At 36.2% G+C, this 72,089-nt stretch overlaps 2 protein-coding genes and 1 long non-coding RNA gene across 5 annotated transcripts; all 3 read left to right on the plus strand.

Annotated features, from left to right (window-relative positions):
* Positions 1 to 2,936: 2,936 nt before the first annotated feature.
* Positions 2,937 to 9,596, plus strand: LOC125620394. The gene is made up of 3 exons (XR_007352024.1): positions 2,937 to 3,078; positions 5,531 to 5,653; positions 8,780 to 9,596. It is a non-coding gene; the product is annotated as an uncharacterized LOC125620394 (long non-coding RNA).
* An 11,011-nt stretch (positions 9,597 to 20,607) lies between these two features.
* Positions 20,608 to 50,120, plus strand: LOC107141458 (putative selection and upkeep of intraepithelial T-cells protein 1 homolog). 3 transcript variants are annotated; one of them, XM_015484703.2, is made up of 8 exons: positions 20,608 to 20,762; positions 27,082 to 27,162; positions 34,342 to 34,689; positions 36,193 to 36,474; positions 39,024 to 39,137; positions 41,365 to 41,472; positions 46,556 to 46,678; positions 47,917 to 50,120. In XM_015484703.2, the coding sequence occupies exons 2-8, from the start codon at positions 27,087 to 27,089 to the stop codon at positions 47,988 to 47,990; spliced, it is 1,125 nt and encodes a 374-aa protein (XP_015340189.1). In that variant the 5' UTR covers positions 20,608 to 20,762; positions 27,082 to 27,086; the 3' UTR covers positions 47,991 to 50,120. The 3 variants fall into 3 exon arrangements, with proteins under 3 accessions (XP_015340189.1, XP_048671385.1, XP_048671384.1); XM_048815428.1 differs by having other exon boundaries at positions 36,265 to 36,474; XM_048815427.1 differs by having other exon boundaries at positions 47,883 to 48,006.
* Positions 50,121 to 66,825: 16,705 nt separating this feature from the next.
* Positions 66,826 to 69,828, plus strand: LOC107141459 (selection and upkeep of intraepithelial T-cells protein 7-like). Its single transcript, XM_048782691.1, is given in 6 exon segments — positions 66,826 to 66,868; positions 67,405 to 67,476; positions 67,479 to 67,751; positions 68,528 to 68,753; positions 68,755 to 68,804; positions 69,600 to 69,828. Coding segments are annotated over 6 exon segments (783 nt in total). The 3' UTR covers positions 69,719 to 69,828.
* Positions 69,829 to 72,089: the final 2,261 nt, after the last annotated feature.

Raw genomic sequence — 72,089 nt, forward strand, 5'->3', positions numbered from 1 at the left:
GATGATCCACTCACACCAGACACCAGTCCCCCATCCTTGTGTGAGAGGCTTTGTCCTCCAGGAAGAACCCCAAGCTTTTATTCGTACTTAAAAGCTAAGTGCAAAGGTCACCCCATGAACACTTTGCACGGGAGTCACCATCTCTGGAACCAAGTCTATCATGGATGGATTTGTTCAACAGTGAATTCCATCTTCAATTAAGGAGTTTAAGGCCATCTAGGTTTGTGTTTTCCATGCCAAGGTGGAGTCCAGCCACAGGACTTCTTACCCACCCAGAGATGCTTTATAAGCATTGGTGAGAGGCACTATCTCCTTTTGACACTCAAAAGTTGATGTTTTAAGTAAGGAAAGCTTCCCAGCCACTAGGTCTGGACCCCTCTTTTCCCTCACAGCTAGTATTGGTGCATCCACACTCAGGGCCTGAGGATGTCTCACCGTCTTCCCTCTTGATCTAGCTCCAGCTGCTCCTCCTGGAACCCTTTCAAACAGGGATCACACATCTCTCAGTGGGATGTGCCATATTTTAGGTGCCACCACTGGTTCTTGGTGTTCTCTGATCAGCTGTCTATACAATTGTATTTCCTTTCCCCACTCATGGCTGTGGAGAAGCTGTGAGCTATTCCAAGAGTCTCAGAAGCAAGTGCCTTGTGCTGAAGCACTGGAAGCCTCTGGGTCACTTTCTGATTTGCAAAGGAAAGTTTCTTTGACCTTCAGAACTAAGTCTCACACTGAGGCTGACTTCCCTATTACAAAACAACAAAATGGAGTAGAAAGAAAACAAGGGGAAGAGAAGTGATTTCTGTGTAGAGATTTGAAAGGTTTAAAAAGGTAGAATCCTGAAATTTAATCAAATTAAAAAGTAAAGGAAATAGTCCAATCAAAATGAAATGGATTCAACTTCTACATTAAACTCTTCAGTGATGAATGAATCTTGTGTGTCTTGCTCTAAGATTTTTTTTCTTTTTCTTTTTATACTGGGGATTTAACTCAGGGGCACTCAACCACCAAGACACATCCCCAGCCCTAGTTTGTATTTTATTTGGAGACAGGGTCTCACTGAGTTGCTTAGTGCCTCACTTTTGCTGAGGCTGACTTTGAACTTGCAATCCTCCTGCCTCAGCCTTCCAAGCCCCTGGGATTACAGGTGTGTGCCACTGCCCGTGGCTGTTGTTGTACATCTTAATATTTGGGGAGGTCATTGAGTCATGAGACAGTCTAGTTCATAGTGATTGTGCAAAATTTATTCCCTTTGAATATCAAAATCACTTCCACGACAATATGTCTAATTATAATTCTGAAACCAGCCTTCTTGGTTTTTCCCATGAAAGTCTTTTAGAGACTTGAGTTCTCTGAAACTACTTGTGAACTCTTCAGATAATTAAACTTTACAAAACTATTTTGGAGGCATTCTTTTCTGGAAGGTGATATAAATCAAAGATTAAATGTTTCAGAGATAAATAATTCAGAGGCAATGAGTACTTAGGGCATTTAAGCTAAGAGGTATGAAGTGTGTTTCTTTTATCATTTAAGAAGCCAGACCTTTCCTGCTCCCTGAGTCTGTGGATCCCAGGCAATTCTTTCTTTTTAGTCAGCTCAGTTTTGGCACAGCTACCCTGTCTAAGCCTGAATCTTCAGAATCTCTAGGAATCTGATGAGGATTCCTAGGTCTGCTTTCTAATTTCCCCAGCCAAGTTAATTTTCAGCTGAAGTCGGTGGTACAAATTAGGAAAGAAGATGCCTCCTATCTCTGTGAGATCTGCACACCTAGTCTTACTAGGACTTGCCGGCATCCACAAACTAAACTCACAGACTAATTAAGCCCTACGTTGAGTTGGCATGGGACAATAACTCCTGCTTTTTCAGACAGTTGTCCTCAGGGTGGAGATACCCCAGATTCCCACATTCCTCTTTTTTAATCTAACTCTTTTTTGAAAAAAAATTGTTTAACTAGTTATACATGATATTAAAATGTATTTATGCATTTTGATATATCATACATAGATGGAGTATAATTTCTCATTTTTCTGATTGTACCAGTTGTAGAATCACATTGGTCATGTATATATATATATATATATATATATATATATATATATATATATGATATAGTTATATTGTCTGTTTCATTTTATTATTCTTCCTATCCCCATATCCTCTCCAATTTCATCCCTTCACTCCCCTCTACCTAATATAAGTTAACCCTATTCCTCCCGAGTGTCTCAACCCTATTGTGAATTAGCATCTACATATTATAGAAAATATTGGGTCTTTGGTTTTTATGGGATTGGCTTATTTCGCTTAGCATGATATTCTCCACCTCCATCCATTTANTATATATTTTTTTTTTTTCTTTATCCATTTTCTTTATCCATTCATCTATTGAAGGACACCTAGGTTGGTTCCATAGTTTAGCTATTGTGAACTGAACTGCTACAAATATTGACGTGGTTGCATCAGTGTAGTATGCTGATTTTAAGTCATTTGGGTATAAACCAAGGAGTGGAATAGCTGGGTCAAAAGGTGATTCTGTTCCAAGTTTTCTGAAGAATCTCCATACTTCTTTCTTATAATGATTGCATTAATTTGCAGTCCCATCAGCAATGTATGAATGTACCTTTTCCCCCACATCCTCACCAACATTCACTATTGTCTGTATTCTTGATAATTGCCATTCTGACTAGAATGAGATGAAATCTTAGTATGGTTTTTATTTTTATTTCTCTAAGTGGGAGAATATCTTTACCCCATGCACCTCAGATAAAGCATTAATCTCTGGGATATATAAAGAACTCAAAACACTTAACAGAAAAAAAAAAAAACAACAACAACACAACAACTCACAAATAACCCAATCAACAAATGGGCTAAGGAACTGAACACTTTACAGAAGAATACAATCCATCAACAAATATATAAAAAAATGTTTAACTCTCTCTCTTCTAGAGCATATACATAGACGTCCACCTCCATGTACTCTTCAATGTCTTCATGGGTTGAACTCAATGCCTGCTCAATTCTTGTTTTGCATAATCTGTTCTGCGACACTTCTTATTGTGTATGTGCCATTCCGAACCAGAGGTAAATGGGGTTAGTAGTGATGAACTCTCTCTTGGTTGCTCTTATTTTCCTAGAAATCTGTTGGGGTTGTTCAGCCAAGTTCTTGTGACGCTTTCATCAGCACCAGGAGGATCTGCTGTTTAGGTGGCATCTCCGAGGATCATATTGCAACACTGAAATTGTTTTGGGTGTCAAGCACAAAAGCTGCTCTCACTGTTGCCAGTGTTTCCAACAGTACAGGTGGCAAATCACCATCTGCTACATATTGGCTTCAGAAAATATGGCTGAATCTAGTCACTCTTTAGGTATATTCTGGATCCACTTACTTGTTGGTGTACATACATGACTCTATGTCAAAATTTCTTATCTATTTGGGCCTTAGAATCTACAGTAAAATACAATGTCAAATATAAATATTCTCCTTTCAGTTCCAATACTAACATATACCCCAAATCTGAATGCAATTTCTGGAAGTTTATGAAACTTTGAAATCCTTCTGTGGACCAATTATTTATGAAATATGGTCATTATTTATAGTAAAGTTAATAAAGTAACATAATTATATTTAAAAAATGTGATTTTCACACAATTTTTCATCATTTAGAGGCTAAGGGAAATGTATAGGCAGGATACTTGAAGCATTGCTTCCAAATCATAAAGGAGAATTTTAGAGTTAGCCTGGTCACCAGCAGGGGTCCTCTGTTGCCGCATTTTTCATCTTCTTCTTAGGTAGGCCTTTGGACCACAACACGCATAGACCTGTATTTTGAAATTATAAAGTCTTCCCTCAGAACTTTTGAAACTAATGAATAAAAGGCCCTATACCTCAGTGTCAAAGAAAAATAAATAAATTTATAGAAAATAAATAGATTTATATTAAAAATACAAGCACCCATATACAATGTGGGGGAAAATATGGAGCAGCTAAACCATATTTTAAGTTCCCTGGACATCTTTATTTTAACTGTGAGTTCTTACTCCTGAAATTTCTGTAGGAGGAAATGTGAGGAGCTGAGAGACCAGGGCCCAGAATGCCTTCACCATTCTATTTTTTTCTTCCCAATTTGGATGATTTTATTTCTTTTAATGCCTTATTGCATTTACGAGGACTAGTATAAATAAAAGTCATGAAAGTACTATAGAATTACTATCTTTCAGTAAAATGCTAAATAGAAGTGTCAAGAATGGCATCTTTGCCTAATTTCAGTTCTTAAACAAAAAGCTTTCAATTTCTCACCATTGAGTACCTTGTTACTTGTGGGTTTTTTTTCTATGTGTGATATTATCTTCATTTCCTTTTGAGTTACTTAGTATATGGAAATGTAACTGATTTTTGTACTGTTGTTTTTATGTTAAGAATTTTCTGAATTGTGTGTGTGTGTGTGTGTGTGTGTGTGTGTGTGTTGGAAGGGGTGTGTGAGTGTGTGTAGTCTACATATTGTTGGATCATGCCATCTGCAAACAGAAAGAGTTTTACTTCTTTCAGCACATTTATTTTGAAATGAGTTCCTTCTATGTCTAATTTGTTGACAAGTTTAGTTGCGAAAGGATGTTGAATTTTGTCAAATCCTTTTTATGCACATAATAGGATGTTGTGGTGATGATTATTAATTTTATTAATGCTCTATATCATACTTATTGATTTATGTATGTTGACCCATTCTTGATACCCAGGTTAAATCCTACTTGGTCAAAGTGTTTTAGTGTACTGTTGAATTTACTTTGCCAATTTTTTATTGAGGACTTTTGCAAATGTGTTCATCAGTAACATTGGCCTGTAACTTTTTTATGTGTGTGTGGTATTTTTTTCTGCCTTTAATATCTGGTGGTGCTGGCTTCAATAAAAAACCTTGGTAGTGCTCCCTTTTCTTCCATCTTTTGGGAGAATTTAAGAAGAATGGGTTGCACCCCACCTATTTATGATATGTTAAAATACACCCTACTGTCATGTGTATCTAAAAACAATAAATAAAAAAGAGAAGGATTAGTATTAATTCTTTAACTATGTGGCATAATTCACTTGTGAACCAATTGGACTTGAAATTCTCTTTTTGGGATATTTCTGATTACTGATTTAATCTGCTTACTTATTCATGATCTGTTTGGCTAGAGTCAGTCTTGGTAGGTTATGTGTTCCCTCTAATTTATTTATTTCTTCTAGGTTTTCCAATTTGTTGTTATATAGTTATAGTATGTGCCTCAAATCCATTCTACTCATCCCAATATTCCCCAAATTTTCATCCACTTACAAACTCAAAGTTGATGATAAAAAGGATAGTAACAAATGAATATTTAAAATTCATTTTATGTAGCTATTTCAAGGATTAATTGAATCCGTCTCTTTTAAGTGGTAAAACAATGAATCTAAAGGACAAATTCTAAGTACAAGTAAAGTAATATTAAATGTTATTCCTGTACATTCCTTCCCTCTAGTACATTCTCACAAATTTCCTAATTTTTGCATCTTTCTCAGTCTTTATTTCAGATCCTTTCTTTTCCTTGTACAATAGCTGGATGAAGGACGTAATATTTGTGATAGTTGTTTTGGCGGTATTTTTCACTATCCTAATTGGATGCCTAATATGGAATCTAAAAAGTAAGTGAACAGGAGGACTCATGACTCTGAGACTTTCTTCTCGTACAAATTTATTTTACATTGCCTTCTAAGGCCCCACTTTATATCTTGTTTTTAGCCAAGGTTTACCTATTTCCCAAGAGAATGAAAGGTTAAGTCTCAAAATGTATTTATTGAAGTTATTCGTTAATATTCTTTGGATAAATTGTAGTCTGCCCCTCTCTGAGTGAGCTTATTTCTATCCTGTCTATAATAAAAGAGTGACTCAGCTTCTTTTGCCCAGTCCTTCAGCTAATAAGACACAGAATCCTAATTCTGCTTCTCAATTTTTTCATTCTCCTCCTATCATGTAGACAGAGTTGACATCTCTTATCTCTGGCACCCTCCCCAAAAGAATAAAATTCGGTTTTCTCCAAGCACGTTTTGTGACCCTGTTTCCCAAATAGATCAATTTAACCTCCTTTTACTTATTTAATTCATTGAAAAATTGCTAAGATTTAATCCTACTTGACTGTCCTTTACCTCCTTTACTCCAACCTTCTTGAAGGATGCTCATTATTCTATACTTTTGTTCAGCCAGAGAATCCCAGGTGATAGGTATTAAGGTGGAAATGACTCCTTTTATTTCCAAAATATTGTTTCTGATATAAATGAGAGTTAACATGTCCATATATATAAGATTCCCCCAGCACCTCTTATAATAAAACTGCGATTCATAAGGCCATAAGCAATTTCCATTGTTTTCTTGATAAATTTTCCCTAAGGTCCAAGTCTTAAATCAACATTGACCATATTATGTGTATCACTAGATGTTAGAAGAAAAAAATAAGTATATAGAATAATGAGAGGAAAAGTATCTTGAGCTCACAGTTTTACCTATTTCAAATAATTTCTCATAAATAAAAGCAACAAATAGTTAAGGATTTATAAAATGCACTATGACTGTTAAGTCTATAAAAATTGAGAAAAATTCTTCCCAAATGGAAAAATAAGAATATTAAAAATATATTAATAGTATATAAGAAATAAGTAAAAGAATTCAGTTAGAACTCAAATGTTAATTTAAAATAAAGGTCATGTTACAGTTACATAGTAAAGCTACTTGAAGAAAATAATTTGAAAATATAGCTAGCCATCTGTAACTACAGGTACACAGATTAAACCAAATGCAGATCAAAAGCATATTTTTAAAATTGTGCCTGTGTTGAACATGTAGAGACATTTTTGTCATTAGTCCATAAATGATATAGTATAATAACTATCTTCTTAGTATTTATATTACTAAATGATTTTATATAAGGGATTTCCTCAGATTTTGGTATTTATAGGGTGGAGCAGGAGCTAACTGGAAATAACTCATCATGGGAACCAAGTGATTACCATGTATTCATAATCTAGTCACTGAATATTAATGACTTTTAATATTACAGAAAGAGTGATAAGAGATTATAGTTTTATAGATGTAAAAAAAAAACACTACCTGTTGGGGCTGGGTTGTGGCTCAGTGGTAGAGCACTTGCCTACCATGTATAAGGTTCTGGGTTCAAACCTCAGCACTACATAAAATAAATGAATAAAAATAAACTGGGTCTAGAGTTGTGGCTCAGTGGTAGAGCACTTGCCTAGCATGTGTGAGGCACTGGGTTCAATTCTCACCACCACATATAAATAAATAATAAAATAAAGGTCCATCAACAACCAAAAAATATTAACAAAAAACATGCATATCAGCTGCTATGGTTTGGATCTTAATTCTCTTCCACCCCCACCAAAGGTTCTTTGTGGTAAAGCCTGGCATTATTGGGAGGTAGTGGGAGGTATTAGTGGGAGGTAGTGTTTGGGTTATGAGAACTTTAACCTAATCAGTGCTTTAATCCACTGATAACTATTAACTGTGTAGTGATTGTTTTAGTCAGCTTTTTCACTGCTGTCACTAAAAGACCTGACTAGAACAATTTTAGGAAAGGAAAAGTTTATTTGAGGGCTCACAGTTTCACAGGTCTCAGTTGATAGACAGCCAGCTCCATTCCTCGGGGCTCCAAGTGAGGCTGAACATCATGGTGGAAGAGTGTGGCATAGGGAAGCAGCTAACATGGCAATAAGAAAGCAGAGAGAGACTCCACTTGCCAGATATACACCCAAAGGCATGCCCCCAATAACCCACCTCCTCAGCCACACCCTGCCCACCCTCATCTACCATTCAGTTAATCCTCTCATGGGATTACTTCACTGATTGGGTTAAGGCTCTTATAACCCAATTGTTTCCCCTCTAAACCTTTTTGCACCATCTCACACATTAACTTTTGGGGGATACCTCACATTCAAACCATAATAGTAACTATAGGCATGTGTTCTATAGCTGGAGAAGGTGGGTCATTGGGAGCAGATCAAAAGCATATTGTAAAAATCGTGCCTGTGTTGAACATGTAGAGACAAGGCTTTGGGTTTTGTATCTTGTCATGGTGAGAAGAGCTCTCTCTCGCTGCTTTTTGGTGCAGAGTCACTTTCCTTCACCACACTCTTATATCATAACATTTTGTCTTGCCTTGGGCCCAGAGGAAGGGAGTTGGCTGTATATAGAATCAGACCTCTGAAACCATGAGCCCCCAAATAAACATTTCCTTCTCTAAAACTGTTCTTGTTGGGTATTTTGATTGCAGCAACTAAAAAGTTGATGGAAATAAGCAAGCTAGAAAAATGAAGGACTGATATCAAAGCAGAATTTAACAGATAATCCTGGTGGCAGTTCGGAAAGGCAGAATGCTTCTAGGGATGAAGGCAGCAAGGACTATGCTGATGAAGTTTCAAATGGAATTACATTGGAAACTGGATTAGAGGCTGTGCATATCACACTGTGGCAAGTTTGGATACATTTTGCCCATGCCTTGAGGCTTGGAGGGAGGCTGAGTTTAAAGGTGATGGACTTGTTTATCTGGAGGGAGGAAATTTCAAAGCTGCCCATGTCCCACCACAGTTTATCCTCAATGACAAACCTGGAGCTGTAGGATTTAATGTTTCCCTTATTGAGTTTCAATCTTGCTTTGGTCTCCTTCCTTTTTTCCTGTTCTTCCTTTTTGGAATGGGAATGTTTATTCTGTTCCTCCATTGTATATTAGAAGTATATAACTTTCATTTTTACTTTTACAGGGCTCTGAAATGAGTTTGCCTTGAGTCTCAGAGAAGATTTTGGACTTAGATTTTTGACCAATTCTGCAATAGTTCAGACTCTGGAATTCTTGGGAATGGACTGAATCTATCCTACCTTGTGAGATGGGCATGTGCCTTTGGGGCTTGGGAAAAAAAATATTATAGTTTGGGTCTTAAATGTTCACCATAGGTCCATGTAGTAAGGCTTGGTCCCAAGTTTGTTGCTATTGAGAAGCTTTAGGAGGTGAGGCCTAGTGGAAGTCTTTGGATCATAGAGAGTATATCCTCAAAATGGGTAGTAGGACCTCTTTCTCCATTGTTTCTGGGCCATGAGATATAAATCTTTTCTCCACCACACTCTCCAGCCATAATGTACTTCCTCCCCACCTGAAGCCTAAAAGCAATAGGTTCTTCTGATCACACATAGGAACTTCCAAATATGTGAGCCAAAATATAATTTTTCTCTTTATAAATTGATTAACTCATATTCATGTTATAATAATGGAAAGGTGACTAATATATCAGCCAGTCAAAATCTGTTTATATATTTGGATTTTTAAAAAATAATAAACTATTATATAGTTTTAACAATTTTAGACAATTATAAATATACATATTATCTGTACCTTTGATCATATTAATGAAAAATGAGATGTTAATTTTGGTATAATTATGATATGATAGCTATATTGGAAAAAAGCTTGTTCTCTATTGAGATATACTGATAAATTTATAAATGAAATTACAACATTTGGGAATTGCTTTAATATAATATGGAAATCAGTGAAGTGGGTGCAGGTATAGTTAAAACTGAAAATAAGTTAATATTTATTTAAAGTATGTGATGGGAACATGAATTATACATGTTACATTTATGCATTTATATGTTTAAAATTTTTGGGTAATAAAAGAAAAAATACAGAGTGCTGTGATAATTCTTGGGAGATGGGGAAATAAGGATTAAAAAAACACTTAAGAGGGTGTTTAGGAGAATTTTATAATCACATAAGTTAAATACAAAGTCAGTTGATAAACATCACATCAGGAAGAGTTTCAGAAGGATATAGTAAATTGTGAAAATATAAGGAAAATACAATAGCAAAAATGAGCTATTATTAGAGCCCTTGCCTAACATGTGAAGCCCTGAGTTCAATCCCCAGTACTAAAAAAATAAGAAATAAAAATAATTTTAAAATAAGATATATTCAACAGGGGTGAAGATACACACATAACAGTATGAGAAATACAACACATTCTAATTTAATTTACAAAAAATAACTAATAATTATACACAAAGTGGCAACACCTTTTTTTCTGATTTTATTTGTTATTTGTTCTTATTAGTTATACATGACAGTAGAATGTAGTTTTACATATTATACACATACGGATTACAGCGGCCATTCTTCTGGTTGTACATGGTATGGAATTACATTGGTCTTGTATTTATATATGCACAGAGGAAAGCAATGTCCAGTTCATTCTATTACCTTTCCTATTCCCGTTAAGCCACTAATGACATTCCTTTTATTCCCCTTTGACAAAATGGCAACACTTAAAGATTTCATAGCATTTTTTTTCAGAATTGAAAGATTTGTGAAGCTCATCTTAAAAATATAAAAGCAAACAAACAAGGGTGCTCCAGGTGATTTATACTGATTAGATAAAAGTGCATAACCACTTTGGGCAGACTTCAGGGAAACTGCAGAATGAAATATGCAAAGGCAATATGATACATAAGTAGAACATAATGTCATTAAATAAATGGAAAAAAAACCAAACATCAGAAGTCAGAACAAAAAGGAAGAATAACTTCATGCTGTGTAGGGAGAAATTATTATGAACCTATGCTGCAGTCTGGCTGGGCAAAGTAACCGGGAGGTGACAAGCAACTTGAAGGTTGAAACGGGAACTGCTTTATTACGGAAAAATAACGGTATATATACCTAACTGATTACACACAGCTTGACTCAATTAGCATCATCCAGATACAGCAATCAGCCAATAAGGAATCTCCACCATCTTAATGGCTCTGTGGCGCTGCCTCACAAACCACTCCTCCTGGCAAACTGCCAGGCGCCATCTTGACTTGATTCGAGTCCCTCAACATCTCCCCCCTTTTATTTTATTAAACAACAAGTATGTGATTTAGGGACCATGCCTGTTTTAGGTCCTTACCCATCATTGGATGGTCTGACTTCAAATCGTCAGCCTCCTGGCTTAGGTTGGTACCATTGTAATTGGATCTTACCTGTCTTTGACTACCAGCCCAAAACACTTAGCCATACTTGTGGATAACGACCATAGTGGTTTTTACACAAACACCATAAACAACCTGCCACAAGCAGAAAGGAGGAGGATACAAAATGCCACGATACCAAGCCATTGACTGCTCCAAGTGAGAAACCCCTGGAAAAACTATACCACAGATGACACCGTCAGCAAAGATACCTTGGTACTATTACAATTTGTTGTCATAATGCATATAAGTGATACACAGTCCAAGTAAGTTCTATAAGCAGCTCAAAGCAGAGGAATCCATTAATATGTCTTGAAGTAAATGTTGATGCAACAGTTTGTACAGTTTGTTGTGATATCTATCAAAGAAGCTGCAGCAGCAGAAACAGCAAGAGCTGTGATGATGGTAGCTGTAATTCCTTCTTCCTGTAACTTGCATATGGGTTTGAAGGCATTCCCACAAGTGAGCCTCAATGTTTTTTACATTTGAAATAGGCCTTAATGGTGCTCATTATTCATTAGCCTCCAGGTGTGGGAGAACCATTGTCGCAGATGTAAGAATAGCCAAGCTGGAGCTCTGGATATCAGCTGTTATAGATTTGAGCCAAATCATCTTCTTTTTGGTCTGTAGAAATCGCTTTAGTTAGTCTCTCTGGAATCCAAATCGGCTGCTGCTCTCCCTGTGGAAACACACAAACAGACCCCCGACTCCAGACAATCACTGGGTCAGGACCTTTAATGTTAATAACTGTAATCTGATGCAGTTGTGGTAAAAACTGTAAAATACCAAAGCATCTGAAGGTAAACGCTATCACCATAATTGAAAACTGGAGTTCTGGATATCCTGTGGCAGCACCTGCAGCAAATAGGGAAAAACTGACAACTCATTAGTTATTGGCATTGGAAATGGCCAAACTTCAGGGGTGCCGGGCGCGTCCTCTGCCGCCAGCCACAGCATCCTGCTCCCCGGGCAGCCCCATGGGGGCGGGCGGGGAAGGGCCGGTGGCCGCCACTGCTGGCTGGAAAGTCCTTGCTGCACAGCGACCACCGCACTGCGCCGCGCCGATTCACGCACCCTCTGGTGACGAAAAGTGTTTAGTAGTAGCCTTTTGTTGTAACTCCTTCCCTGATAGTCCTTTCTCCTCTGAACTTTCTTCCTCTTTCTGACTAGAGTTCCTGGGCTTTTACCAACGTATGCCCTAACTGTTCTTGGTTTTACTGGGGCGCCTCCTTCCTTTAGCAATTTACTTAACACCCTTTCGGTTTGGTTCTTACTAACTTCCGATCCCATATTTCCATAACAAAGACAATACAACACACCAAGACAAAACAAGACAAAAACACACTGTATCAATCTTCTCCATTTTCTTGAAATGGCCATTTGTCCTCTCGCCCTATCTACTTCCTCAGGGGAGAGCAGGTTTCCTCCCGTCCTATCTATTTCTAGGGATGGGCAGCTTACCTTGTCTCTTACCCCCGAGTGTCCCGGAGTTCCCCTGTATAGGCCACCATTTGCCACAGTCTGGCTGGGCAAAGTAACCAGGAGGTGAGAAGCAGCTTGAAGGTTGAAGCGGGAACTGCTTTATTATGGAACAACAACTGTATGTATACCTAACTGATTAAACACAGCTTGACTCAATTAGTATCATCCAGATACAGCAATCAGCCAATAAGGAATCTCCACCATCTTAATGGCTCTGTGGCGTTGCCTCACAAACCACTCCTCCTGGCAAACTGCCAGGCGCCATCTTGACTTGATTCACGGCCCTCAACAAACCTAGAATTATATAACTATAATTCAGTAAGAACTGAATTTACCTGCACTGATATTGCTTAATTAAAGAAGTTCTTGAATACTAATTTAAGCAAATAGCTCACCTCTCAGGACAGAAAATTCTTCACTTGAACAAACAGCTTTCTTACAAAAGAAAAAAAATTGCTTATTAAAATTCTTTTAAAAATCATCAATCTAAACTATTGTCATGAACTTTGCTCATATTCATTTTCCTGAGAAGAACACTTACAAACCACTGCATTCACTCCCCTCAAACCTACAAACCTCTTATCTCTTCCTTCTGAGATGTTACTTAGATTCTGTTGAGATGGGCTCTTTCTTATACCAGTATATTTGATAAACATTGTTTGAAGAGTGGATTGTTCTGTTGATTTTTGTGGAAAGTTGGCATTTAACATAACTGACTGGTATTCTGTCCAAAAAACAACATATTTATTTCTCTGATTTTACTTTTCTGCTATTGTCTTAGGTAACACTAAGTTATGGTAGCAAAAACATAATTATACCTGGGATAACTGCTCTATAGGATGGGGAGTTGGATTTTATGGTTGTAGGAATTGACAGTGAAAATATAGGATAGTTTTAACTCCTTTGGCTCTTTTCAAAAATTTGTTCTAATTAGTTATACATGAAAGTAGAGTGCATTTTGACACATCATACGTAAATGGAGTATAGCTTCTCATTTGCTGGTTATACATGATGTAGAGTTACACAGGACATGTAATCATCTATGCACATGGGGTAGTAATGTCTGATTCATTCTATTATCATTCCTACCAACATGCTCCCTCCTCTCCCTTCACTCCCCTACGACTAGTCCAAAATACCTCTATTCTCCCCCCAACCTTATTGTGAATTAGCGTTCAGATATCAGGGAAAACATTCTGCTTTTTGTTCTTTGGGATTGGTTTATTTCACTTAGCATAATATTCCCCAATTTCATTCATTTAAGGGCAAATGCTATAATTTCATTCTTCTTTAAGGATGACAAATATTCCATTGTGAATACATATCACAGTTTCTTTATCCATTCACCCATTGAAGGGCACCTATGTTGGTTCCATAGTTTAATTATTGTGAATTGAGCTAACATTGATGTGGCTGTGTCACTGTAGAATGCAGTTTTTAAGTCTGTTGGATATGAACCTAGGAGTAAGATGACTGGGTCAAATGGTGATTCCATTCCAAGTTTTCTTCTTTGGACTCTTTAAATGAAACACATGGGAAATCAGTGAAATTAATTTCTATTTAAAATTATTCAAACACTATATATTTTTTTGGTCTTAGTTTTCTGCTGCTATAAATGGATCCACATACTGGGTAACTTATAAAGAATTAGAGATTTACTAAGTTCACAATTATGGAGGCTGGGAGGTTCCAAGGCCTCTGCTGAGGGCCTTCTTGCCTTGTCATCACATGGTGGAGGGCATTACCTGGTGATGACAAAGAGAGTGTAACAGTTGGTCTTCTTTCTTCTTCTTCTTCTTCTTCTTCTTCTTCTTCTTCTTCTTCTTCTTCTTCTTCTTCTTCTTCTTCTTCTTCTTCTTCTTCTTCTTTTTCTACTAATGAGATCGTGGGGGTCCCATCCTTACAACCCCATCAAATTCTAATTACTTCCCAAAGGTCTTATCTCCAAACACTGTTAACATATGGATTTGGGAAATAAGTTTCCAATGGATTGTAGATCCTCTATGTATAGAATCATGTCACCAGCAAACAGTGATTGTTTGGGTTCTTCTTTTCCTATTTGTATTCCTTTAATTTCTTTTGTCTGTTTAATTGCCCTGGCTAGTTTCAAGAACTATGTTAAATAGAAGTGGTGAAAGAGGGCATCCCTGTCTCACTCCAGTTTTTAGAAGGAATGCTTTCATTTTTCTCCATTTAGAATAATGTTGGCCTTGGGATTAGCCTAGCTAGCTTTTGCAATGTTGAGATATGTTCCTATTATGCCTAGTTTTTCTAGTGTTTTGAACATGAAGGATTGCTGTATTTTGTGTATGCTTTTTCTGCATCTATTGAGATGATCATATAATTCTTATTTTTAAGTTTATTGATGTGATGAATTAGATTTATTGATTTCTGTATGTTGAACCAACTTTACATCCCTAGGATAAACCCCACATGATCTTAGTGCACTATCTTTTTAATATGTTTTTTATACATTTGCCAGAGTTTTACTGAGAATTTTTGCATCTATGTTCATTAGAGATATTGGTTGGAAGCTTTCTTTCTCTGAAGTGTCTTTGTCTGGTTTTGGAATCAGGGTGATATTGGCCTCATAGAATGAGTTTGGAAGTGTTTCCTCTTTTTGTTTTCATGGAATAATTTGAGGAGTATTGGTATTAGTTCTTCTTTGAAGGCCTTGTGGAACTCAGCTGAGAATGCATCTGTAGCTCACTCACCCCCTCCCTTTCTACTTCCCAATCACGAACCTCTTTCTCTGGAGGTCTTTGGGACTGTGCTCTGGGGCTTGTGCACCTTTCACAGAGAGCTTTTTTGTATAGGGCTTTTCAGGACCAGTCTTTGTGAGCTCTGGACCAGCCATGTAATTGCAAGCACTGTGCCGGATTAGTGGCTGCAGAGGAGGGGGGAATTGGGGGACTATAAATACCTTGATATTGCTTCTAGGCCCCAGCTAGTGTCCCAAGCTGGAAGTTGCCCCAACTAAAGATGGTGATGGATAACCCAAGTCGGTGACAAATGTGTCCCAAGATCGAGGCAGATGCTTTCATAGATAGGGTGTTGGGTTGAGCCAGGTGGTGGCATTGTTTGGCGTGTTTGGAGATGCAGCTCTATTATGTGCAGTGCTGTGGCTGGTGGCTGTCTCCAGACCCTGTCCAATGTCCCCAGGTGCAGGTGACTATGGCAGTGTTTTCAGTATCCCAAGATGGAGGTGACCAGAGGGAGCCCCATGCTGGTAGATGGAGGTCCACACAGGAGTGGCAGCCTAGTGGGTCCTGCACAGGAGCAGCTGTCGGGGTTGCTTTAATAACTTGTAGAGAAACATTATTTCCACTGCTTGAGTCCTAGGTCATGGAGTGACAGGAAATGCAGCCTCCCTCTAGCCCACCCTTTTGAATCCTCCCTACAATCACTTTAGAGCAAAGTCATATACAACTCAACCTTTTGAAAAGCCAAAAACTTGTCAATAATGTTATCCATAATTCCTCTAATCCAGGAATAAATTTGTAGTAAAGTTCTGGAAAAACTTGAAAAATTAATTACTAAATGTAGTAAAATTGCCATAAGCAGTATGTAGTGCTGAAAGGGGGAAGAAGAAAAAAATGTGCAAAAGAAAGAGAAAAGGTAAGATAGAAAAGAATAATACACACCAAGGTAAAAAGAAAAAAAAAAGATTGATGTGAGAGGGGGATATTTGAAGACTTGAGACAGTAACAGGTAATAAGAGGAAAAAGAGAGGTTAAGAGGAGCAATTGAAAAACCTGAGTTAGGAAAACAAAGAATTATTCCAATTAATACTTTAAGACATTAGAAAAATACAATTCAAATTGATGTGGGAGCTATTTATAGTAAATCATGGAACAAAAATTCTTGTTGACTCTTGGTTTGGATTTCATCAGGATTTGGGACCTTTAGAAGATATTTGTCATTCTTTGGCTTCATATCTCCCCAGAGGTTCTGGGCTACAGAAACCACTCCCCTATCGAACATCTCATCAGATGGTTTTCATTTGTCAGCCCAGGGACATGAGCTTGGATGCTTGGAAGGTGTCATGCTATGTCAGTTCACTGTTTCTATTGTATACAGGAGCTCAGAATGTAGGGTTTTGGACTATTGTTATGACCAACATGGATCATTTCACACTGTCAGTCCTCTTCAAAGTGGCATAGAGCCCGAGACTGTCTTCAAGCACAGGACCTGTGGTCATGGGTTCTCTGTGTGCTCTCTGTGTTGCAGAAGCATCCCTCTTGACTAACATGGGTGTCTGTCCTAACATCCACTGCCCAAGGTTTTGAACCATAGGTGCTTCTTTCTTCCAGTGCCTGGGACGGAACAGCTGTCCTGCCTGTGTCCAAGCTTCAACTAGTTTTAGCCGTGAGTCACAGATGCTTTCTCCCTGCACTGCCAAGGACAAAGACTCAAGCCTGGTTCTGAGCTCTCATTTCCCACAACAGTGAATCTCAGGTGATCACTCCGTCTCTGTCTAGGCTCCCATAGAGGCTGTAAAGAGTGATGCATTAGGCTAGTACTTCCAAGGGCAGGTCTAGCCCACTCCTCTTGTTCTTGGTGAGGGTGGGGGTGGGGGTGGTGTTTCAGCAGTTTTCAACTAGCAACATTCCCTCTACAAGATCCTTCTAGATAGATTATTGAGGTATTTCACAGTAGGGGTACTCCCTCTGGTTATATTTGTGGCTATCTGAAGGTGAAGAGATTCCTTTCATTTATTCTAGGCTGTCTGGCCACCTGTGCGCTCCACAAACAGCTGCCATGCCCAGAATGACTTTTTGTTCTCAATTTGTGTTAAACTACTCGGTCTCCTTCAGTGACTCAGCTGTTCCTGTTATCTTTTCATTCGACCTGCTTTTCTTTCCAGGTGTTATTAAGGGAATGAGTGTACATGCTTTTCCTCTTCCTCTTTCTTTCTCTGTTGCCCATCTCCCCACTTCCTAACCTAGTCTGGGTTCAAGTTAAGGAGCTCTGTCCTTATTTTCTACTTTGATAACCAAACTTCAAGTCTCTGTAGGTCTCAGATTCTCCAATGTTGAGTCTTAGAGCATTTATTCTGTAACTCAGACCTTTGGTCAGCTGTTCCTCCTTTTGGTGCTGTGGAAGAGTCAGGATTTCTGCCTCATTCCTCTCCACTTCAATCTTCTCTTAATTTTATCAAAAATTTTAACACCAGTCTATAAGATCTCCCTGGAGCCCATTTATCAGAGAGGGTCTCCACTGTGCTTGTCTTTCCTTTAGCAGGTAGCAACCTGCTATTGATTTTTACCTGATGCTTGCCACCACGATGAAGGTTTTCTGTGGTCCTATTTAGCTCCAGTCTTATGTGTTTACATCTCAGATGTGAGTACTTATCAATCATATTAGTTTTCTCCATTGGGAGTTGGTTCTAATGGTCAAGGCCCAGTACAGTTTTCTAATCCTCCATCAGGGTTAGAGAAACTGGGGGATTTTTTAAAAAAAATTAACAATGGGTCCTCATTTGTGTCCTGGGAATGATAGTTTCCTGCTCTCTGCCTGCATCTTAGTACTTTTGTCCTATAAGGGAGAAGGCTCTTACTATAAATTTTGCCTCTCCTGCAGAGCAGGCTCCTATCCTCTTCCTGGCTTGCATAAGAAGGAAAGTTTTCTCCAATTTTCCATCCTACCTTCAATCACTGTCATGAATACGAAGTGAGGTTCACAGGCGGTTTCTCACAGGTGGTTGCAAACTCTTTTTGTGTGTGTACACATTCGAGAAATTACTCTTTCATGTACACTCACATTTGGGCTTAATTTATTCATTAATATTTTATCTGATGTCTTCACACAAGTTTGTATGGTGACTAATTTTCTGTGTTTTGCTCCTGGTGTGTCAGTGCTTTTATCCCATCTTCTTGGAAATCCCAGGCTGCATGTTTCCCTGAAATCTCTCCAAGGATCGAGTAAAGCTGTAATTTTGCTGATTATCTAATTTTTCCATATTCTTAAGTTTGTGGCACTTCAGATATTCTGGTGAAAGGCAGAATCTATAACATTATATTCGAATAAGTAGAAAATGTAAGTTTGAATAATGTTTCATTCATATTTTTTTCTTTTATAAATGCTGCCTTATATGAATTCTCTGGGGGGAAAAGAAAACTTTTGAAGTTGATGTAAACACTCCTACTTTGTTAGGTTTTCCCATCTTGACTAGGTAAACAGTGAAAGCATGTATTCTCATTGACTTATATGATAGGTGAAGATAACAACACATGAAACCACTTTTCATTTGCAAGATGAAGCATGCATTTTCATAACATTGCAGTCCCACACACATAATTACAGCATAACCATATTCAGAGAACATCAGAAAAATAGGATTTTAAGTTACTTTCTAAAGACCTAGTTGAAAAAACACCCTTACCCTCCCTCTCATACAAGGCCTGAAAAATCTTAAGGGCAAGTCAGAAGTATGCATTACTATAGAAAGATAGCTTTCAACTTCAGTAGTAAATGCAATCATCTGGGAGAATTTTTTAAAATACCAATGGTATTCCCCACAACAGAGTATTTCTCAAGTGTTTCATAGATGATTTTAAAGTGAGTTGACCAGGTATAAAATCTTATATGAAGGGATACCAAAAATGCATGGTAAACATGTGAGGTAGGAGATGGATACAAGGTGCAACCATTCATAGGAAACTAAATAAAAATTATGTTAAGACTTTTACATCAGAACTAACCCAAGAATTACTCTGGGGTTGATGCTGCTAGAAGAGTGGAGAAACTTCTGGATTGTTCCTCAAGTTATTTCATTGTTAATGTTTTAGTCACAGAATGGGTGACACTGGTGGCTATATCCACAATCTCTCTCCAGATTCTTCTGTGCTTATTTTGGCACCCATTGTTCTACGTGCTGGGAAAGAGCTTAGACAAACTCCAAGTCTCCAGGGAAAAACTAGGCAGGGCTTTGCCATAAATACCTGGAGATAAAAAGCACACTAGATTCAGGAACTCTGTTAGTCAGCTTTCTGTCACTGTGGCCAACATACCTGATGAGAACAATTTAAAAGAGGAAAAGTTTATTTTCCCTCATAGTTTCAGAGGTTCAGTCCATGACCAGCTGACTTCATTGCTCTGGACCTGGGGTGAGGCAGAACATCATGGTGGAAAGACATGGTGAAGGAAAGATATCAGCTCATGGCAGGCTCAGAAGTGAAGAGAGAGAAGAAGGAGCCAGGAGGAAAAGATATAATCATCAAGGGTATATTTCCAGTGACCCACTTCTTCTACTCATGTCCCACCTGCCTATAGTTACCACCCAACATAGTAGTCCTTTCAAATTATTAATCGAATAAGTGGATTAATCCACTGATTAAATCACAACTCACATAATTAATCATTTTACCTCTGAACATTCCTGCATTAACACAGGAGATCTGACAGGATACCTCATCTCCAAGTCAAAACAAGAACTAAGATAAATGATAAGATGTATGGATTCTGACTCCACTGAAGCCTCATCCTATAGCCATGGTCATCAGATAACCTGACCTTGTATATATTACATAAACTTAAATGTACAATATGCACATAAAACTTAAGTATTTATCAGATGTATTTCTTAAATTTTCATTTTTCATTTTTTTTTTCATTTTCATAATTATTTCCTCTCTCTTCAGCTCGCTTCTCATTATTCCCTCCTATCCTCTCTCCCACTCTGGCTATACTTAATTACCTGAAGTGTTTTGAATTCATTACCTTCTCTTATGTCTACAAAGTCAAGGTGCTTCCTCAGCCTGGAAAACTTACTCTATTCCTTTGAAGTCTTAATTGGCTACTGTTTGCTTTGCTTCAAGACTCTTCTCAGTCATTATCAGCTCTCCAAAACCTTCCTTGAATGGCCAACCTGAATTTTGTGCCTTCAATTTGTGCCTCCACATCTCCATTTCTTTCCTATCTATGTGCAGATTCAGCATTCAGAATCAATTCACCACAGTCCTTTTATTCAGCAGGAATGGTATGAAATTTATAAATGAGATTTTTTTCTTCTTTCCATTGTGAGGTAAGTCATGTTGGTACTTGAGCAATGCCAGGTGCAATCATTCAGCTGAACAGAGTGCCACCCACAGGTTTGTATAAACAATCATCCCTTGGAATTTCCCATGGAAAGGGACTTAAGTATCAGCCTAGCAGAATCACATGCCCAGAGTTTGACAGCAGGAGTGGGGATCCCCATCTGACTCTGGAATATCTCGCCTTGACTGCAGAAAAACTGCTGAAACACTGTTAGAAATTCAGGTAACTCAACTGGAACTCTTTCTGCAGGGTCAAGAGTGAACTGATTTAGGATTACAGGCTCAAGTTAATGAGGGGATTTACTAGGGTTTAGGTTCATGGTTTTCTATTAATGGATAGTCTACTTATTCTATACTTTCCTCTTCTTGCACCTTCTGAGAGGACTTCTGTCTCTAATTTCTATGGACTTGACTGACCTATATTTGAAGACTAGTGAGATCTGGGAGTGCAGAAGGATGTAATGCATTGGGCAGTCTTCATCATTGTAGAAGAAAAATATTTCTCAATCTTTCTTTATGGATCAGTTGAATGTAGTTTTGTGTCTCAGCAAATATTGGGCTCAATTTCTGGAGATGGCCTGAGAACAAGAAAAGAAAATAGTGTTTCTGTGCATGTTATTCCTCTATCACCTGTTTTTTCACAAAGGGAACTAATTCTTTGCAACCAGAGTACTTCTCCTTTAGTGTTGCTAGTTGTGAATAATAAAAATAGAATGAGAAAGAGAAAAATCTCATAATGAAATGTTTATGATGAGCTTTTTAAAAAATATGATATCTGAATTCTTTCATTTTCTGAAATAAGCACTGAAAAACAAATACTGCATGTTCTCAATCATATATGGATGTTTAGAAAGTTGATTGTATACAAGTAGAGAGTAGATTAGTTGTCAGTAGATTCTAGGTAAGGAAGGGGAAGCAGGAAGAGAGGAAAGTCAGACAGTAGGTACAAAAATACACTTAGGAGGAGTAAGTTCTAGTGTTCCACAGTACCATAGATTCACTATATTTTACAACAATTCGTTATGTATCTTTCTAAAAAAAAAACCTAGAAAAGAGGAGTTTAAAGGTTCCCAGCACAAAGAAATGCTAAACGTTTAATGAGAAGGAAATGTTATCCACGATGATTTGAATATTACACATTGAATTATCACATTGTACTCCATAAATATGTACCATTATTAGATGTAAATTTAAAATTTTTTCAAGAAAACTGAACTATTTTTTACTTTCAAAATATTACATGAAAGACTTAGTAAAAATATTTGAAATCATCTACTCTCAATAGTAAAGAATGACATATCAGAAACACTTTGATTCTGCTTAAAATAAATGCATAACAAAAAAGGGATGGGTTGGGCATTGTTTCTGGGTCTTACTGAGTTAAAGACATTCATCTCTTCTTTTATGATCTGATTAACTTTTCTGGCCGGTTGAAGGTGATTTGTAACTTTTATAGTATTTAACTGACATATTTGCTTTCTGTTTGAACATTTGAAAATTTCTTTGATAAAATATGTATACACATGCTGTATGATTTTAAAAATGTTAAGTGTACTGCTCTGTAGCGTTAAGTGTAGTCATGTTGTTATGCAACAATCATCACCATCCCTCCCTAGAAATCTTTCACCTTCCCAAATTAAAACTATTAAACACTAACTCCCATTGTTCAAATATTTTTTAGAACTCATCTATCTAGTAAGAAACATGTACCTAATTAGGATTATTATTTGAGTGAGATTGGAATTTTGGGGTTCATTATAGCAATATTCCAAAGGACAATGTTTTCTATATTATGATCAATGCTTGGGGCTGGGGTTGTGTCTCAGTGGTAGAGCACTTGCCTAGCATGTGTGAGGTACTGGGTTTGATTCTCAGCACCACATAGAAATAAATAAAATAAAGGTCCAATATATATTTGGCTTTCTTTTTAAATTGCTTTTTTTTAATTATCTTTGGAGAACTGCAGAGTAGCTGTAGATAGACTTAGCAAGAGTTTTGTCCTCAGTCTAGTCTTGCCCTTCAACTGTGGAATAAGTTTGTATAATTACCATGGGGAAACTTCAATCCTATAAGGTGCCATATCCTGTAATTAATATTAATAGATAATATTAATTTGGTCACACTTCCTGCCTGAAACATAGTCTGTCATCAGCAGTGTCACTCATGTAAAGTAACTTGGAAGAAAAACAGGCAAAAATTTATGATGAAAAAATACAGAATATAGTTGTTATTATTTTTTGTGGTGCTGGGAAAATGTAGTTATTACTAACTCAACTGGTTGCAAAAATATAAACATGGAAGTTGTAGTACCTTCCTCCATTGCTTGCTCTGTATAATACTTGCCTTCAGTCAGCACCTTAGCTAGATGAGGTCCTTCAGAGCTCTATCCACTGTGGATCTGAGCCCTTGAATCCCTACTCTCATTGGGTAACTTCAGGTCTCTATGGACCAGGAGTATTGGTCAAGTCACCTCTGTGACCCCTGGATCAGTCTCTCCAGTCGTGCAGTGATGTACTTTTTCTGATTCTTGGTTAAATGGTGTGAGAAGCTCCAGGTTGTTAGGGGAAAGTCTCAGCTTCTAATTCATCTCATTCATAATTGTGTCATATAGTGAAAACCTTCCTCTGTGAGATTATGGGACCTCCAAACACACTGCATTGAAGACTATAAGAGGGGAAGTAAACATTTTTTAAGTAGGTTATAAGGTCACATAATGAGAGGATCACCTTCCATATCTACTCCTTGGTTTCCAGGACCTTGCATTCTGCTATAGAATGAAGTCACAATCAGTTATCCACTAGTTTAAACAAATCCCACATGTTCTAGGACTAGTGTTACACCTCAGCCTTCCTCAGGGTTCTATCAAATCAGTTATATCTAGGTCATGGGCACATGGTAAGCCTGGTGAATCCCATGCCCCTGAGCACATTGATGCACTTCCTTTGCTATAAAATGAATTTCCTGGTCAGAGACAATGTTGCATGTGATTTACAAAAAAAAAAGGGAATGAAAAGACATTTTTATGTGTATGAATATCTGTGCATGATGAAGTGCGACCAGCTGGGATCTCACATCCAATGGGGAAACTTCAATCCTATAAGGTAGAGTCAGTATCCATCCCTTGAGTATAAATTAATGTTTCCTCTTTGATGGATGCCACCAGCTAGCCACGAGTCTCCTGAAATAATAAGCTGAACATTCAGGGGTGATAGCTAAATAATCCTAAAAGCAAGGATATCCATATTGTTAATCCTATGCATGGCCCTGTCCCTCTGTTCCCAAATCCCCTTGCCCCATGTCTCAGCATTTTAGGCTGCCTTAGAGTGTCTTTAAATTAGCTTAAGAGTCTTTATAAATGTAGCATTTAATTATTGCTCCAATTCTGAAACCCTTAAAATTAGACCTTGGATTCAATTCTCATTTCCATCTCTTATAATTAGGGAAAAAATGAGCTTTTCCAGAGTTAGGATGGAGACCCCCTGGTTCTCAACTGTGGATTCATTGCTTTTAATTTTTCCTTTTCATCAGGTCAATCTTCTAGGACAGTCATAAGAAGGTAGAGAACTTTGTAGTCTTTATAGTTACTTTTTGATCATACCAACCACACTATTTCCTTTCCTTCCTTGTGCCTTCTTCACCACCTGCACTTGATCCTATACCACCAATATTCATAATTTGAATAAATCTGGTGCTGTGGCATGCTATAGATTTCTTTTTTCCATTCCTTTTAGTAGGGTCAACTGTGCCTTCCCCCAGTGCATGAGAAACCCAATTTCAGAAACACATGTTGGGAATCTCTTTCTGAGAACTACATTCAATACAAATTCCTGTTACCAGCCAGGATTTCAGCAAGAAATGAAAGAATGCTCAAGTTCAAGGAATATTAATTAAAAAGCTTATTTATAAATGTGCAAATAAGATGTAGAGCAGTTTGGAGGAGCAAAGAAGGACCCTGGAGCTAAGATAAAGAGATTGTGATCACCCATACACCTGAGGAAGTAAAGGCAGGAAGCAGTAACCAAAACTTATGGGCAAAGAGGGCTACAGGGTATGTTTTTTGTTTGTTTAATGTTTGGTTTTGTTTGTTTGCTTGCTTAATGATTGGACAAATAGCTCACACAGCAACCCAGCAGAAAAGTCTGAGAGAGCAAATATTCCAAAGTCATCCTCTTTCATTCCTGTAATCTGCTTATTATTTCACCAGAAGCCACTGAAAAGAGAGCCAATTGCTATTCAATTCTCACAAAATGAAACTAAGGATGTTTCATTTTGTGAGAAACAGAGAAAGGTGGAGAAAATGGAGATTGTATCTGGGGAAGCAAATAGGAGACAGCCAGCACATCTAATATATGCTGGACACACTACAGGATTCTGCAACATATTTTGAAGAGAAGTTATAATTCCTATATTAAAAATCCTAAAAATCTATAGCAAAGTCATGTACCTTAACAATTGTAGCAGAGAATAATATGTGTTCATAATTTACTAGGGTAAATATTAAATTTACCCTAAATAGGTAAATTAAAAATAATTGCATAGAAATCTAAAAGTTGACCTGTTCAAAATTTAATTGCTTTTCTTCCCAAGGGTCTTATCATGACTAGTGACATAATGTAGCCACCCAGTTACACATCCAAGAAGCTCAGAAGTCATGTGAAAATACACCTCTGCTATTCCCTCAATTCAGAGACTAATTTAATCTAGGAGTTGTAAAGTTATTTTCTCTTTTATGTGGTGATATTTCGTTCCTTCCCCAGCAATACCTGTTTGGGTTGAAATACTCATTTGTTTGCCATGTGATGTTATTGCCTCCATTCCTTCCTCAGCCTTCAGAATCGCACTTCAAATATGTAAATCTCTATATACTGTGCCATGACTATAAATTCTTTATCAATAGCTAAAAATCATATTTTTAAGCATTTTTTGCTCCAAAACTTTATAAAAACTTAAACACTTATATTTAATTAATTTAGGTATGTGAAATATATACTCTTATGTATTTTTCTGGATAGTAAACAGAGGTACAGAAATTACACAAATAAGTCGAGGTAACCATTAAGTAGTAAAGCCAGGGTGTGAGTCTGATTCCAAGGCTCTCACTTTTCATCTCTCTTAAATATTTCAACAATATTAAAAGTGGTAAGAAAATTAATACTTATAGTCCTTGAGTTTGTTACAGTACTTATACTTTATAGTATAGTAGTGTCAGGTATTATTCTGGTTACTTTAGATATTATACTCCATTAATTCCAACAATAAATACAATGAGAAAGAAATTAATTTTCATCCCCTGTATATAGCTGAAAAATGGAAACACAAAATTTTAGTAATTTTTCTAAACTCATACAGTTAAATGACAAGGGTAGAATTTTGACTTGGTTGGTCTCTTTCTAAGACCCTGCTTTTAACCCCTATGCACGTGACTGCTTAGACTGTTACAATTCCCTTGCATAGAGGATAAAACTTACATTCATTAACCTGGCATGTGGAGCCTTCGTAATTTGCTCTCTGCCTCACTCATCATTCTTACTAGGTTTTGCTCAAGTCCTCTTGCTCAGCAAGGCTTCCTCATATTGAATCTGATGTAGGTCCTTGTTGCCTCATGCTTCATGAGAAAGCCCCTCTCTCTTCACAAGGTTGCACCTCCTCACTAGTAAAGCCTCTGTGGACCTTCTCCCTGTTATTATATTTATGTGCTGGAGAGGGAAGTGCTCTCCCAGGTTGCTAGAACTGCCTGTGTACACAGGGTTGCCATCAGCTATTTTTTTCCTCTTGTCTGTAACACTAGCACCTAGGAAGCTGGGTTTTTTTTTTTGTTGTTGTTGTTTTTTTTTTTTGGTACCCATTGATAACTATCACATTTATCTGCTGAGTCAAAAATCAAACTATCATATGAATGAAAAGCCAATTTGATTGAGGAAGCCAATTTAATTTTCCCCTTTGCTTTTTATTGACCACACGAGTCCACACATCTATCTCTAATTACAAGTTCTCCATGAAGATAAAATTCGGAAAACCATATTCCTTTCTGAAATGGCCACTCGGTTCTCCCCTAATAATAAGCCTAAATCTCTGTCTGTAAAGTTTTCTGTTTAAGTAAATATAATTATATGTGACAGATGTTTGCAGTACAGAGACTTAGGAGATAAGGAGTTCTCTAGGTCTGTCACTTTGAAAAAACAGGTCATTCAATGAAGTCTACAAAACCAGAAGACAAATGACATCTAGCTTGGGAAGAACTCACCCTTGAGTGGGAAAGACAGGTCAGTCTGGGCCTACTCATTATATTGCATATTCTTAAGGGTTGGGTTGCCAGAGTTAGTAAATCAAAATTTGAGGACACTAAATACTACAAAGGAAATGCTTATACTAAAACTTGCTTATTGTTTATCCGAAATTAAAATCTAACTGGATGTCCTACATTTTACCTGGCAAGTTTACTTGAGAGTTAATTACTATGAAAAGATGTGGAGGTGTTTGAATTCTGCAACTTCTTACTCCTGTTATCACTGTTTATGAACTTGCCTCATTCCTTATCACAGGTGCAATGAAAACTACAAGGGTACTTTTCTGCAGACTCTTTGTTGTCCTGTACCTCCTTCAGATGGTTACTCCAAGTTCAGGTATGATCTCTCACTTGTCCTTACAAACATAAGAAAAATGAAGTTTGCCAGGAAAAGCAAGGGTGAACTCAAAAAATAAGTTTTTTATTTACTTTTTGACAATTGCTTCTAAGGTTTAATATGTAGTAATGATATGAAGATGAGCACCATAGAATACAGCTTATATTTAGGAAGAATTAATAATTCCTAATGAGCAAGTTTTCTTTACTCAGATTTGTACTAGGTTCCAGGAAGGAAAAACAAATAAAGATAAATTAAAACTTGCCCTTGAGAACCTTTCATGTTGAGGAGACATGATTTATGTATTACTTTTGCAGAGAGGAAGTGGTGCAAGGAGTGGATCCATCTTGGAATCCCTGTGTGTTTTCAGAACAGTGTAGAATAAGATAAGGAAAGATGAAACAGACTAGAGGGATCTTGATAGAGGATGAGAATCAGCATTTGTCAAGGAATCTAAACAAGGTATTTGTTTAATACAGGTATTTAGAGATCCATAAAATTCTAAGACAACAAATGACATAAAAGTATAGATATTTCTAGTAAAAGCTGCACATTAGATGAAAAACATCTTACTGATACAACATTAGGTGGGATTCAGTCTTTTGTTAATTAAAATAAAAAATTCCACAACTATCATTGTACCTGTTTTAAGCATAACTGTGAGTGTGAACATACAAAGTATTTCCAGTAGAACTGCTGACCATAGTTTATGCACTATTTTACTATTATATTGAAAATGTTATTCTGAAGCAGTTGTCAATAACTTCTGCCAAATAGCATATGTGAGTTTGTTAGGTAGATGTTACAGGTATCAAAGTTTTTTTATCTTTTCCAAACTTATTGCTGAAAAATAGGATTTTACACTGATTACTTTCTAGTTTCTTATTAATGAGTATGGTTGAGTATCTTTCCAAAAATTTTGTATTTTCTTTTTCTCTGAACTTCCTGTTTATTTTCTAACTTCTTATTTCCTCTGCATTGTTAGGCATTCATAAAAAGCAACAAAGAAAAGACTAACCATTAATTTGATTTTTAATCTGTTTTATCTGTTCCCTATGTTTATGACAAGTTTATAATTTATTAGATTTTTAAATCATATTTTGGATATATAAAATTTATTTTATTTTGAATTTTAATTTTATTTCATTGATTGCAAAATTGCCTGCCAAAGTTGTTATTTATTTTGTCCTCCATTTTTTCCTAATTGACTTTTAATTTTTAACTCACTTAATTTTTATTTTTAATTTTTAACTATTTTCTAAATCAGTTTCAGGTTCATGAAAAAATTATGCAGGAAGTGTATGGAGTTCCCATATAATCCCACTCCCTTATTGCCATCCGCCTCCCTTCCACACACACACAGTTTCACTTATTATTAACATTTTCTTTTTTTATAAAGGCTTGAGAGAGATCCAACATTATTTTTGTCCAAAAATAATTAATCAGTTGTCCTTTCCACTGATTAACTCAACTGTCTCCACTGATTCCAGAAGTCATCTTTGTCATAAACCAAATTTCCAGTGTGTCTGAATTTCTAAACTCTGTTCCATTGAGATCTCTTCATGAACTAATTTCAGATTTCAAAAAGATGCTTATATTTATGCGATAAACTTTAATATTTTGTAGATATATTCCATACCCAATAGTTATTTAAAAATAGAGCTTTTATATAAAAAATTTCTAGAGATTGAAAGATCAAGATGGTGGATCAAAAGCAGGCTATACAAATGCCCGCTCCTCCAGTCTGGAGTAAAAGCATTGAGAGATCAGCTACTCAGCAAAGTTAAATATTAATTTTACTTTCTTCAATATCCAATTTTACAACCTACTATAGTATTATTCCTATTTTCACTTTTGGATGAGTGGAGCTACAAAGATCATTTTCTATAAGGTTTTATGGATTATTAGCATATGGTTTACTCTCAAATGGTAACTTACTCAAGATTATTATGTCTTCTCAAAGAAGAGTTAGGAATTGATCACAGTAGTTGAATATGTTGAGAAGTTGCTTTTATCCTGAGATTTACCCACAGTCTAGGGCACATGGTAAACACAAAGTAATTCACTAAAAAAGTCTCTGACATAAGAGTAGAAGATATATCTAGCCCAGCGGATATTCAAATATCAAAACAGAAATATGGAAAATTGTCTCCAAAATTTTATAACTTTCCAATAGTTGAACCCATAGACAATGAAGTAGAAGAAATGTCAGGAAAAATTTCAAAAAGTTGATTGTCAAAATGATCAAAGTTCTGGGCTGAGGTTGCAACTCAGTGGCAGAATGCTTGCTTAGCATGTGTGAGGCACCGGGATCAAGTTACAGCACCACCTATAAATAAATAAAATACAGGTCCAGTGACAACAATATTGAAAAACAATGATCAAAGTTCCAAGGAATGATCTAAGGGAGAAGATACACACAGAACAGGAAGATAAAAATAACCAAGAGATCAGGGAAAAGAATAAATTCCATTAGGAAAAATAGATAAGCAAATGAGAATTAGTCATGATTCAAATATGAAAAATGAAACAAAATGACAGATGGTAGTACATACCCCTATAATAACAAGTTCAAATGGTCTTAATTCTTTATGAGTTCAAATGGTCTTAATTCTCCAATTAAAAGATATAGAATAGAATACTGGATTGAAAAGCAAGACCCAACGGTATGTTGTCCCAAGAAACACATCTCATAGGCAAAGATGTTCAGAGACTAAAAAGTGAAAGGATGCAAAATGATATCCCATGCAAATGGACTCCAAAACTAAGCAGGATTAGCTAATCCCATATACAGACAAAGCAGACTTCATGCCAAAAAATAGAACAGACAAACAATGTCAAAACATTTGATAAAGGAAACAATTGGTAAAGTAAACAATCTAACAAAAATATAATTATTTATTCCCCAAATGTCACTGCACTTAATTTCATAGAACAAACATTGATACAAAGGGACTGACAGGTCCCAATACAATAATAGTGGAGTACTTCACTACCCCATTCTCACTAACAAGTCATTCTGGCACAAAATCAAGAAAGACACATCAGATTTAAACTCTAATATAGCCCAAATAAATTTAACAAGAATCTACAAAATATTTCATCCAAAAAAAAAAGCTTAATACACATTCTTTTCAGAAACTCATGGAACTTTCTCCAAAAGTGATCATGTATTAAGCCAAAAAGCAAACCTTAGCTGTTTTAAATGATCTCTTGCATCTTTTCAGATCAGAATGAAATGAAATTAAAAATCAACAATGAAAAAACACAGAAATTATACAAATGTATGAAAGAGTTACTTTTGAATGATAAGTGGATCACTGAAGGAACTGTGGAGATGGGTTTAAAAATTCTTGGAATCCGAAATATTAATAAAACATATCAGAATTTATGGGATACAGCAAAGGCAGTTCTAAGAGGGAGGTTTATATATATTAGTGCCTACATTTAAAAAAATCAGAGAGACCTCAAAAAAACAAACTAATGATACATTTCAATGACTTATAAAAACAAGAACAACACAATACCAAAACTAGAAATATGAAATAAATCATAAACATCAGAGCTAAACTTAATGAAATAAAAAGTAAAATAAAAATACAAATGATTGGGGCTGGGGATGTAGTTCAAGCGGTAGCGCACTTGCCTGGCATGCGTGCGGCCCGGGTTCGATCCTCAGCACCACATACAAACAAAGATGTAGTGTCCGCCGAAATCAAAAAATAAATATCAAAAAATTCTCTCTCTCTCTCTCTCTCTCTCTCTTTAAAAAAAAGATTTAAAAAATACAAATGATCAATGAAATAAATAGTTGGGTCTTTTGGGGGGGAAATAAACAAATTGGTAAAAACTTAGCCAAACTAACTGAAAGAAAGAGATACTTGCAAACCAAATTCAACCATTATTAAAAAACACATATTACATGATCAAATTGGTTTTATTCCAGAAGTGCAAGGATGGTTCAATGTATACAAATCAATAAATGTAGTATAGAACATACATAGAATCAAGGAAAGAAAACAATCATTTCAATAGATGCAGAAAAAGCATTTGATGAAATTGAACATTCCTTCATGATAAAGTCCATGAAGAAAGTAGGTATAGAAGGAAAATCCTTCAACATAATAAAGGCTATATATGACAAAACCAAACTCAGCATCATACTGAATGGAGAAAAAAAGCATTTTTTTTCAAATTCAGGATTGAGATAAGGAGAGCTGCTGTTTTTGAAAGACATCAAGGCTCTTCTTCACTATAGTCCTTGAAATTTGAGCCATAGCAATTAGGCAAGGGAAAGAAATAAAGGGATATAATAGGAAAGGAAGAAGTCAAATTACCCCTATTGGCAGCAGCAATCATATACTTAGAAGACCCTAAACATTGGTTCAATTGACACTTAACCCTGATAAATAAATTCAGAAAAGAAGCAGAATACTGAATTGATGTATAACAACAAATAGTTTTTCTATATACCAATAATGAATCTTTTAAGAAAGAAATTAAAAAATAATTACATCTATAATAGATTAAAAATACCTAAGACTAAACCTACCAAAGGAGGTGAAAAACCTCTATAAAGAAAATTTTGAAATGCAGAAATTGAAGCAGATATCAGAATATGAGAAACCTCCCATATATTCATGGATAGGGAGAATAATTATTGTTAAAATGGACATATTACCAAGAGTTGATCTATAGAGCAATACCCATAAAAATACCAATGATATTCTTCATAGAACTAGGAAAAGCAATTACAAAATTTTTAAAAGACAAAACACCCAGAATAGCCAAAGCAATCCTGATCAAAAAGAGTAGAGCTGAAGGCATCACAATACAAATAACCAAACCAATAAGTGGGCAAATTAACTGAACTGAAACATCTCAAAAGAAGTACAAATGGTCAATAATTACATGGAAAATGTTCAACATCTTTGGCCACCAGGAAAATGAAAATCAAAACACTGAGATTCACTCTAGTTAGAATGCCAACCATCAAGAATGCAAATAATAATAAAGACCAGTAAGGATGCAAGGAAAAAGGAAATCTTGTCCATTTTTGGTGGGAATATAAATTAGTATAGCCACTATGGAAATCAGTATGGTGGTTTCTCAAAAAATTATTATATGATTCAGCTATACCACCATTGGTATTTATCCAATGAATGAAAGTTTGCATACTTAAGGACACATGAATACCCATGTTTATCACAGCACAATTCACGAAAGTCAAACAATCAGCCTTGATGTCTTTCAACAGAATAATGGATAAAGAAAATGTGATACACACTTACACGTACACACATATGCGTACACATACATACATACACACAAAGTTTTATCAACCATAAAGAAGAACTAAGTGATATCATTTGCTGGAAAATGTATGGAACTGGAGAACATCATGTTAAGCAAAATAAGCCAGACTGAAAATGGAGTACCAGGTGTTATCTCTCATATGTGGAAGTTAGTGAGAAAAAGAAGGGGGGAGGAAAAAAATATTAAAGTAGAAGGAAGACTGATAGAGTATAGGAAGTAAATAAGGGTGATGGAAGAGGGGAAATTAAGAGGAGTTATTGGGGAGTGAACTTGATCAAATTATGTTACATGCATGTACCATATGCCACAATGAAACTCATCAATCTGTGTAATTAACATGCACCAATTTAAAAATAGATAAAAAGAAGTTTATATACATGTTTTCTTTTTGAAATAGTTCAAAGATTTTTATTTTGGCGGCCTCAAATTCTTACACTGAGTTATCTTTTCTGCATTGTTGATTTTAATGTATGTATAATATATCAAAATACGCCTTACTGTCATGTATATCTAAAAGCAACAAATAAAAAAAATAAAGATGAAAATGTAACAAATTATTTGTCTAGTTATATATAAAAACTAGTAGAGAATAACAATGAAATGATTTAAGCCCTCATCATTATTATTTTGAAGTAGATGTGAAGGTAAACATGGCAGCCAATGTATAATCACTCTTCGCAATTATTTTGTCTGTAACACGTGCATTTAAAACACACACAAAATAATCTGTATTTTAGAGATCCAAATAAGAGTTTAATTGTTTAAGGAAAGAAGATTAACTTCACTATCAATGCTCAAATATATGAAACTATCCCCAAAGATTTGTTATATAGGCATACAATAATTTAGAGATCGAACTATCAGCACCTAATGTAGCATTCCTTCACATTTACAAAATAATTTTTAATATAAATGTATTAAATATAAATTGATCAATCACACACTGATACTTGAGACTGTGAAGCCTCCAAGGGTGAAAAAAACCTAAATTGATTTGGCCATTTTGATTAAGTGGTGATATAACAGAAGATATTGAGAGAGGTAAGGTGGCCATCATGTGGGAAGTTGGAAAGTACTGTGAGAACAACTGCTTTTCATTCTCCCTTCAATGAGTGGTGCAAGAGACGAAAATGAGAGAGTCTAAAATGCCCCGTATTCTCACATCTTATTCCAGTCAGGGACTAATATCAGCCTTGAGAGTTTCTGAGTCTCTTGCCTGAAAGAACATGTACTGTAGCCAAGTTGCACCAAAAAGGGAAAACAAAAAATGAATCTTGGAGGAGAAGGTGGTGGTACTTTAGGATATCTTCCTGGTAATTCCTAAAACAGCCAAGACAGTTACGTTATAAAAGAATATAGAGAATAAGAGAAATAAAATTAAACATGCAATGAGTAGAAATTTCTAGAATTGAAAAAAATAAGAATCTTCCAATTCAAGAAGCCCTATGAAAATTATCTAGAAAAAAAGGATACATTCATTATAGTTAAAGTGCAGCAAATATTAAAAGCAGTCTGAGACAGAGGTTTACAAAGGATGAACAAATAGAATGGAATAAGAAGCAACTATTAAACTTTTTCCTAACAAAGACAAACCATTTAGCAGCAATGAAGCCATATTTTCATATTTTTTAAGGTAAATAATTTCATGAACTCTACTCAAGTCAAGGGTTAAGTTAAAATGTCTTCAGGGTGAACAAAATAATTGACTCTCAATAAAGGATATGTGTGTGTGTGTGTGTGTGTGTGTGTGAGAGAGAGAGAGAGAGAGAGAGAGAGAGAGAGAGAGAGAGATGATAATGATTTTGAGTAGAAGGTGTGTCCTAACTCATGCTCTCACCTTTTGGTTATTGTTTCCCTTCCCAGAACAATTCATGGTGAAAGGCATAAAGGGGCCAATCCTGGCTCCATTTGGTGGAGAAGTTGAGCTCAGCTGCCAGTTGTCTCCACCGCAGAGTGCACAACACATGGAGATCCGCTGGTTCCGCAACCGCTACACACAACCCATTTACCTGTACAAGGAGGGTAAAGACCTGTATGGAGAAACTACCTCCGGGTATGTGGAGCGGACAGAACTCCTCAAAGATGCCATTGGAGAAGGTAAAGTGACCCTCAGGATCTTTAATGTCAGTGTTGATGACGATGGGCAGTACCACTGCTTCTTCAGAGACGGTGATTTCTCTGAAGAGGACATCACAGAAGTGAAGGTCACAGGTAAGGTGGATCCCTCTGAAGTTTCTCTGCATCTGTGATTCTCAACCCATCTGTGGCTCAGCATTAGAAAAACTCTCAAGTGTTTCAGACTATTTCCTTTTTACATAATTTAGTTAGCAAGTTCAAATTTATGCATTTAGTTTTTGAATTGGAAAGAGTAGATGATCAAGGGTGAAAACTGTGAAGACAACAACTCTATCACCAAATACCTTCTTTTTATGTCCACATACATTGTAGATTTCTAAAAGACCAATAGTTCCATTTTTAAGATTTGTTTATGTTTTCAGTTATTTCTGGTAGCACTTTAGTAAAATGTAATTTTACAAGCTACCTGAAGCTTTACAAAAGTCTCCTTAATGGTAATTTTATTGTCACTTCTCCTAGACTCAATTCACTGACTATTTAGTGCTAAGTTATTTTTCTTAAACCTATTTGAAAAAAAAATCTTTATCTACAATCTTCAATGTCCTTAGATATATATGCTATATCTATATGGGATGCAAATTCGTAGTATTTAAGTCAAGCTCCTCATCCTTTAAATTATTCCAAATGACAGAGAAATGCAAGAGATATGGAGTAAACTGAAGAATTTCATATATGGGAGCATCCAAATGTAGGACTCTGGCCCACTCATGTTTAACATACTTATTGGGCATTATATACCACCTGACTCTGCAGTCTAGATTTGAGCTATCCAATATGAGGTGATCATCTAAATTTATATTTAAATTTATCAAAATTAAAGAAATAAAAATTACATGTCCAGTTCTAAAATCTCACTGACTCCATTCCAGGTAATATTCTCATGTAGCACATAGCTACTCTATCATAAGCAGAGGTATAGACTATTTCTCTTATTGCAGAAAGTCTTATTGGACAGATCTGCTTTTGGGTTACACTTTAAATCTCTACTAATTCTTCCTTTGTCCACACATTAGTCAAGTCTTATGTCTCAGGCAATACCTTGAAATTCTTCAAAAGTTTTTTTTCTCTAAATGAATATGTATTTTGATGTCATCAGTATATTACCTGTTTATGCAAGACATATTATATATAAATACCTGTTATATATAATGAACACATAAAGTTTCAGTTTAAGTTGCAAACTTGGATTCATACTCTAATCAATTATTTATAATTGATTATGGTGGCTCAAAAGTGACTCATGATGAAGATAGAATAAAAGATATTAAGCCATATACCTATGAGGTCTGTAATCTATAATAGTTATATAATCATAATGTAATCATTTTAGCAATCCAAGAACCCATTTAAGCCTCTAAGATTTAGTAAATAACCAATAAACATTTTTGAATGAATGAATGAACAAATAAATAAAACAAAGAGTCATTTTCTCCCCTAACTTATTTAGAACAAGATGTTCTTTGTATGGTGTAACCCTTTTGCCTGGCTTATTTGGTTTTCCTTTGGATTTTTGTTTCACTGCTATGTTCCTCTTCCCTTTACCTATAAATATTGTTTTCCCCCTTCATATCCAACCAGCTACAAGCTCAGACATACAGATTTTTGTGCATCCTCCTAATACCAAAGGTCTTATTATGGAATGTCATTCAGGAGGTTGGTTCCCACAGCCTCAAATGGAATGGAGAGACAGCAGAGGAGACATACTCCTACCTACATCAAAATCTCACTCACAGGATAGAGACAAATTGTTCAACATGAAGATGACCCTTCTTCTCAGGGATGCCCACTCTGGAAATGTTGCTTGCTACCTTAGAAACCCTCTAACTGGCCAAGAGGAAAGAACGAGCATTGTCTTAGCAGGTGAGATCTGTGTATTTGTTCTTCAAATGATAGCCAATGTCACATGACGAATAAAGAAAACAGAAAAATTCATTTGCTTTCTTCACTTGGTTTCCAAGGCATTAGTTTCTCTTGGATTTATTCATCATTTTGCTTGTTGTCTTTCTTCTTCTCTTTCCTACATTCACTAGTTTTCACTGTGTTCTTGATATTGGATTTCCCAGGTTTTCAGCCTTTACTCTCTAATGAGTTCATCCTGCCTCCTGGCTCTAAATACCATTGATCTAATGATGGCTTCTCAAATTTTATCTTCAGGCCAGACCTCTTCCCACTCTGTTCTCATCTCCATCTTAGCATCTCAACATAGTCCAGTGGGTACCTCATGCCAAGTGTATAAAACTATACTCTTGGTTTAGTTTACTACCTTCCCAATCACACTTCATATTTTCAATTTTTCAGAACAAAATCTTTAAACTTATCCTTGACTCCAATTCTTTTCTCATATTCTACATAGATAGTATCTGTCAAGAAATAACACCATATCTAGCTCTAAAATAAATACCTGGTGTCTCATCACTTCTCACCACCTCACCACTGCCCTCCAAGTCAGACCCCATCCCCCACTGAGCGATGCAGTGCCGTAGCATCTGAAAGAGTCTCACGTCTGTTCTTAATTCACATGGCTTATGCTCAACATGCAGACAGCAGGACCCATCTCAAACATGAGACATAAAACACTACCCTCTTTCAATACCCTGCAATTGTTCCCCATTTTATTCAGAGTAAAATGCCCCACAACGTCCTGCGTGACTGTCTGTGTTCCCATTACCTATCTGACCTCAGCTCCTGGTGTCCTCCTTTGTCCACTCTAGAGTCACACAGACTCGTTGCTGCCCCCATCTGTGCAGATGAGCTCCTGCTGTGGGGTCTTTGCTCTAGTTGTTCCCCCTTCCTACAATGCCGTAAATCTCACTAACCTTCCTTGTCTCCTTAAAGTCTATGCTAAACTCTGATCCTCTTAATAAGAACTTGTTCCACAAACTGACCTGAAAAAAATGTAACCTGCTTCCTATCACCTGGGGTCTCCTATCTCCTCATACTTCTTTAATTTTTAATTTTTAGTATCATTACTTTTTAACCCACAGCATAGCATAATAATTTTATTTTCTCTTATCTATTTTCCTCTTTGAAACATAAAGGTAGGAATTTTTGTTGGTTTTATTAACTGAGACACTCCCCCAACTGCTTCAAATATTGTATGGCATATAGTATTTAGACAATCAATAACTTATACTTAAATGATTGAAATAAAACCAAAAAAGTATCTTGTAAACTACTAGTTATATATGTATGTATTAGTGTTTGTATGAGTTCATAAAATTAGTGTTGGAACCAGAAGCTGAGAAGCATATTGTAACTCATGTATATTATAATAAGAATATTAATTCTTCTAACAGTTTTAGCAATTAACTTTCTTCAAACACTTTTACATTTATTTTCTCATTTGTTATTCAAAAACTAAGCTTCATATTATATTGTGTTAGAAACAGAAGGACAAACTGTTATATAAAATAAAGAAAGATTGATCTATCTACTCTCTGTCCCTATAGTTCATGGCAGATATAGAAGGGAAAATATTTAATTTAATTGCAACTTCTGTAAATAATGAGACATATATTTTTGAGTTAGCACGTGCTTAAAGTAGACATGTACTTTTCTACAAACTTATATTTTTAAAAAGAATTATAATTAACACAAACCTTGGGAAATAATTTTCAGTTCCAGGAAATATAGACATCTCAGGGAGATCTGATGTTCCATTCATGAATATCAGAACATATGGAAAGAGTCAAAACTTATGTTAAGGAAAATATCATAAGTTTAATCGTACTTGGGACTCTGTCCCTGACTGACTTGTGAGCAGACAAAGGTCTGTTTTGACCTCATTGGGTTGCAGTAGGAGGACAGGGTGGGTATCTGGATATAGGATTAGTTACAACACCATGTGTATCTTGGTCCACTCAATATGCACAAGCCAGTAGGCCAAAGTAGATATTGTACATATGACTAGAAGAGAAAATTTTACATAGACTATATCTTTGGATGTATTTGAGAAGAATAATGCCAGACCCAAAAAGTACATTGGCAAATTCAGAACTGCACATATTCTGATAGTTTAGACAAGAGGACTGAAGGAAGGCTTCAGTTGGGAGTGACCTTGTTATAGTCCTGGTAAAACTGCATCTGAGTCTTGGGTGGGAGTTTAAGGGGGAAGAACTTAGCACTACCTTTTTCTTTTACCCAAGGAGCTCATGAATCAGAATGCATGGGAAGAAATACAGAGAGTGGGTTTCACTCACATGTGTCAGCCTGACTCAGCCTCATTCTAGACCCAATCCTACTTTTCACCTACCCAATCATAAATGCCTCTCCAAACTGGCTTAGGTTTAATATTCCAGGGAGAAGGGATCTTGAATTGGATTATGCTTTGGATGAATCATCATTTTTAATTGGGTGGGTCCTTCACCCCAAGTTTCCTAGGAGGTAAGATTTGTAACTCTCCATTTCAGATGAACTATTTTCACAGAAGAAAATTTGGATAATAATTATAATTACACTTGTGACAGTGCTGATATCCTCTATTGCATTTCCCAGTGTTGTATTCTATTGCCAACAGGAACAAGGTAAGTAGGTTTGAAGAATGAGAGATGCAAAGTGGAAGAGGGGAAAGAGCTAAAGCTGCTCTTTCTTCCCAAGTCTGTCTACCCGAGACATTCCAAACTCTTGGGTGTTAGATCTATATCCTACACCAATTCCTTGGTCCTAGATATTTTTTTTCTTGTTGCTGAGCTGCTTAAAGTGTTATTTATCTGGAAACCTGAGCTTCTTGCACCTTATACAAGCCGAAACCTCTTTTTTATGGTAATAGGTAGGCAAACAAGCTAGGAAAGATTTTAACAACATCTAACACCATTAATACATATTTCTCCCTTGGAAATGACCTTCTCAGGGACAGAAAATAAAGTATCAAACTGCATATTTCCATGAAAAGGCTTCAGAGAGATCACTCACCACTGAAAAAGTTTTCATTCATTCTAAATTATGCTATAGGGGGAAGTGGAATTGAAGGATTCACAATAAAATTCAGTATACACAATAAATAGCCATTCAGGATTGGAAAGCACCAACTCAATAAAGGTTTACAACATACCAAAACATTCAAAATGGCATAAAAGAATTCTAGGTTGGCTCAAGAGCAGTCTCCTGGATTCATTTCCTCATACAGCATTGCAGGACAGGATGTCATTTCTACGTGGGCTAGGAGTCTTTCCTCTGGGAAGAAAGACATCAGATTTCCAAACAAAATGACAAGGTCATGCCCAATATGCACAAGCCAGTAGGCCAAAGTAGATGATATGCTCGTTCATATGACTAGAGGAGAAATTTTTACATAAACTATGTCTTTGGATGTATTTGAGAAGAATAATTCCAGACTCAATTTAAAAAGCCTCAAGCTCACATACCCACTCTGGTACCCTGTCTTTAACAATCAGATAAGATCCCCTAGGATCTCCTCCCAAACCAAATAGTCAGCTGAGGATATGGGTCTCAGTTCTTCTGCACTTATCCTAACTTGATGGATCTCTCCTTTTCATTTCTACCTGCTCTTCTGGCCTGAACTCTGTTATTTGATTCAAATGGCTGCCATTTTCCATTACTGTGTCCATGGGGCTAGGGAAGAACCCACATACCAGAAAGCCACAAATCCACAACTTTAGCTCCTGCCAGTTGCTGTTTCAATAAAGTAAATTTTGTAAAATTTTGTAGCTTATCTGCTTATTGACAGCATCCAAGTTTCAAGGATTTTTTTAAAATTTTCCTCTCCTTCATTACACCTTTTAATGCACTTCCTTTTTTTATTGCATACTTCCTTCTAGTATTTTGTGCTTTATTGAGATTTCTAAGGCAACATGTGTGGTTCTAGATAACTCTTTAGAGATTATAGTAAAAGATCTTTCTACATTGATCTTTACAAATCAAACTGCCTCCAGTTATTCAACTATTCCCTTCTGGCATAATTTTAACTCCTAACATTTATTCATCGTTATCTAGAAGGTGTTCTTGAATCATTTGAAATGAATAATTTTCAAGGTGGCAGAGTTCATTCTGTGGTAGGAATTATAACCATGAGAGGCTAACACTTTATTGAGTTTTTACTATTAACAAGCCATATTCCAGTAACTTTATAATTATTAAGGAATTTGACCTCTATAATGCACTTTGAACTAGATGTTATTACTATCCCCATTTTAGCATACGATGAAAATTATGTATTTCAAAGTGGTGTTGCACCTAAAATCACAAAGGTGATAATGGTAGGAAATAAGTTTGAATATAAACTATATGGACACTCATATCCTATATTTTAATCACTAAGTTGAACTGATCATTTAACCCTCTAGCAGAAGAATGGGCAAACCCATAGTAGTAAGCCTTCATAGTATGAAATAACTCCATGAAGAGACAGCCAAATGATACTACCATGATTTGAGTAAAGAATATTTTAAATAATGTGTTATCTGAAGGTCATTTCACTTGTGATATTCTTGTATTTAAAGACCTTAAAACCCCATATCCTGCTCTCTAATGAGGCCCATTGATTGATGGGCTAGGTAGAGTAAGATTTGTTTCTTTCCTCCAGGCCTGTTTAGCCTCAGCCCAACACATGTCCCATCCCTTTTACCTGTCAACAACAGCTTTCTGATATTTAAGTCCTAATCCTTAGTCCTGTTCTTAATCAATACTGGAGATGGCATCAAAATATAGCTGTTGTTTTCTTTTGTGCTTTCCCCCAAATCCAAAGTGCCTCCCACCAGTAACCAGTGATTATTAACATTTCGTTTTCTTCAGATAGATGCTGCAGCTGGAATTCTCCTCTGTTAGTGGGTTCAGTAATAATTATTTCTTCAGTGGTTGTAGATGTCATACTCAGTGTCTGTTTGTATCAGCGTCAAAGAGGTATGTACGATCAAGAGGATGAAAATTTCTTTTCCCCAAATGCCCAGTAGCTCTTAAGACACTTAGCCAAAGAAAGAGGAGGGATACTTGTGTGAACTATAGGAACAATAGACCCTTGGGCCACATGTCATAGGGTTTGAATTCCAGCCTCCTGAATTTTATGGGATTAATGATACATTAAAAATTACTGATGTTTCTGCTTCTAGAGAAAATATTTCTTCAATTTAATAGTCTCATTTTTGCTCCTAAATCTAGCCATCAGCACTTTGCTTCATAAGTTACTCTAATTATTCCCATACTTTAACCTAGAGATAATGATTCACTGTATCTTAATGTTTGTAGGTCATAGATATCTTTCAGAGATTGATGCAAAGAAAGGGACCCTCTTTCAAAATTATCCATAAGTACATAAGAATTTTGCTTAATGTCATGGTGTGTGTGGACACCTGAAATTGATCCTTCTTTTTTGGCTCTCCTTGAAGGTGAAATTAAAATAGTAATTACAAAAGTTTGGGATAGTTGAACTGAGCATTTAAAATGTGCCATCCACAGTATATTTGAGGTCCCTAAGAAAATTGTATGTACAAGGTAATGATCATTAAGATAAAGTAATTTTTTAATAATATGTCAGCGTCATAGACAAAACCACAATGCAGAAACCATAAAGTAGGACTGGACTCTTCAGATGATTTTTTTTCATTAACTTTTTCTGATAAAATGAAGACACTAATGGTCTTAAACCAAAAGAGGTGAAAGTAGAAATTCTGCAACATCTTACAATATGTTCAGCTTAAAGCATGAATGAACTTTGAGGATATTATTCTAAATGAAATAAACTACTCACAAAAAAATACTATATGGTTTCACTTGTATAAGGCACTAGGAGTAATCAAAACCAAGCAGACAAAAAATAGTGTGGTGGCTGGCAGGGGCTGGATGTAGAAGGTAAGGAATTGTTAGATGAATACAGAATTTCAATTTGGAATATAAAAAAATTTCTGGAGATGAATGGTGGTGATAGCTGCAAAACAATATGAACTTAACTTTCCTATGTACATATATGAACACACCACAGTGAATCTACATCACGTACAACCACAAGACAGGGATCCAAGTTAGAATAAGATGTACTCCATGTTTGTATAAATATGTCTAATTATACTCTACTGTCATGTATAACTAAAAAGAATAAAAAACGAATTAAAAAATAAAATGAAAGTGAAAAGTGGAAAATATATTAAAAATAGTATGAAAGCACATGATATAACTGAACTGTAGAGTTAAAAATTGTTAAAGATGGTAAAGTTCATGTTATGTACATTTTACTATGATTAAAAAATAAAATTTTCTACTTTTCAAGGGACACTGTTACAACAAAGAAAAGGCACTATAGAGTGGAATAAAAGATTTGTAAAATACACATACTGACAAATAATTGAATCTAGAATACATTATTTCATTTTACACAAGACAGCTACTACTAAGCATCCCTTTCTTTTATAGTATTTTCAGTTTTTCATTGAAGAAATGTACACCATAATTATTGAAATGGCTAGAGTCTAAGTGCATATTGTGCACTGGCACATTATTTTGCATAACACTGCTATGAACACAGGTCTACCTCTTCTAGACCCTGAATTTAATTATTTTAGATATAAATACCGAAATAGAACTTGGTCCAATTTTCTTTTTAATTTTTGAAGGCACTGTCATATTGTTTTCCACAGTGTCTTCACCATTTTTTTTATCCTTACAGATAGTACACAAGAATTCCTATTACTTCCTGTGAATACCAACACTGTCTTTTTTTTTCCATATATGGTAACGAACTAGAAAAGTAACATGGTATCTCATTATAGTTTCAAATTATATTTTCCTAATTGTTTATGATGTTAAGCATCTTCTTGTGTTCTTATTGACTATTAGTATGTCTTTTTTTGGAGAATTTTTATTGGTGCATCATAGTTATACATAATGATGGGATTCATCATGCTGTAATCATACATACATATGACATAATTTGATCAATCTCATTCCCCAGTACTTTCCCTACTCCCCCCAACCCTTCATCTTCTTGCTGTACTTTACTAGTTTCTCTATTACTATTATTGTTATTTTAATTATTGGAATACATATATATTAGTTCATGTATATTTGTGTGTATACACACATATGATTCATTGTGGTATTCATACTTAGACATAGCATAACTAAGTGGATTTTACTCCCTAGTAATTCCCCATGCCCAACCCTCCTGCCTCCCTCTTGATTCACTCCCTCTATTCTGTTGGTCTCCCTTCTATTTTTGTGAGATGAAGGTATGGTTGTTCAAGTCATTTTCCCAGTTTTGAACAATATTGTTTGTTTTTCATTTTGACTTTCAGTAGTTCTCTATATGCTCTGGATGTTGATCTTTATCAAATAAAAGATTTACAAATATTTTCTCTGATTCTTTAGGCTGATTTTTAAAATTCTATTAATGGTGCATTTAAATTTTTTTAGTTGTACATGGTCACAATACCTTTATTTAATTTATTTATGTGGTGCTGAGGATTGAACCCGGTACCTCACACATGCTAGGCATGTACTCTACCACTGAGCTACAACTCCAGCCTGTGATGATGCATTTTAATGCGCAATTTTTAAAAAGTTTTATGCACTCAGTTCAGTTTGTGTATGATTTCTTTGATACTATATCCAAGAACCTATTGCTAAGTCCAATGTCAAGAAGCCCTTGGCCTGTTTTTCTCTAAGACTTACACGATATCAGATTTTACATTTATGCTTTTTAATAAATAATTATATACCCATTTAGGGTTAATCTTTGGATACAGCATTAGATAAAGACTCAACCTCAATCTTTTACATGTGAATAGTCAGTATTTCTCAGCACCATTTATTGAAGAGAGTCCTTTCCCCACTGAATGGTATTGGCACCTTGTCCAAGATCACTTTTTTAATATGTGAGGACATAGGCTACATTCTATTCCATTGGTCCACATGCATGTCTGTATGCCAGGTCCACACTGTTTTAAGTGCTGTAAGCTTTGTAGTAGGTTTTGAAAGCAGTCCGAGAGTCCTCCAGCTTTTTTCTCCTTTTAAAAAAAATTGGGGGAAATATTTGGAGTTTCTTGAGATTCTCTATGAGTTTTAGGATGGGCTTTTCTATTCCTGCAACAAATGCCACTGAATTTTTGTACGAGTTGCATTAAAGCTGTAGATAATGAAAGAAAAGAGAAAAACAAAGCAGTGGTGGGGTAAGTCCCCTGGATGTTACCTCAATTGGAGAGAGAGATACATGCAATAAGAGGGGAAATTGTAACAATGATGGCCACCCATGCATCTGGTGATCAGAAGCAGCAGTGATCACAGAATAGCCCCCTTATATTTCCTTATATTTGAAGGACAGAAATTAATTTTGCCCACTCTGGCTCCTACTGGAGATGTGCCGGATGCTCCAAGAACACACACTGCCAACCACAGGGAAGGTAGATGCATAGCTGTTACCCAACACTATTTTTTTCTATGAAAAGAAATGCAAATGATATAATAAGGTATAGATAGTCATAGGTGCCTTATAAAAATGAAAGATAAAATGTTCTAAACTCATTTAATTAGTCAATATATATTTTACAAATATTTTCTCCCAGTCTGGCTCGCCTTTTCATTTTCATAATATTGTTCCTTGAAAAGCAGAAACAATAATTTTTTATTATGGTAAAGTGTACACAACATAATATTTACCATTTTAAGCATTTTTAACTCCACCATTTAGTGATATTAAGTACATTCATATTGTTGTGCAACCATCACCACAATCCATCTCCAAAAAACTTATCTTCCCAAATTTAAACTCTATATTCATCAAACCATAACTCACTATCTTCACCTCCAGCCCCTGGCAACCACCACTCTATTTTCTCTCTTTATGTTTTTGTCTATTTTAAGTACCTCACATATGTGGAATCATATAGTATTTGTCATTTTTTGATGGGCATATTTCACTTAGCATAATGTCCCCAAGGATTATTCATGTTGTAATATATTGCAAAATATTTTTCATTTTTAAGGTTAAGCAACATTCCTTTTTATTAATATAAGATGTTTATCCATGCATCCTCTGAGAGATGCTGGGTTGCTTTCTGTTTTAGCTCTTACACCAAATGCTACTGTGAATGTGGGTATACCAACATCTCTTCTAGTTCCTGCTTTCAATTCCTTTGGGTGTACACACAGACATGAAACTTTTAGATCGCATTATTATTCTATTTTTCTTAGGAACTTTTATACTAATAAATGGGATACTAGCTATCTATAGTTTATATAGGAAAGTAATTTCTTTTTTTGTTTTGTTTTGTTTTTTTGAGGAGTACCAGGGATTGAACTCAAGGGCACTCAACCACTGAGCCACATCCCCAGCCCTATTTTATATTTTATTTAGAGACAGGGTCTCACGAGTTGCTTAGTGCCTCACCATTGCTGAGGCTGGCTTTGAACTTGCAACCCTACTACCTCAGCTTCCTGAGCTGCTGGGATTATAGGCATGTGCCACTGTGCCTGGCAGAAAGTAATTTCTAATTGGCATTGTTACACAGTAATACAATTTCTAATTGGCATAGTTTTAGCAATGGTGCTACCATCACAAGACACAGGAACCAATATCATGAGCTGTGGACTTTTTTTTTCACTATAGAATTACCAAGAAAAAAAAACACTTTAAGGGAAATTTCTGCTCCAGATGACAGTATGACTATTAGGAATTGTAATTTTTCAGAACCTTCAGCACTAGATAAAGCCAACAAAGGCATAACATATCCATCTTTCCTTCAGACTCTGGCCAGCCAGAGCAAGCACCAAGGTATTGAATAGAAGAATGGATATCACCACCTCACAGCCCTCCTCCAACTTTAGCCCAAACTTGCTCATGTCCAGGATTGTCCATGTAGCCCAACCTCCTTCTCTCCCATTCTCACAAATTCAGAAAGTATGGAATAATAGTAATCTGAAAAACAAATCTATCATAAATCTTTAATACAGCACTCCTTTCTGAGTGGCAGCTCCCTAATTCTTTCATGTCTCCCAGTTCCTGATTCAGATCCACTATTTGCATTGGATGCCATCTGGGCAGAAGATATGATTGTGGCCCTCTGGGTGCTGATGGTCTTCATCACCATGCTCATTTCCCTTATTTACTTCAAAATGAGAGGTAAATGGAATGGGAAATTCAGAATGCATGGTTACTCTGACTGATGGCTGGATGTCCAGAAGGGTAACTTTCTGCTCCTTCTGTCTTAATAATTGGAGGAAGGAATGGGGAACTGTGTCCTATGTAAGGATTTGTAGATTGTAGCTTTCTTGAGGTTCCTGGGATTTCTAATAGTGCCAATGTTGGTGGCTCAAAATCCACTGACAGTCACAACTGTGATTACACAGTTATAACAACTCTCCCTGGTACATGTGGAAGGGTGAGCTTTGTTTTATCTACAGTCTCTGAAACTTCTGTATATACAGCTCTTTAAAAAACACACATGATTTCTTCTCAAATGATCTCAAAGGCAGAATTGAACATTTAACATCATAGTTTTCTCTTTCAGAAACATGTGAGTGTCTAAGGGGCAGAACCAGGAACATTTCTGAACCTATATTAATAAAGGACATGTCTTTGAAATATTCCCTTACTCAAGTCAATTCTTGTAAAAATAGAAGGGAAGATAGAACTAGTGACCCAGAAAGGAATTTTTACATTTAATTTCTGTGTTCTACCAATAACCTACAATCTTAAAGCGTTCCACTTTAAAAAATGTACACGATTAACCAAATGTACATAGTCTTTATTCTCTTCAGCTTTTCTCCTCAAACAAAATGCAAATCCATGCACAATACAAAGAAATTATTTTTGCTTAAGTAAAAAAGGCTCAGAAACTGGAACACAGAACTCTCTACTGTTTTCATCTTTTGATTCTTGGCTTAATCTAGACCACCCACTGAGAGCAGACAGGTGTTGAGTTGTTCAACTAAGACAAGACAAAATGACAACCCAGTCAAGCCTTTATCCACTTATTGCAGGAGTATAAGAAAGAGGTCAGAGGAAAAGTAATACTGGCTCTCCACTTGTTATGGTTTGAATCTGGAATGTCACCAAAAGATCAGGTGTTGGGAGCATGGTCTCCAATACAAGAAGGTCCAGAAGTGGGGCTTTTCAGCAATTATTAGGGCTCAGACTTTATCAATAGATTAATCCATTTGACAGATTAATCATTTGAATGTTCTGCTAGGTGGCAACTGTAGGCAGATGGGCATGGCTGAGGGAGGTGGGTTACTAAGTGTATATATTGAGGAATATATTTTGTCACTAGAGATTCTCTCTCTCTCTCTCTCTCTCTCTCTCTCTCTCTCTCTCTCTTTCCCAGCTACCATGAACTAAGAAGCTTTCTTCTGTCACAGATTCCCACCGTGATGCTCGGCCTAACCTTGGACCTGAAGCAATGGAGTTGGCTGACCATAGACTGAATTCCTGAAATCATGAACCTGAAATAAACTATTCCTCCTCTAAGTTGTTCTTATTAGGTATTTTGACTACAAGGATGAAAAGTTGACTAACAAAGTGCCGTTCCTTTTCCCACCTGGAACAATACTTTAGCAAGGCTAAATTATACTACATGTCACCTGAGACATGTGGTGCATGTGAAGGAAAGCCTCACTACAGAGGGCTCCTGCCCTTTTGTGGATTAGGAGGAGTAATGAGGGTATACAGGGAAGGATTAGGAATGGAAATGTATTGAGTCAGAAGAGAGAAGAATTTTTATAGTCAAGATATTCTATAAAATAGACTCAGCAGAGATGATTGAAAATTGTCTTAGCTGAGGATCTCAATAAAGAGGCCTCTAAAAGAAAGTTCCTGGACCACATATGCCAAGAGCATGACTACCTGAGAGCTGGGGATTGATTCCTTGCCTGCAACTCCCTGCAGACACTTTAAGGCACTGGCTGTGTGCAGTATGTGGTGTAGGAAAACAGCTTTCTCCATGAGGCTTGCTAGGCAAAGTCTTTGTAATTTCCTATGGCGGGACATAAAGGATCACACACAGGATATTGGGCAGGAGACAAACTTCCCTCATTACATTCTTAATGTTCAGATACCGTCCACCATTGAAATGAAACAAATGCAGGGGATAAGTGTATTTGCAAAGTGCAAATTTGTACTCCTTATACTAGTTTCTGCCAACAAGAAAATCAGCCCAGTCATTTGCATTTATAAGAATGGATTAATGATAAAGGGAAGTAGTATGGATCCTATAGTCAATACTCTTCAGCTTAAGTCACATTTACCTACTGACTCAATGAGACTAACTGCTGTGACCTGCACAGCCAAACCCTAGAAACTGGCAAGGGGCAACGGGGAATTAAGAAAGACACATAAATATTTAAAGAGAAAGCTGGGATCAGGTGATACATTGATCTGTGATGGAGAAGCAGTGACCCACAGTTAGCACAGCACATTTATTATATAGGGTTTCATAATCAGGAAGTTAATGTTCTTTGTGCACTAAAAAGTTACAGGACCAAAAATATTTTTGTAGCTATTCTACTGTTGCAATGTCAGGAGCATCCTGTTGTGCTCAGGAATCCCATTGTCCAGAGTTCCTAGTAAGAGGGCAGGGTTGGAGGTCAGAGCACTGGTCAGACATTGTGGTTATCTTGTCAAGCTCAGAATTCTCTTTTCCTTGGAACTGGTGCCTGAGCTCAAAGTCAAGACTGATATAGCTCTGTGTTTTTGCCCAGAGCCTTATCAGGCAGGCTGTCCATAGCAACTGGGCAATCTTGACCTGCACCTTGCTTGCCCAAGAAGTTCCCAATGCAAGTGTACCACAACCACGAGGCAGAGACCATGATCCAAATCACTGCTCTCCATAACTAACAAGAAAGAGTGAAGGAGAAGTTTTACTTTCTGTAATGCAGAAGACCAAAGGAACTGAAATATACCCTCTTCAGCTACATGGAGCTCCAAGGCCATTGATTGATGGTGCTTCTCTGTGTCCTACTAAGAACAATGATAGAGGTGATTGAACCGTTCAAATATCTTGTCAATGTGTCTTTTGTTTTTTCCAAAAGTATCTGTGTAAAAGAGGTTAAAAACAATGTATCTGAGCTAGAGATTACACAATACAATGAACCGAGAAAGCCAAATCATTGCATTTCTCATCACTTAGGCCCTATTAATGTGTCTCAAATTGGTAATATTATAGAGCTTCTTAGTAAGAACTTCATGATAGCACAGTCAAAATTTAAAATGATCAAAACTGACTGCATTTTTGAACGCCCTTTAAATAACTGCATTTTTTGAGTAAATAAACAGATAACTGCAATAATTAGATCAATTTTACTTTTGAACGATTTTTTTTTTTCAGCTGCATCTCTGTACCATCTCACTGGATGAATTTAGCTCTTTTCATATGTTGAAAAGTTGATCATTTATATTCCATGTGTCTCATGTTTCACAATTTTCCAAGTTTCAAAAGTATACATGAAGCTGGTACAGTGGCACACGCCTACCAGCAGTTTGGGAGGCTGAGGAAGGAGGATTGCAAGTTCAAAGCCAGCCTCAGCAATGACAAGGCACTAAGCAACTCAGTGAGGCCCTGTCTCTAAATAAAATACAAAATAGTGCTGAAGATGTGGCTGACTGACTGAGTGCTGCTGAGTTCAATTCCTGGTAATCCTCCCCAAAACTGTTATGGATGAAGATATTTAGAAAAAAATGGAAAAAAAAAGCATAACCCAAGATAAATTCTGATGTGTCTTGTTCAATAATTTTATTTTTTAAATGACTGATCCTGAGTGAAACACAACATATATTTATTTTATTTGAGTTACAAGGATATAAGGTGAGAGGAGATAAGCACACAAAGAGGCAGGCAGGAGGGTATCTTTTGATTACAATTTCAACAGTGTATATGTTTATTTCAGTTATGAAGAAATAATATGAAAATTAGGCCAGGCTCTTTTCTTAGGCACATTTATTATTTACAGGGCTTCTCCCAGGAGATATTTTAAGCTAAGGAATTCAAGTTAAGCCATGTCTAAATAAAAGTTGTTTCTTGTAGCTTTTCCAAGTATCTCTGGCATCTCAGAGGAAGTTAATATGTTCTCAAACATGTTCTCATCTCAACTGTTTGCCTTCAGTAAAATGTGAATTCACTACCTTCAGTAAATTTATTTCTTTGACAGATCACATGTAAACTGAAGGGACTGAACAGAAATAAATTGTCTCGTCTGCAACTGTGAATAGAGAGACCACAGTGAAACAAGATGCTAACCCCTCAGAAGGAAGTAATTATGACTGTGTAAATGTCTACATGTGCCAATTACTATGTAGAGGTAAAGAAAGATACATTTGGGTACTCAGATTTGATTTATGTTGATTCAAAAAAAGTGGTGAAAATACAATAAGATGAGCTAAAGGAAAACAACAAAAACCATTATTCTACATGGCAAAATGTAAATAATTCCCTGAAAGTAGAAATAATTGTATTTCAGTATTAAAGAAAACTATTCTTAAGCCAGACACAAAAAGACAAATATTACATGTTTTTACTCATTTGTGGAAACTAGTAAGTTAATCTTGTAGAAGAACAGAATGTAATAGTAATCAATAGAGACTGGGAGGATATGGAAAGAAGTTCAATAAGGGGCACCAAGGCAAGAAAGGGAGGAATGTTAGCACCTTAGGGTAACTATGGCTTAAAATAATCTATAGTATATTTCAAAACAGCTGGAAGAGTACACAATTCTCAACCTATAAAAATGATGATTATTTAGTGATTATTTAGAGAAGTAGAAATTAATACATTTATGATGTAAAATTAGCATAGACAACTTGAAGAGAACCTGTCAGTAAGAACAAATTGAAATTGAATTTTTATCATCTTCCTTTTTTTTTGATAGTAGTGGGTATTTAACCCAGGGGCACTCTATCACTGAGCTACATCCCTTGCCTGCCCTTATTTTTATTTTGAGACTGGGTCTCACTAAATTGCCTAGTCTGGCCTCAAATTTGCCATCCTCCTGCCTCAGTCTTGACAGTAGCTGGGAATACAAGCATGTATCACTATACCCAGTCTATCCCACTTTTTACTAGGTGTCTATTGCAGCTCTGAATAAAATTTAAAAAGATAGGGAGGGTAAGAGAGGAAGGAGGAAGACAAAGAGAACTATTACTTTTAAAGAAGCAAATGAAATTCAATAAATACAATAAGTTTTCTTATATTGCCATAAATATAATTTAAACAGATAATGTTAGGTAAACACAAGTATGTGTTAAAAGGAAAAATTAAAGCTTAATAACAGTGATATAAATTTGAAATAATCAAAAGCGCACACACATACACACACACATTAAAAAAAATTACAAAACCATCCACACCAAATTACAGGTGTCTGAGGGAGTAAATAAGGAGCAGAAATTGTTGTTTGATATTTCACTGAATTGAAAATTTTTTTTAATACTTTAAACAAAGATACGGGAAGAAAATTGTAATCTCTGCTTAATTTTTGTTAAATAGTTGAATGTTACAAACTGGAGAGTATTCAAAAACATTTACTTAATTTTGATAAGAACAGCTGGAGTCTATGGAATTTTGGCCAGAGGTATTCCCATCTCCTATTCTGGCCTTAAATTTCATGACACAAAATTTTACCCTAGAAGAGATACATAGGCCTTAAAGATTGGTACCTCTGGTGGTTTGCCAGAAAAGAGCACATTATTTGGAGCAGAATATGGGAAAACACAGAGTGTTTTAGAATCAGTAGAGATCTCAGGAGAAAACAATTAGGGAAAGCTAACAATCTGAGCTATATTACTCTGAAGAAGCAGGAAAAAAAACATGGCAGACCAACCGAAAATTAGCAGAGATTCATGGAAAATGACATCCAACTTGCTAGGATGACTCTTACTCCTGGTAGTAAATATGACTGTATATTGGGACAGATCAGAATTTATGTTTTGCAAAATATTATGTTTAAAAATCCAGTTTCAACAACTACAGTGAGGCATGCAAAGCAATAGAGAGGTGTGAACTGTACATAGAAATAAATGCAGGCAATGAACAATGTCTTTGAGGTGGTCTAGATGTTGCAACTATCAGATAACAACTTTAAAGCATTTATTATAAGTGTGTTCAAAGAATTGGAAAATGTTTAAAATTTGTAAATAACTGTATTTCAACCTCAATTACAGACAATCAATAAAGAGAAATTATAGGGGCTGGGGTTGTGGCTCAGTCGTAGAGTGGTCACCTAGCATGCACGAGGCACTGGGTTCGATCCTCAGCACCACATAAATGTAAAATATATTGTGTCCACCTAAAACTTAAGAATAAACATTAAAAAAATGTATGTCCCAATGTATCATCTCTTTACATGGTAAATAAAACCAATAAAGATTTTTTAAAAAGAGAAATTATATTTATTATAATAATTGTACTATTATTAAATAATATAATAAGTTCTATTTATAATTTTAGAAGATGATTCTGATGGTGAAAAGAAAATAACTGAAAGGAAAATTTTACTGGAATAATTCAGTACATATTTGACACAAAAGGAAGAATTGGTAGACTTGAAGCTATCTCAATAGACATTATACTATCCGAAGCACAGAAATTTGATGGAAGACATTGATCTGTCTTCCATCTGTCTAGGATAAACACAAAATGACACACTCTCCATAGTTAAGCAGTTGAAAGATAAAGATTAAAACAGAAAGAAAATGAAAGACTCATCACATAAAATGAAACTACACTGTTACCATTGCTTAGTTATAGAAAATAATGGACAACAGAAGGTAATGAGAAGATGTATTCAAAATGCTAATAGAAATACAAAGAACATGTATATGCTCCTTTCATTCTCTTTTTAATATCTAGAGAGAGCATAGAACCATTTTATATTATTTTCTTTTCTTTTTATCCTTTGTACAAATTTATTGAGGTTTGATTGATGTGCAACATATTACATAAATTTAAGGTGAAAAATTTGATGCTGCTTGACATAGCCATATATCCTCTAAACTATAACTACAATAGACATACCTTAATTCCATTTTTTTTCTAAATACTCCTTGATAACTCATCCTCACCATTTTCCTACCACTATCCTCAGGCAAACATTTGATATGCTTTTTGATATTAGAGATTAATATATATTTTGTAGAATTTTATATGAATGAAATCACAAAGTACATATTTGTTTTTATTTGACTTCCTCCACCTAGAATCATTATTTGGGGGTTCATCTTTGCTATTATATGTATACAGCAGAATAGTAGTCCAGTGTATTGATATGCCACACAATATGATGAATTTGTTGAATTATTCAACTGTTAATGTACTTTGGAGTAATTTCCAGTGTTTCCACTCTATTACAAATAGAGTGGTATGAACATTAATGTGCAAGTCTTTCTGTGGACTCTCCTCATTATCTTTCATTATGTAGACATGGAATATCAGCATCAACATATGATATATGTATGCTTAACTGTTTATGAAACTACTAAATTATACTACAACATGCTTGTGCCAGCAGTGTATGACAGTTTTCACTGTTTCATGTTCTGGTCAATATTTGTTATGTCAATCTTTGTACTTTCAGCTACTGTAGTGTGTGTAAACTAGTATCTCATTGGAGTTTTAATTTACATTTCTTTAAGGATTAATGATACTAAAGATTTTTCATGTGCCTCAACTTAATCTATTTCTAGTTATAAAAGTAACACTATATTTAATGGTCAATTCCAGTAATCAGAGTCCTCAGGAAAAACCCTTTGAAACAATATTCCTCTTATTATTCCACACTTATATATGTTGGCCTTAACTTTCACATTCCAAAATCATTTGTCTGGTTATAATTCTTTGATTCAAACCATCGATGCTGCTGCCACCACACAAAGGTCCACTGATAGGGTGCCTGTAGATTTGGTTGCATGTGGCCACCTCCATCTTGGGACACTGGCCAGGGCCAGGAGGTCTAGGGACAGGTACCTGCAGGTTTAGCTGCCCCTGAGGTCTTCCTGCTAGGAGTGCTATTGGCCACCATCTTGCTGCTTCTTCACAGGGTCCCTCCTTTCTGTGAGTTCATCCCTGGTGGTATCACTGAATGAATGTTAGAATGGCATTGAGATCTTGAGACTGCAACATGGCTGAGCCTGGGATATCTGAAGCCCAGATCTGCCAGATAGTAGCTGGGTTTACATGGGACACTCTGTGCCTGGCAATTTTGTGAAAAATCAGAGACTGGGAGCATTTTATTGGCAGGAGCACAGGTCAGAAAGGTTAGAAAGAGCTGGGATCTCCCAAGCTCCTTGAGTCCTGAAATGCTTATAGACAGATGGGGTTGACAACATCTGGTCAGAAGGTTGAAAGAGGGTGTGAGGGCAGCTTACTCAGCCAATAAGTCTGGCATCCACCGGACTAAAGATAACATCAAACTGTAGACAACCCCACTTATCAACCCCACCCAAGAAGGGAAGCTGAGAAACTTTCGAATTCTAAAGGAAACAATTATTTAATTTTTCATTGTTCCCCCCCCCTCAAATCTGTGCCATATTTTAAACCAAGTATTTTTCATGCATCAGTTTATTGTGGACTGGGATGTCTGAGATGTCTGAATAGTTGTTTGTTTGTTTGTTTGTTTGTTTTTGTACAATTCTGTTGTGTATCTTTTTTTTTTTCACTTCGTATAATTTTTTTTCTCACACTTATCTGTTTCCCTGGATTTTCTTTCTTTCTTTTCTTCTGCTAATATCCAACCTCACTCAATTCCTCTTTCACTCTTTCTATAAATTTTTACATCTATCTTCTCTCTGCATCCCTAATAAATATCACATCATACACCATTCTGTTATCTTTTTATCCACCATTTAAAATTATAAACTCTTTTAACAAATTTACTGTTTATATTGTAGACAATAATTAAACACGTCATTTATGTTTATTGCAACAAATCAGTAGGCATCTTAATAGGAGCTATTAGGTTTAAGGCCATATGTTGTTTGCATTGGATGCTGTTAATATCAGTCTTCCTTTTAAAGGCAAGACACTGGAAACCTTCAGGGACATGATAAGTCTACAAGGTAGAAACTGTATTGCCTCTGATCCATACTGCTAGATGGAAAGAAAATCAAAAAACTGGAAAAAACAAGGGAACAAAGGGCCCCAAACAAACCAAGATGCTCCAATAATAGAATCCATTGACAACACTGGTGAAGAAATGTAAGAAAAGGGCTTTAGGATGTACATAGTTAAACTTATCTGTGAAGTAAATGATGGTATAAGGAGTGAAATCAGACAGAAAATACAGGAAATGAAAGATCACTTTAATAAAGAAGCAGAGATTCTGGAAAAAAAGCAGAAATCGTGGAAATGAAGGACTCAATAAATCAAATTAAAAAATTCAGTGGAAAGCATCACCAATAGACTAGACCATTTGGAAGACAGAACCACAGGCAATGCAAGCAACATATTTATATAAGGAATAGTCAATCAAAGTAGAAACTAAGTCAAGTTAAAAACCAGAAATATGTTGAGGGCCATGGACAAGTCAAGATGGTGCCTGGCACTGTGCCAGGAGGAGTGGTTTGAGAAGTAACATCAGCGAGCCATTAAGATGATGAGGATTCCTTAATGGCTGACTGCTGATCTAGATGATGTTAATTAAGTTAAGCTGTGTGTAATTATTAAGATGATGAGGATTCCTTAATGACTAATTTCTGTATCTAGATGATGTTAATTGAAACAAGCTATGTATAATGAGTTAGGTATAAATACCTCTGCTGTCCTACAATAAAGGGGCTCCTGCTGTTTCAACCTTCACAAGTTGCTTGACACCCCCCGGTTATTTTGCCCAGCCAGACTGCGGCAGGCAGATGGTGGCCCGTAAGGGGAGCCCCAGGATGCTCAGGGGTGAGTGACAAGGTAGGCTGCCTGTCCCTGGAGATAGATGGGACAGGAGCAAAGCTGCTTGTCCCTGGAAGCAGATAGGGCAAGAGGAAGGATGGCCATCTCAGGAAAATGGAGAGGATTGATACAGTATGTTTGTGTCTTGTTTTGTCTTGGTGTGTTGTATTGTCTTTGTTATGAAAATATGGAAGGGGTGTTAAGTAAATTGCTAAGGGAAGGAGGCACCCCAGTGGAACCAAGAACAGTTAGGGCATATGTTGATAAAAGCCCAGGAATTCTAGTCAGAAAGAGGAAGAAAGTTCAGAGGAGAAAGGAGTATCAGGGGAAAAGTTGCAACAAAAGGCTACTACTAAATACTTTTCATCACCAGAGGGTTCGTGAAGCAGTGCCATGTGTGCAATGCAAGCCAGTCGCCGGCGCAGGGGGGGCTTTCCAGCAGGTTGCCCTCCCCCCCCATAGGACTGCCCGAGGACACTGCAGCTGGTGGCAGAGGACGCACCCTGCGCCACTGAAGTTTGGTCATTTCCAATGTCAGTAACTACAATGGTTCTCCCACACCTGGAGGCTAATGAATAATGAGCACCATTAAGGCCTATTTCAAATGTAAAAAACCTTGAGATAATGTATTAAATTGTTTGGAAGGTTGTTTTCTTGGTGCCTGCTGGAATGCTACAGGATTTTCTTTAGCCATCATTGCCGGAGATTTGTGCAATAAAAATAATCATACAGTTTAAAACATTTTATACCCCCCAGATTCTCTTGCACCTATTTGAAGTCCATCCCCATGCTCAACCTTGATACCAATCCCACAGTGGGATTGATGGGTCATATGGTAAATCTACTTATAATTTTTTGAGAGGCCTTCATATAGTGTTCCGTTATGGCTGCATTTAGATTTCCAGTTACAGTGGACAAGGTCTCCCTTTGCTTCACAATCTCACCAGCACTCATTAACTTTTGTTGTAATCAGGGAAATGCAAATCAAGGTTATGTTGAGATTTCATCCCACGTCAACTAAAATCGCAATTGTCAAGGACACAAATAATAGTAAATTATGGCAAGTATATGGAGGAGCAGATACACTCATATTTGTTGATGGGACTACAAATTATCTGGAAAGCACTATGGTAATTCTGAAAAGATTAGAAATGAAATCAATATGTCCCAGCTATTCCACTCTTTGGTATCCAAAAGAAATAAAATCAGAATCCTATATTATACATTTATATCAATGTTTATATCAGCACAATTTATACTAATGAAGTTATGGAACCAGCCCAGGTATCTATCAATAGATGAAAGGATAAAGGAAATGTCCTATATATGATAATGGAGTTTTACTTAATCATAAAGATGAAATTATGTTATTTGCTGGTAAGTGGATGGAGCTGGAGAACATCATGCTATAAGATAAGACAGACTCAGAAATAAGACAGACTCAGAAATTCAATGGTCCAATGTTTTCTCTCATATGCAGAATCTAGAGAGAAATTATTTTTAAGAGGAAGGAGTTCCAAGAAGATAGAAGGGAGAACAGTAGATGAGATGAAGGAGATCAAAATGGAGAATGAATATATTATAATGAATTACACTTTTAAGTGTATCATTAAAGCACCAATTAAAAAATGATGAATAAGCCAAAGGAAGACCACTAGAATTAAGGAAACAGAGCAGGGATGGGAAGGAGGGGTGGGAAAGTGGAAGTACTACAGATTGAAATGGAGCAAATATTACATGCATGTATAAAAATGTCAAAATGAAGCCCATTATTATTTAAAACTATACTCCACTCACAAAACCTTTTTAAAAACCCAACGTACTGAGTGGTATATAGTAGATGCTCTACTAAAGCCACCCAGGGCCCCCTTCAGTTCTGAGGCATCCATCCCCTATATTGCAGGAGAATTGGTAGTTACAATTTCTCAGCTAAGTGTCTTTCTGGGAGTTGTCTTCAGCCAAGGCAAGCTGCCTCATCATAATTCATGCACCCTCATCATGTGCAAAGGCAGCTTATACCAATGAGTGATAACTGTGGTGGAAGAAAGGCCTGGCACACTTGCCTCAAGGCCCAACAATCCTGAATAACAATTTTAACTTCTTGCAGGATCAATCTTTGTTGTGACTCCATTACAATTCAAGTATACTTCCTTTTAAATCCTACTTCTTTCACTTGACCATTGGTGCTAATCTTGATGGTATGCCCCCAACAAACAAACCCTATACACATCTTAGAATCAGTTTCCTAGGGCCCTCAACTGAGACAAATGTTTATTATGTTATCTTCAGAAAAGGGATATCCTTAATGTCTAACAAGAACTTATTATCCTCATAAGTAATCAGGTAAATTGAAATAAGTTAAATAAACTGATCAGCACTTATGATTGTGGGCTGAAGTCTCAATATGTTGCTTTCCTTCAATAAAAACCCTAGCAGGTTTATTTAGCTGGAAACTCTTTAAGTAATTTGAAAGTTTACATGAATAAAAGCATAGCGACTTTGGATATCTGTGAAGCCAATTATCCTGATCCAAGAATAATTTAGTCCTACTCAATTCCAAGGGGGAGTGATAGAACTCTGTCAGCCTTAAATGGTTCCATCCTCGAATGTGGTTAGGGCCCTGAGGCATGAAGTAAGGAACTCTTTTTCTTGTCACAAATATGGAGACTTGGCCCAAATAATATTTCACTCTTCCCCCAGGTAGTGACTAATAATGGAAAGAAAAATGTATAAATCCCTCAAGTGCCAGTTTCATAAGGAAAAAGTAGGTGTGGCTCTGTTTTCTAGGCTCTTTTCAGTTAGTTTAGCAGAGAGATGGCTCAGTAGGTCTGAGTTAGCTCCACAGAACAGGCTGTGACCAACAGTGGAGTTATCTTTGTTTTAGAGTCACATAAGTGTTTCCTTCTTTTGATCCCCTAAATACACAGGGCATTACGGTAACAGGGGGCCCTCTCTACAGAAAACTGACCACAGTGAACAGCCCAGGTGTGTCTGTACTAAGCTCAGTGTTCTATGAGATAAGGAGAGTTCGGGAATTTTCCGTGGTCCTCTCCATCTTGGCTTATACATTTTGACCTGCATTTTATAACTGTATTTTATGGTAGTTGGGGCCTATATCCATTCCTCTTACATTCCTTAAAACTTCCCTTCGGATAAGTAATTGCCAAAAAGAGGCCTCCCTAAGCCTTGACTAGATTCCTCTGGTTAAAAAAAAAATCCATTGTCTAGTTAATAAGAAAGCTTTAAAAATTGTTTTCCAAGTGCCTTCCCTGTGCCTTTCCCTAAATTGAATGTAGCTTAACTTTCAGGAAGAAAACAGAACTGATAAGGGAAGCTTAAAATAGATGATATCCAGTAGGGTTTGGAGTGAAAAAAGAGAATTTTGAATGTTATTTACATAGGTAATTTTCAGGGTATGACTATTAATAAGAACAAGAATTCCTCTAAATCTTCCCCAGCAGAAGCATGATGTCTGGGAAAGATATAAGTAGGAAATATATGAAGGAACACACCTTGGCTCAGATATCACTTCAGTTCCAGGCATATCATGTTGGAACAGGTTTACTGCAATCAGAACACAGAGACCTTTCAAGTAATGCCAATGTAACCTGCAATTGTACTTGAGCATAAAGCAGAAGCTTTGCTGTTTTCTCCATGAAAAGCGATTAATTTTTTGATTGGTAGGAAGAAAAGTTTAGTTGGCACATAATGTAAGCTCAGGTGAACAATGTGCTGGCTTGGAGTTTCGTGGAGGTCTATACTATTGTAGCAGCATTGCTGAACTATCTGCAGACACCAAGGCAATTATTTGAAAGACCTAGAAAGAAATTTTCTCTGTATTCTGGAGCTCAAGTAAGTGATCAGAATGCTGATGGTGGTTGGAGGCAAGGATATTTCTTCCTCCCTAAGTCTAGCCTTTGGATTTCTTTTAGCTCTACCTCTGTAATATCTCAACAATCTTTTTTTATCATAGGATAATGATATCTGGGAACTTAGAAAGCTAACAGTCAATAAACTGCTTTAAAAAAAGAGATCTGCTTTCAAATTCCTTATTCAGCTTGCTAATCATGTTTTCCCATTCCCTGAATTCTAGAAGTCGTGCCATTTACCTAGTTTCTTCTTTTAAGATCTCAGAGTAAAAAGAGTAGAATCAATGTTTTACACTTGGCAGTGACCATGTGGATGTTCCAGTTACCAAGACTTCTCTCTTGAAGTACAGATGGTTCAGTTAATAAATTTAAATGTTCACTAAAAAGTTGCTACTAATATTTTAAATGGCATTTAAAAAATAGACTTTAAAAACTGATTTATTATTGAGGCATAATTTACATAAAGTAAACTGCATTATATTTAAGAATAAGTTTTATTTATGTATATATCCACAAAATTATCCCTATAGTCAATATAATGAACACATTCATGATTGAATGAGTGTTTTCATGTACTTTTGTAAATGCTCCTTTCTTTTATTCCTCCTGTCCCCAGATAACTACTGACTTGTTTCCATAAAGATTATTTACATTTTCTAGAATTTTATATACATGAAATCATACCATGTACATCATACAATTTTTTGTCCAACTCCTTTAATTTAGTGATCCTGTTGAGATCCATGTGTGTTGTATATAAAAATAGTACAGTTCTTTTTATTGCTATACATATTATATTGTATGGATAACCACAGCTTTTTCATCCATCTGCCTGTTAAGGAAGTTTTGAGTTATTTCCAATTATTGTTTTTTTTGTAAATAAGGCCACAATGAATGTAAATGTGCAAGCCTTCTTGTACTTTTATCACCCTTACAGTTTGTTTGCAAAGATAAATATCTTTCATAGATTCAAGATTTGAGTGAAAGATTTTGAATACATGCAGATGGCAATGGAGGGAGATAACAGAAAACCTATCATTTAGAGATTATATCTCTTTAGAAAACTTAACCTGCTTTTCTATGATATGCAAACTTACCTACACCCATGTGAATCCTCTAATGGGGAAGTATTGCTGATATTTGTTGTATTTGTCAGGTATGTAAAGTAATAATATACAAAGCACCATTTTAAAAAATATGTTTTATTTTGGCTGTATAAGTGCCAAATAGCCTATCATTTTTATTCATTAGTAGAGAGATTTTGTTAGTGTCCAGGATCATAGAAATTTCTTTCTTCAAATCTTGACTCATTTTTCTAGCACACATGGTTATGATTTAAATAAAGCCCTACATTTCCCTTTAAGATGTGTATTGTTTGAAACACTTTGGTGGTTGTGTGTGTTAATGGGTTTATTTGACTTACAGACCCTGTGAACCAACTCACGTGTTTCTGACTTTAACACAGTTACTAGACAAAATATAGGATGCCCAGTTAAATTTGGATTTCAAATAAACAATGAATAATTTATGAGATCCATTTTTTTTCAAAATGTTATGGATTATTCTTTTAGTGTTAATGTCTAAGAACTTTTTACCTTATAAGGTTATGATGATTTTCTTGTTTTCATCCTGAAATTTTATAGATATCTATAAAATATCTATATAATCTATGATTCACTTTGAGATGTTTTTTGTTATAAGTTGCAAAACTTATATTATTATTTTTTGCATATGAATGCTTAAATTTTTCCAGTATCAGATTTTCAAAAGATAGTCCTCTTCCCATTGAATTCCTGCTGCACTAAACAAAAATAAGTTATCTTGGTCCATGTGGATCCATTTCTCTGTTCTTATTCTGTTCCATTTAGGTATTTATCTATTCTTCTGCCAATTCCATATTATCTTGATTAATGTAAGTCTTGAAATTGGGTTTTAGATTTCCTCCAACTTCATTCTGCTTTTTCAGAATTTTTATGGCCTTTCTAGTCTTGTATTCACATACAGATTTTTAAATAAACTTGATATTGACCAAAAACTGTTCTGTGATCTTCGACCATCCTGTGCTGCTGTAACAAATTAAACAGTCTAGGTAATTTGTTTATAAATTACCAAGACTGTTTGTTTGGGTAATTTATAAGCAAAATTTGTTACTGGAAGCTGTAAAGTCCAAGATCAATGTCTGTCAAGAGCTTGTGTGGTGTCATCCCATGGCAGAAGGCAGAGAGAGAGGCCAAAACAGGCCAATTTTGTCCTTTTATAAGAAATTCACTCCCATGATAATAAACCCACTCCAATAATAATGGCCTGAATTCATGACAGTAGAGCCCTCAAGGTCTAATCACATTTTTAAGGTCCCTCTTAACATTGTCACAATAGAAATTAAATTTCAAGAATTCGAGAGACCACATTCACATCATAGCAACTGGGAACATGGTTTAGCTCTCCAACTTAGGCTTTATTTTCTTTTCTAACAGTTTTGTAGTTTTCAGCATATAGAACTTGCATATATTTTGTTAAATTTTTATCTCATTGCTTCATTTTTGATACCATTATAAATAGCATTTAAAAAATTTCAAACTCCAGATGGTCATGGCTTATATAGAGAACCACAATTGGCTTTTGAATATTGACCTATAAATTTCAACCTTGGTAGCTAACTAATTAATTCTAAGAGATTTATTTTTTATTTTTATGTATGTACACCAGCGCCGCAGTCTGGCTGGGCACAAATCACGAGCCACTCAAGCAGGAACAAACTTTATTTCTGAACTCCACCAGCACACTCCACACATGCTCCCCAGGAACTCTCCCGCATGCCACACGGCTCCTCCAGGAACCACCAACCGGAAATCCCTCCTCCAGCACTTCCCCAACCAATGTGAACTCTCCAGGAATCCCCGGAGAACTCCAAAGTAGCAGGCCGAGGCGGACAGTAAAGGTCTAATATACAATTGAATCAATCCAGCATCATCTTAATGGCTCGCCTCTCAACCAATAATATTGGCAAAATGGCCAGGGGCCATTCCGACTCAGCTGTGGCTCTCAGCACACTGGGATGTTCTACATTGACAACCATGTCATATGTGGAGAGAGATGGCTCTCTTTCTCCCTTTCTGGTCTGTGTCATTTTGCACTGGCTAGTACTTTCAAGAAAATGTTGCTTTGGCGAAATGGGATAGGATGTTCTCTCTTCATCCATCAAGGGAACAAGTTTTCAATTACTCATGTTTAAAAATATGTTAGGAGTGTGTGTGTGAGTGTGTGTGTGTGTGTGTGTGTGTGTGTGTTTGCCTATTGCCTCTATGAGGTTAAAGAAATTTTCCTGTGTTTCTAGTTTGCTGAGATTTGATCATAAATAGATACTAAATTTGTTGAATGCCTTTACTGTTCGTATTGAGCTGATTATCTGTTATTATGTTATCATGAATTATATTTAATTTGATTTTCAAACAGCCTGAATTCACTTTTTCACAATATAGTATTATTTTGATATATTTCTAGAGTTATTTTGGCGATGTTTAGTTTTTACATCTATCTTCATTTGGGATATCACTCTGTTGCCTTATTTTTCTTTTAAATTATCATTGTGTGTTAATATCAGGGTAATTTAGATCTTTTATAAAGTGGTCTGTGAAATCTTCCCTATATTTCATTTATCCTGCAAATATTCTGTAGAGTTAGTTTTATTTAATCTACAATTTTTTTTTCAGTCCATGTGTATAACTACTCTGGGCCTGGAGACTTTTTTTTCTCACATTATCAGCTACAAATTTCCTCAATACATGTAGGGCTGCTCAGGATGTCTGTTTCTTCTTGATGGAGATTTGGTAGTTTATTCATGAAAACAATTGGTTCAATTCATAAGTTGCCTATCTTATATTCATAGAGTTGTTTATCATTTCCCATTATTTTCTACTTAGTTTCTGTGGAATTAGTGATGATATCCTCTCTTTCATTTCTGAAATAGTTGATTTGTATCATATAATTTGCTTAGCATGGCTTGAGGCTAATCAATTTTAACTGCTCTTTAAGAGAGAATTTCATTTCATTTTTTCTATTGCTTTCCTATTGTCAACTTTATTAATTCTTCTTAATTTTTTATAATTATTTTGTTCTGTCTTTAGGACATATGCTGTGTAATTCCAAATATTGGGGGATTATCCAGATATCTTTCTACTGCTGATTTCTAGCTGAGCACCATATGGTTTCAGACCATACTTTTAATAATTTCAAATATTTGAAATGATTTAAGGATTGTTTTGTTTTATAGTTTAGAATTAATCCACCTTGGTTTACATTTTATATATGCTTGTGAAGAATGTGGAATACATTATACGGGTTGGAGTGTATTCCACATCTTTCAATTTGGTTAATTTAATTGATATACATCACCTGCTTCCGTATTGATATTCTGCCTATTTGTTCTATCAGTTACCAAAATAGAGTGTTAAAGTCATCAGTACTGATTGTCAATATAACTAGTTCCCCTTTTGGATCTATCATTACTTACTTTACATATTGTTGAAGCTCTCTGTCTTGCACATATGCATTTATGATTGTTCTTGGACTACTAGCCCCATTATCATTATGTGATGTGCCTGTCTCTAATCATCTTTCCTGATCCCAAAACGATTTCATCTGGAACTAATATAAGGACTCCAGTTTTCTTTTTCTTTAGAGTTTTCATGGCGTATGTTCCTCAGTTTTTTTATTTTAATCCCTCTTTGCCTTTATATTTAATTAGTTTTCTGGTAGCTAGCATCAAATTGGTCTTGCTTTATTCAATTTGATAACCTGTACTTTTAACTTGTCTTTTTAGACCATTTCAATTTTAAATGTTTGTTGACAGAGTTGGATTGAAACCCACCCTGATCCCTGTTTATATTTGTGCATTTTTTATTTGTTTCTTTAGTTTGCATTTCACCCTTTATGGGATTTAATTGAGAAATTTTAATATTTCACTTTATTTTCTTTACTGATTTAGTTTTTACCTTTTAAAACAGGAGGATTGAGATTTCAAAGCCAGCCTTAGCAAAGCAAGGTGCTGTGCAACTCAGCGAGATCCTGTCTCTAAATATAAAAAAATAAAAATTGAGCTGGGGATGTGGCTCAGTGGTTGAGTGCCCCTAAATTCAATCTCCTGAGCCCCTCCCCCCAAAAAAGTATTTCAGTGGTTTTTGTCCTACAGTTTAGAATACACATTTTGAATTATCTGAATCCATCTTCACATAGTACTTTAATATTTTGTATCTAGTTATGAAACTGGTAATAATATATTCCTAATTTTTCTCTATCCCTTGTGCCTTTAATCCTCAATTAGATTGCTTTCACATAAGCTATATCCATATTTTTACTATCTTTGCATTAGCCAATTAGTTATATTTTGGAGCAGTTAAAACAAGAAGCAATCCAGATTTTATCTTAATTTATTCTGCTAAAGATGCTCTTCATTTTCTTTTTCTTTTTCCTTTTTTTTTTTTTTTTGGTGTAGATGTACTTTCCTCATCTCTATAGGTTATTCTGTTCAAACATTAAATATTTCTTACATATTAATAAACTGGTAAGGAAAAGAAAACCTCTCTTCTTTTTAAATTTGAGAATGTGTCCTTCTTTCATTTAACTAGTTTCCTTCTTGGGGAAACATCTGTCTTTTGCACAGATTCCCACCATGTGATGCTTTCGACCATAAGTTTCTCCATGGAGCTGAAAAGATGCTGGTGCCATGTTCTTGGACCTACAGACCTGTTAGATAAACAGTTCTACTTTTTTTTTTTTTACAAATAGCCCAACATCAGGCATTTTGTTATAACAAATTAAATGTTTTAAAACATCATTCAAAACTAGAAGGTTTTATCCCTGTTCCTCTCCACCAGTTTCAGTGGTTTTACACAAGTGCCCAGAGGCTACATTTTTGTTGATCTTCCCTGCCATAGTAAGCTTTCCATTTTGTAGGGAAGATGAATATATAGTGTGGATTTTAAATGGTGGTTCCTGTTGTTTTCCTTCAATCAGTAACAGGAGAAAGTTGTTCAGAATTTTCGTAGCTGAGTTCCTGAAGTAAGGAACTGCAAAAGAACACTTATATTTGCTCTCCCCAAAGTTTCTAATACTCATACATTAGCATATATTCAAACTCTAGCAATTTGTTTAAAGGTTCTAGGTAAATCTTATTGTGGGCCTTTTCTTCAACACTTTTGTCTTTCCTCAAGGAATTGCATGTTTTTGAACCATATTTGTTTAATGCTTTGGGCTTTTTGCTTCTTATAAATTATTTTTGTGATAAGGTTCACCCTAAAGTATAAGCTTAAGGTTTCCTTGGGTCTTTTATGAGTCTGTGCCTTTCTTTAGGCATGTGCCTACACTGTATAATTCTTCCCAATTGCTTTTGAATGTCCCAGTCTTGACTGTCTGGTACCAACACCCCCCACCCCCCCCACAAAAAGAGAAAAATGAAGAGAAAAGAGGCTTTTAAATACCCTGGATGTCACCTTGGTTGGAAAAAGAGGGGCCTTGCAACCAGATGGAAAATCATGATGACCAACTACTTCATTGTCTGCACTTCTGTGATCAGAGGCAGTAATCAGATTATAGCACAGACACCCCAGTGCTTGGAAGATAAAGTTTTTTTTTTGCCCACTTGACTCCCACAAGTTATGTTCAGACTGCTTTAGAAACACATGAACAACTGACTACCAAGGGACTGAGGATAGGGGCAGATAGCTGGACTGTGATAAAAGTTGAATTTTACTGAAATCAATCATAATTTACCACCCAAGCCTTTTCCTGGAAGTTGTGAGACAAATAGGCTTCAGAGTTTCCAAATAGTTATACAAGATAGATGCTGCCCATACAATTATTGGGGTGGGGAGTCAGTTTGCTGTTGCTTCCTATTCCACCATGTCCCAGAATCTTCCAAAAGAATATACTTTTGAAAGTCTAGTGAAGTAGCATTGGGTTTACCAAACAATAAAATATTGGTTTAAGTTGAAGAGAATGTAATTAGAGATGGACATTTAGATCAGCTTAGGTCTGCTGGGAAGAATTTTGTAGTATCTAGCAACAGGGTTGTTACTGATTTATGACTTATTTTGGTTTTCTTTCTTCTTGCACAGAGAAACTGATGGTGACTGTTCCCAAGGGGCACTTGGTGGCTAGAATAGGAGGACAGGCTGCTCTCAGCTGCCAGTTGTCCCCACAACAAGCGCAGAGCACATGGAGGTGCGCTGGTTCAGGGGTGACAATTTCAGGCTTGTTCATTTATACAGAGGCAGTCATGAAGTAAATGGAGAAGTTGCCCCTGAATATGTAAATCACACAGAGTTTGTGAAAGAGGCCATGGGGGAGGGTAAAGTGACCCTCAAAATTCATAGTGTCAGCATTTCTGATAATGGACGATACAGGTGTTCATTTAAAGGCACTGACTTCAGTGATGCAGCTGGCATGAACCTACATGTGGCAGGTCAGTGTGCTTGTGGAACATTGTTTAACAAAGCTGTTTTGACATAATAAGTTGAAATATGAGGAAAATTATCTCAATGCTTCTTATTTTTTCATATTCTAAAAAAAATTTAGGTATTATAAGTACTCATAGCTACTGCAAAAATACACTCTTCAGTAAATAGTCATTACAGAGTTCAGCCATGTGACCAGCATGCTAGCTTCATAATAGAGGTTTGAAAGCATAAAAATCAACTAGTGAGTTTAAAATTAAAGAGACATGACTCTAGTTACCTTATTTGCCAAGCTCAGTGACAGCTCCTCCTAGCTCCTGCCTCCAGCCACCTAATGAGGTAGTGAGGTTAACAAGAGAGGCCAGCGAGAGAGAGAACATGCCAGGGAGTGAGCTTTTATTGGGGAACAAAAATTCAGTGGAAAATTTCATCCAATGAAGGTCGAGGGGGGCAGCATTCCAAGGTCAGGATCAGTGATTGGTCTTCAGGTCAGTGGTCAGGCACACCACCACATAGACAAGCCCTCGCACCTGAGACAGGGTGGGGAAGGCTCTGACAAAGCTTGCCTGAGCGTCTCTCACCCAACCAGGGAGATAACTCAAATCACTTGCGAGAAAGGCTTCCCATACAGAGTTACCAATTGGTCTAACTTATAAATTAAATATGGATTTAATTCATGAATTTCAAATTTCAGATCGCATGATTAAGATTTTTTTTCCTTTCCACTTGCCAATCCAACCCCAATACAATCACTGTCTTGATGGTTCTTTCTCATTTCCATCAGAACTTGGCTTGGAGACACAGATTCATGTCCAGGTTCCTGTTAGTGATGGACTCGTGGTGGAGTGTAACTCAGGAGGGTGGTTTCCACAGCCCCAAATGGAGTGGAGAAACAGCAGGGGAGAGGTCGTTCCATATTCATCAAAATCATACTCCCAGGATGGAGCCAGATTGTTCCACATGAAGATGACTCTTCTCCTCAGAAACCTGTCAGAGAGCATTATGTGCTGTTTCCAACCCTGTAATAGGGGAAGAGAAATTAACAAGTATCATCCTAGCAAGTGAGTGCTCCATCTTTAAGGTTTGGTTGTCAGCGAAACATAAAGAGAATAGTTAATGTTAAGTATTAACTATTATCCAATAATGGGATAGTTAATGTTAAGTAGCTTACTACATTCCCAAACACCCTTTGAATGTGACCCTTTATCATTGTTTTGGGTTTTGATGATACAGATATTGTCAGATGCTAAGAAGAAGGATTTAGAAAAAAAATATTACAAGAACAATGACAATTCACAATTGAAACATATACTGCAGCTTTAAAGTCTTTTAATGTTTATTATTTCATTAGACCTTCACAATATTGATGTGTAAGTTTAACAGAATTCTAGCTCAGTAACTTAAAGGATGTCATTGATCTTTCTGATCTACAGTGTTTTTACATCTTAGAAATGAATATAATCATACTTCAAGGTTTTTGTGAATCTTAAATAATTAGCAGCAGCAAAAACCTTTGCCTACTGTCATGCAATATTCAGCATGAGTACTACTATTTAAAAATTCCTGAAAATTCAACAAAGGGGAATTATTTTGGTTATTGATAATTAGATGTTGACGGACATCAGTAGAACCAGGAGTAAGTAAAATGTGGATCTAAAACACAGGTTTCCTGGTTATTTGTTCATTGCTCACTCCTTGGAGTCATTGTAGAAGGATGTGTCCTGTGTGCAACAAAGGCACCCTTAGGTGAGATTTCTCTGTGGAGAAATCAGGGTTGATTATAGGAGCACAGTGGTAAGTGAGGCAAATGAGCTTTTAGATGTCACTTCATATGTCACTTCTGTCCTCTCTTTCAGGTGCCCTCTTTAATAAGGACTACCTTAGAGTGAATGTTTTATTTTCAGTTCCATGTATAATATTACTTTTGAAGTCAATGTACATGTGCCTTTCCTATTACTCCCAAAAAGGTAACTGATGCAATAAGGGGGGGAATTGTTAAGGGCTTTAACTTGATGGCTAAGTCATATGTAGGCAAAGGTGAATGATGTTTGTCTTCCAATGCCATATGTCACATGGGAAGATTCATGGTTTATTTCCCAATTTAGAAATGTTGAACTTGACACCTCTGAACTATGGTCTTCCCAAGACAAGGATGTTTTGGGAGATGATGACGTTAGTATAGATGTCTCCTGAAATTTTCAGACCCATGGTTACTTCTGTACATTGAAAATTGAAGGAGTCCTTCCTTATTTTAAGAAACAGTCCATAGTCTTTCCAAAAGAAGAAGTAAGAGGTCTATTATTCTAAGCATTCACAATATTTAGGAGAGTTGTTTTACTAGAGTGGGAAATTAGGAGGACAAAATCAACATAAAAAAGCAAACAACAAAAAAGCATGAAAGGAATCATGTATGTGCAGTTTGAATGTGTCCGGCTGTCTCTCCATCCCATGTGTTGTGGGCCTCTCAGTTCTGCACATCCACAGCACAGTCTTCCCTACACAGTGATATTAGGAGGCTTAAATTCATCAGGTAACTGCTAAAATGTGGAAAAAGGAGCTGTGCCTGAGTGTCAACAGGACAGATATTAGCAGATCATTTCATGGACTGAAAACAAACCACAGAAAGAAACAAAATAATGTTGCTTCTTTCCCCCACAGAAGTCACATGAAAGTCTTGTGATTCCAGAATTTTCAGAGTAGAAATGAAGTGATGTGAAATGTCAAAGATGCCATTGTTTTCTAATGAAAGTACATCGTTTTTGGTAAAGAACTCATTATTTTGTAAAAGAATATTAGAAAATACTCTAATTCCACCAACCTATGAACCACATACTCTCACATCTGTCAGTCACAGTGGGAGCTGTGAGGGCACAGTGTGGCTCTGACCCTGCACCCTAGAGGAGAGCCCCTGATGATCCACTCACACCAGATACAATGCCCCATCCTTGTGCGAGAGGCTTTGTCCTCCAGGAAGAACCCCAAGCTTTTATTCGTACTTAAGAGCTAAGTGCAAAGGTCACCCCATGAACACTTTGCACGGGAGTCACCATCTCTGGAACAAAGTCTATCATGGATGGATTTGTTCAACAGTGACTTCCATCTTTAAGTTAAGGAGTTTAAGGCCATCTGGGTTTGCGTTTTCCATGCCAAGGTGAAATCCAGCCACAGGACTTCTTACCCACCCAGAGATGCTTTATAAGCATTGGTGAGAGGCGCTGTTTCCTTTTGACACTCAAAAATTGATGTTTTAAATAAGGAAAGCTTCCCAGCCACTAGGTCTGGACCCCTCTTTTCCCTCACAGCTAGTATTGGTGCATCCACACTCAGGGCCTGAGGATGTCTCACCGTCTTCCCTCTTGATCTAGCTCTAGCTGCTCCTCCTGGAACCCTTTCAAACAGGGATCACACATCTCTCAGTGGGATGTGCCATATTTTAGGTGCCACCACTGGTTCTTGGTGTTCTCTGATCAGCTGTCTATACAATTGTATTGCCTTTCCCCACTCATGGCTGTGGAGAAGCTGTGAGCTATTCCAAGAGTCTCAGAAGCAAGTGCCTTGTGCTGAAGCACTGGAAGCCTCTGGGTCACTTTCTGATTTGCAAAGGAAAGTTTCTTTGACCTTCAGAACTAAGTCTCACACTGAGGCTGACTTCCCTATTACAAAACAACAAAATGGAGTAGAAAGAAAACAAGGGGAAGAGAAGTGATTTCTGTGTAGAGATTTGAAAGGTTTAAAAAAGGTCAGAATCCTGAAATTTAATCAAATTAAAAAGTAAAGGAAATAGTCCAATCAAAATGAAATGGATTCAACTTCTACATTAAACTCTTCAGTGATGAATGAATCTTGTGTGTCTTGCTCTAAGATTTTTTTTCTTTTTCTTTTTATACTGGGGATTTAACTCAGGGGCACTCAACCACCAAGACACATCCCCAGCCCTAGTTTGTATTTTATTTGGAGACAGGGTCTCACTGAGTTGCTTAGTGCCTCACTTTTGCTGAGGCTGACTTTGAACTTGCAATCCTCCTGCCTCAGCCTTCCAAGCCCCTGGGATTACAGGTGTGTGCCACTGCCCGTGGCTGTTGTTGTACATCTTAATATTTGGGGAGGTCATTGAGTCATGAGACAGTCTAGTTCATAGTGATTGTGCAAAATTTATTCCCTTTGAATATCAAAATCACTTCCACGACAATATGTCTAATTATAATTCTGAAACCAGCCTTCTTGGTTTTTCCCATGAAAGTCTTTTAGAGACTTGAGTTCTCTGAAACTACTTGTGAACTCTTCAGATAATTAAACTTTACAAAACTATTTTGGAGGCATTCTTTTCTGGAAGGTGATATAAATCA

The sequence above is a fragment of the Marmota marmota genome, unplaced genomic scaffold (genome assembly GCF_001458135.2).
Source record: "Marmota marmota marmota unplaced genomic scaffold, marMar, whole genome shotgun sequence".
NCBI classification, from domain to species: domain Eukaryota; kingdom Metazoa; phylum Chordata; class Mammalia; order Rodentia; family Sciuridae; genus Marmota; species Marmota marmota.

What these genes read in the sequence shown, in the direction of transcription:
- LOC107141458 (XM_015484703.2), top strand. Translation starts at nt 27,087, where the DNA reads ATGAAAACTACAAGGGTACTTTTCTGCAGACTCTTTGTTGTCCTGTAC. An exon ending in GATGGTTACTCCAAGTTCAG is followed by an intron (nt 27,163 to 34,341) that starts GTATGATCTCTC and finishes TTCCCTTCCCAG; the next exon opens with AACAATTCATGGTGAAAGGC. An exon ending in CACAGAAGTGAAGGTCACAG is followed by an intron (nt 34,690 to 36,192) that starts GTAAGGTGGATC and finishes ATATCCAACCAG; the next exon opens with CTACAAGCTCAGACATACAG.